The sequence below is a fragment of the Silene latifolia genome, chromosome X (genome assembly GCF_048544455.1).
Source record: "Silene latifolia isolate original U9 population chromosome X, ASM4854445v1, whole genome shotgun sequence".
NCBI classification, from domain to species: Eukaryota; Viridiplantae; Streptophyta; class Magnoliopsida; order Caryophyllales; family Caryophyllaceae; genus Silene; species Silene latifolia.
In genome coordinates this window covers 276,659,621-276,731,709 of record NC_133537.1, presented here as the reverse complement: position 1 = coordinate 276,731,709, position 72,089 = coordinate 276,659,621, and the positions used below count along the sequence as shown (strand labels likewise).

Genomic DNA, 72,089 nt, shown 5'->3' with positions numbered 1-72,089 from the left:
GAAATTTTCGAAAATAGAAATTTTCAAAAAGATTCATTTGTCGCTTTATGGACGGCTTCCGAAGATAAAGATCTCCGCAAGTCGATCGGTTAAAAGGGTTGTCTTAAGTTTATTTGCAAAAGACGGATTGAGTTTGAATCGGCTCGGAAAACAGTGCATTGTTTCCCAAGACGATTTTTTGAAATTCAAAATTGTATGTTTTGAAAATCAGGTTTGAAATGTTTGAAGAGGTCTCGGGGACGGTGCATGGTCCTCGGGATCTCGAAAGTGTCTCGAGAAAAGGGTGTGTGCTTTTCCCGGGTTTTGAAAGAGCCATTGTCGGCGCAAAACGGGTTAAAATCCGTGTCTAGACGCGGCGATTATAACGGCGTAAAAAAGGTGACTTTTAAAATGGTTGTAGAAAACCGAGTTTGAAAATTGTCATTACGACGGCCTAGAAAGGCGTGTTTGAAATGGTTATAAAAAACAGGTTTGAAAATCGTCATTACGACGGCCTAGAAAGGCGTGTTTGAAATGGTTATAAAAACTAGGTTTGAAAATCGTCATTACGACGGCCTAGAAAGGCGTGTTTGAAATGGTTATAAAAACCGAGTTTGAAAATCGTCATTATGACGGCCTAGAAAGGCGTGTAACGGTCGACGAAAGACCGAGGTTTGATACGGCCATTATAACGGCGCAAAAAGGTGATTTTGAAAGTTTTGAAAAATGACACGGAAGGACTTATGATCAAGTAGCACATAAGCACTCACAGTTCATTATATTATGCATTATGCTGACACGGGTTTTGGCTTAGAAGGGTGGGTTACACACCAAGCAATCAAACCCCGATTTACGAGAGGGATACCAATCCAAACAAAATGTGTAAGGAGGGTTCCCTAGCCTCACGCTCGAAGGTGACGAAAGCTCTTTGACGAAACAGAAATGTGTAACGTCAATGGTATGCTTGACTCAATCGGGATTCGAAACGCGGGGATGAGAAAAACTCACGCCGTCGAGACGAGCCAATTGGTCGAAAAGGGTTAGGTTGTGGGCCCGGACAAGGAACCCGACCATGACCGTAATATAAATTAATGCATTCCAACCAAGACCTCGTTCGAGTCTCACCATCTAGGGATCACAAAGACGTAAGTGTCCTAGTTTTCCCCAGCGGAGTCGCCAATCTGTGGACATGGGCCACGTCTCGGTCCGTGGATTTGGGGATCCACCTACCGGTCCGTAGTCACGGGCCACCTTCACGCCAGGCCAATCTATGGACATGCAGCGGTCTATTGAAAGCCACGCTCGGCGGCGTAAAAATGCTTTCGACCGGATCATTTTAGATCGGTCGCTTTCGTCTCGGTAAGGGTCTCGAAACGATTAGAGATGTTCGGAGTCACCACCAAGCATTTATGGGATGCTTGGAACCCGTTAGAATTCCACTTTATACCTCGGTCAAATCGAAGCACAAAGCAGCGTTTGACATAGGTACTAAAGATAAGGAAATCGTCCCTCTTTAGCATCATATCTCTAGAATGACTCTCGTACGCCCTGGATAAGGTCGTCCACTATCCAAAATTTCTGAGTAAGAGGTGAAGGTACGTATTGGGAAGCCCTTTAATCAGACACCCAATTCCGCCCGCGTTAGCGGCCTCTACTGATCGATCTTGGTTGGTTGAATGCAAAAGTTGATAAAACGGTTTAAATGCATGAATGCGCATCCAATAATTTAAACCTAACATGTGAGAGCTTTCTAAGTCGGTTGATTTAATCCAAGTATCAAGTATAAGATGTCGAGTTGGATTAATCATTGATTTGCATGCGAGACGGAAATTAAACATCCATTTACCGTATTAGGTTTATGGTGCATAACGTGATCCATTTGTCTTAGTAAGGCATTTTGCAAATGTAGTTTTGAACGAACCGACAGTCATCTGATCCGTCCTATATCCGAGTTAACCGGAGTCGGGATCGTCCTAGACTCATGCTGGAAAAGGGAACAGGTCCTTTACCAGACGGCTACATGAGGCGCGAGCCAGCAGGCCGTATAAGGGGCCTCTTCCTGGTTCCGAAAATGAGAAATGGAGGGCCTGCTTAGGCGCGGGTTAGCCCACGGTTTATGTGCCGTGTTCTGACTTTTTAGAAAACGTTATAAAACGTGTTAAAAGATGGGTATTTGAACCCGGTTTGATTTGAAAGGGTCGTTTAGACAGCATTTGTTGATTTGAAGAACTAGACTCGAATAATCATCATTATTTTGATAATATTCGGTGTCGGGTTCGATTTGACAAAGTTGACATGAATAGTTTTGAAAATAATTATGAACTAATTGTTTTAAGTTCATTTGAATGTAATTAGTCGATACTCATCATCGTACCTGGGTTAAAATCCGGCATGGTATGTAGAACCAAGGATGACTTTGTGTTGGGGACTAATATGTTTATTTTTAGAAATGTAAAGAAATGAAATAAAAGGTTTTAAAATACCTTTTAAATGTCAATAACCAAATATTATCACCGAAACACGGATTTAACCGTCATGGTATGAGGAACCAAGGTTGAAAAATGTTTTATGGTTAAAACAAATAAGATGAAATAAAAAGGGTTTGAAAATATTTGGAATGGTGAAAACCGATTACAAATATGAAAATGGATTAAAGGTAAATGACGAGAATAAACACGGTTGAGTTCTGGTCTGGACACCCCATTTAGGCGCGGGTAAGCCTGCAACCTAAGGGGCTTCTGTCTCAGACCAAAACTCAGTTTTGGCTCGTTTATCCCATGTTTTGGCTCATGTTATGCACGTTTAAGCATGTTATAGTCATGAAACAAATGAAAACATAATAAAAGAGGATTTTTACACCCTTATACTTACATGTTTGGTTATGGCGAGTGACCGACGTAAGTGCAACAACTCGTTAGGTCGGAAAAAACTCGGTTTAAAACCGTTTTGGTAAGTAAAAAAGAGTGTTTTAAGATTAGTGATGGTGTAGTGGTCGAAATGGTCAGTCAAGTGATTTAATGCACGATGACGGTACCAAACAATGTGTAAGGCTCGTATTTACGATCGGTAGGTCGTAAATACGCATCGGATTGTGACTTAAGAAGTCGAGTCGAGATTTTTAAGGGAGAAAAGAGGGGGCGGACACTCGCGTAAGTCTCAAATGGGGGGCATTTGAGGGGTATTTATAGGGAAATGAGTGGTTGTGTGAGTTTTGAGCGACGTGGCCACCTGGACTGCTCAAAGAGGCGCGAGCCACGTCGCGGTTCTTCGAGTTGTCTTGTCGCTTTCACAACAAACGCAATCATGATTTGTTCTATCCTAGGTTTTGTAGTCACATGTTTGGTACTTGAACAAATATGAATCCGGAAAAACTTGAGGTAGAAGGTTTGAAATGTTTTGTTTTTGGTGGTTGACTCGGTTTGACTCGTTGTTGGAGTCGGGATTTGAATTTTTGAGTCGGTTTTTGGTCCGGTGTCGGTTTTGACTCTAGTTAGTGTCATTGCGACCCCGTCGTCATGCATTAAACACTCCAGGTATTTTTGATATGTTTTGAAATGTTTTATTTTCGACATCGTTTTAAGTTTTCCGACGTAAAGTTGCATACAAACTGTCGATCAAACGCCGCGATTCCAAAACATGTTGTAGTCCGATAATCATCGGGTGTTTGTTGGAGTCTCAGTAGATACTGGGTATCTACAGTCGCCCTTCCCGACGGCAGGTCCTTGGCCCGAATCCTTTCGAACCGCCTCGACGTCGCTTCGGTCTCCAGGTTGTAATCTTCGATTGACCTGGGGGCTCTACTTTGACTTTTTCCCTCTCCAAGCCTCAGTCAAAGTGGGGGCTCTGTAGATAACCAGTATCTGTTGAGTCTCCAACAAACACCCGATGATTATCGGACTACAACATGCTTAGGAATCGCAGCGTTTGATCGACAGTTTGTGTACAACTGTACGTCAGAAAACTTAAAACGATTTCGAAAATAAAATATTTCAAAACTTTTCAAAAGTACTTGGAGTGTTTAATGCATGACGACGGAGTCGTAATGACACTAACTAGAGTCAAAACCGACACCGGACCAAAAGCCGACTCAAAATTCAAATCCCGACTCCAACAACGAGTCAAACCGAGTCAAACACAAAAAACAAACCATTCAAATGCTTCCATGTTAAGATTTCCCGGAATCATACATGGTCAAGTACAAATCAAGTTCTTCCAAATCCTAGGATAGAACAAATCATGATTGCACTTGTGTGATAGCGACAAGACACCTCGAAGACGTGCGACGTGGCTCGCGCCTCTTTGAGCAGCCCATGCGGCCACGTCGCTCAAAACACACACAGCCACCCATTTTTCTATAAATACCCCTCAAATGCCACCATTTGAGAATTACGCGAGCGTCCACCCCCTCATCTCTCCCTTAAAATTCTAGACTCGACTTCTCAAGTCATAATCCGACACGTGTTTACGACCTACCGATCGTAAACACAAGCCTTACACATTGTTTGGTACCGTCATCGTGCATTAAATCACTTGACCGACCATCTCGGCCACTACACTATCACTAAACTTAAAAAACACTCTTTTACTTACTAAAACGGTTTTTAAACCGAGTTTTCCGGCCAAACAAGTTGATACACTTTCGCCGGTTTCTCGCCACAAGTCTAGCATGTAAGTATGTGGGTGTAAAAATCTTCTTTTATCATGTTTTCATATGTTTCATGAATATAACATGCTAAATCATGCATAACATGGTCCAAAACATGGGAAGAATGAGCCAAAACCGGATTTTTGGTTGAGACAGAGGCTACTTACGTAGCAAACAGGCTCGCGCCTAAAGCAGCCTGCCCAACCTAAATCCAAACCGTGTTTGGTCTCTTCATCTCTTTTATTTTTATTTCATATTTGTAATCGGTTTTTACCATTTCAAGTATTTTCAAACCATTTTTTATGACAAGTTTTTAACCATAAAACATTTTTCACCCTTGGTTCCCAATACCATGACGGTTTAATCCGTGTTTCGGTGATAATATTTGGTTAATTACATTATAAAAGGTATTTTAAAGCCTTTTATTTCATTTCTTTACATTTTGAAGGGTATTTTAAAGCCTTTCTCATTTCTTTACATTTTCAAAACAAATGCATTAGTCACCAACACAAAGTCATCCTTGGTTCTACATACCATGTCGGATTTTAACCCGAGTACGATGATGAATATTGACTAATTACAAACAAATGAACTTAAAACAATTAGTTCATAATTATTTTCAAAACTATTCATGTCAAGCTTGTAAAATCGAACTCGACATCGAATATTGTCAAAACAATGACGATTATTCAAGTCTCGTTCTTCAAATCAACACAAAAGCGCCTAAACGGTCTTTCAAACCAAGATGGGTTTAAATACCCATTTTTCAATACGTTTTACAAACCCTTTCAATGGTCAGAATGCGTCTTCCATCGTTTGCTGACCCGCGCCTAAACAGGCCTCTCATTTTTCTATTTTCAAACCAGGGAAGACCCCCTTGCGTCGCCAGCAGGCTCGCGCCTATTCTGGCTGTCTGATGCAGGGTCTGTTCCCTTCCAGCATTTGTCCAGGACGATCCTGACTTTGGTTAACCCGAATACAGGACGGATCAGATGACGAATCTGCTCATTCAAACATCACATTTATAAAATACCTTACTAAGACAAATGGATCACGTTATGCACCATAAACCTAATTCGGTGAATGGATGTTTAATTTCCGTCTTGCATGCCAATCAACGTTAAATCCAACTCGACGGATACTTGGATTAAACAAACCGACATAGAAAGCTCACATGTTAGGTTCAAACTAGTGGATGCGCATTCATGCATTTACCCGTTTTATCAATTTTTGCATTTAACCAACCAAGATCGATCAGTAGAGGCCGCTACCACGGGCGGATTAGGTGTCTGATTAAAGGACTTCTCAATACGTACCTTCACCTCTTACTCAGAAACTTTGGATAGTGGACGACCTTATCTAGGGCGTACGAGAGTCATTCTAGAGATAGGATGCTAAAGAGGGGCGATTCCTTATCTTTAGTACCTATGTCAAAGACTGCTTTATGCTTCGTTTGACCGAGGTATAAAGTGGATCGAACGGGTTCCAAGCATCCCACAAATACTTGGTGGCGACTCCGAACATCTCTTGCATCGTTTCGAGACCCTTGCCGAGACGAAACCGACCGATCTAAAACGATCCGGTCGAAAGCATTTTTACGCCGCCGAGCGTGGCTTTCAAAAAAAAGACCGCTACCGTTGTCCACAGATCGACTGGGCATACGCAGGTGGGGCCATGTCCACAACACCCTATGTTCATTTTGTTCATTGGTTTTAGGTTCCGAAATCGCCGCTCTGATACCACTTTGTAACACCCCCTTACACCAAGGTGCCTTACCAAGACCACCTTAGCATATCAAGGTGCTACCATCTCGGTTGCCCGAGGTAAAGTATATCAAATAAACCATCAAAGAACGTTTATTATCAAAAACCAAAACTGTTTAAAACAAAGATACAACTGATGTCCCAAAACAAAACTGTTTACAACTGAAAACAACCAAAGGAAACTAAAGTTTATGCGATGGTGGAAGCTAATCACAAGGTGATGACTCGGTCCCATCCATAACCCGCGAGCTACATCCAAAGCCATAACCTACTAAATCAACTGCTCACCATCCCCCCAATTGGTCACCACAGTTTTGAAAACAATAAACGGGGTCAGTCAACTGCATAGACAAAATAAGTAATCACAACACAAGGCAATATACAATCCAAACCAACTGTAGTAACATCCTCCAAACTCCATTAGTAACCAGTAACCGACTACACACCGAAGTGTGTTGCCCTGCCAGGTTACCCATCGCAACAGGTAACCCTCGTCGCTAGTGGGGGCCGCATCCTTGCCCACCTAAACCCCGCTCATCACAACGAGCGAACCCGGATCATTAATGTGCACATCCCCCTATGATAAGAGCCACAAGAGGCGAAGATGGGGTTGGAACCATCTCCTGAAAATGGTCCCATAACACAATACCAATCAAAAATATAATCTCAATCAATCTCGATCCAATGAAACATGTTATATAATCAATCACAATCAATCTCAAATTAATTACGCAATCAACTGAGTAGGGAAATCCTACTTTATTCGCAAATTCTGAAATCAACAACAACAACAACAACAACAACAACAACAACAACAACAACAACAACAACAACAACAACAACAACAACAACAACAACAACAACAACAACAACAACAACAACAACAACAAAAACAACAACAACAACAACGATGTTAGAATTACTCTTCTAAGAATTCGTCACCTAAAAAAGAATAAACAACAATACTATAGCACAAATCATTACTAACAACCTTTTCCCCCATCCTAACCCAAATTAGGAAAAACTCCAAAAGACAACCAAAACTGACTAACAAAGCACTACAGACTTACCAACGAAACATGTACGGAAAGAGAGATGTAGACTCACTATTGATCAAACTAGACTTAGGAGTGATTAGGATGATTAGAGAAGTGGTAAACGTAGTTTAGGTTTTTGTAGAATGATTTAGTAACTGGTAACACGAAATTTATAATCTCTAATCACCTTAATCAAACCGCGAAAATTAATCCTGTCAGACAGGGTACTCGGCCGAGTACGACCTACTCGGCCGAGTATCTCACACTCGGCCAAGTGTACCCAAAACAGTAGCCTGTTTAACAGCACTCGACAATCTACTCGACCGAATATGGACTACTCGACCGAGTAAGCTAAGACCAGAAAATCGTAGTATTACACGACGTTTGGCAAGGGATCCGGTTGGTTCTCGGACCCGGTACCACGTGCGTATCCTGAGTACCTATTTGGGAGGTGTGGTGTCGTGGGCGTGTCCCTGGAATCGGTGTGACTGTGGGTACGGCTGGGTGTGTCCCGGTACCGCGGGTGTGGTGTTGTATAGACATAAGTTATGCGTTTCATTGGTATATTGCATACTTACATATTGCATCATGTTTTATGTCTGACATGTTTGGGTTGTGTGTAAATTGTCACCTATTTCCGGGGTGGTCTGTGTCGATTCATATGATATTTTTCGATCATATGGGGAGCAGGTTGAGTACAGGTTCATTTGTTATCACGCGGGAGACGGGACGAGCTTAGATTTGGAGTCGAATCGCCATGAGATAGTTGACATAGTCTTATTTAGAGAGTCGTAGTAGTATGACTTGTATTCTTTATTATTCATTCATGGTTATGTAATTCGTTAAATATTTTATTTATATTAATAGTTGACATAGTCTTCTTTAGAAAGTCGTGGACATTTTCGGTAACACTATGTTATTTATCTAATAATAATAGATTCTAGTGATATTGAAAGAAATTTATATTTAATACTCCCTACGTTTTTGTATATATAACGTTTTTGTTTTTCGAGGCTACCTTTTAGCCTTAATTTTTACAAAAAATATAGTTGTCCAAAAATTATAAAAATTATACCTTTAATTCCTTATGAAAAGTGTTTTCATATGAGTATATACTTCCTGATATTTGTTTCTTATATTTTAAGAGATATTGAAAAGAGAAGGAGTGTTGGCTTACCGTGCTGTGAGTGCAGTGGAGCTCGGGTCACCCTCAAAGCATGCAATGGCATGAATTTCGAGGTCCCGGGTTCGACTCCCTACATGGGCAGTATGCGGTTATTGCATGCGAACCTTCGAGGTCTGTTAAAAGAGAGCGTCGGCTTACCATGTTGTCGCGTATCTCTCGGGGTTTGGTCTCTCAAAGGTGTATCGCCCTAGGATACTAATGAGAGATGTTCCTCGTTAATAAAAAAAAAAAGAAAAAAAAAAGAAAAGAGAGAGAGAGAGAGAGAAGAGTGTTTCGAAAAGTGAGAATGACATATATATATATATATATATATATATATATATATATATATATATATATATATATATATATATATATATATATATATATATATATATATATATACAAAAAAAAACATAGGGAGGATGTTGTTAAGAGTTGCATATTGTAATAGTAGCTTCCTTAACTCTTTTCTAGCTCTAAAACTAAATTAATAATCCACGGTATGCTATTTATTAATTAAGGGCTTGTTTGGTTGGCGATTTTGAAATGAAATGTAATAGATCAAATTCATTTCAATGTTTAATTAGCGTAGTTTGAAATGGAGTTAGATACACACCTTCTTTCCAATTACAATTTAACATTTCTTCTAACGTATCACAAACACCATTTTAATGTTTGATTAAGATATTCTGAAATAGAGTTAGATATCCACCTTCCTTTATGCTATTTATCAATCAGTCTTAGTAGGAGTATTTGGTAATGAAGCCAATTAAATCATGGTTAGGTGGGATGGAGTTTTGTCAACTTAATGCGTCTTGCTTCAGACGGACCTTTTTGGTCTGAAATAATAAGACGGGATTTTGTAACTATTTTATAGTTAAATGTGACCACTATTGAAAAACCAGTTACCATAAGCTGTAACACTACTTATACCATTGTGATTACATTTAACTATAAAATGGTCACATATGCCCGTCTGAAAAATAAGACGAAAAGTGTCCGTCTGAAACAAGAATTTGTCATGTCAACTTGAGTCCCGCTTCTATGAATTAAAGGGTATATGGAAAAGTGGAAGATTATACAGTAGACTTTTTGTTATGCTAGCTAGGATTAAAATTTGAGGAGAAGAAGTCTAATACTTGTAAAATTTAAGGAGAGGGAGTCCAAGTCATACCCTTACAATTTTACAACCTGATTAAAACTACTTAACAATCAAATTGGCCAACATGATCATAAAACCAATCAAATTAGCTACGACTACAATATTTCATATTTGAGCTTCAAGTGGTCAAATTGTCGAGCGTCAAGTTGTCTAATCCGAATTTGACGTGAATCCAAGTAAATTTTTAGGTGCTTTTTTTAATTAGGTAACGGAATTAGATTGACTAATTATAACATGCTTGCAGATGAGAGCTACTAATAAATTTTTAGTTGGAATTTTTTATATTTTCCACACAAAAATCGAGATTTATTTTTAAGTTAGAATAATCACTAACAATAATAATATTACCCAGTGTTTCAATGGCTCCCACAAATTGCGGGGTAAGGGGAGTCGGATGTACGCAGCCTTATCCTTGTGTTAGCAACACAAAGAGGCTGTTTCCGAATGACCCAAGATGAAAATTGCGTCGAGAATTGCATCGTAGGACCGCTACTTCACAAAAGAAAGAAGCGCGACCACTTTAGTTAGCCATTTTGATTTATTTCATTATAATCCATAATAGTGAACTGTAAAATTAAAATTTCAGTTGTAAATGCATTTACCGGCAGATTTTGTAAAGTCACCGAATAGAAAAATTGGTGATATCGGTAAATGCATTTTTTTCTGTTAGTCAAAAAAGATACCGAACGATTATGGTTGTCGGAAATACCCATAAACAGTCGGCAGGCCAAGTCCTGTAATGTGAATATTTAAAAACGAAATGGTCGGTATTAGTGTTATTGGTCGGTAATCACCGATGGACTTTGGTCGGTCGCTAATTTAATTACACATACATTATCCTTTGGTCGCTAAATTTAACTGTCGGTAATTATTCATGGGACTTGCTAAATCCCGCACACCAATTTACTTAATCCCGCGCTTTTCCCCCCTTTATTCCAACTATACCCCTCTCATTCTCACCCCCAACACAGAAACAAGAAAGAACATGAAAAACCCAAATTTATTGAATCCCTTCTCGCCTCCCAACCACTGAACCTCCTCCCCTGCACCGGCATCCTCCCAACCCCGCTACTCATCAGCGTCGGAGACAACAACCAATGTCAGAGAATTGGCTTACTTCGTTCTTCCATTGCCGACGAAGGCCATTAATCCCGTTCTAAACTTCCAATCAACTTCGCTGACGCAGTTAGATTCTTGAAATTTAAATTGGATACTAATTAATGCCAATTTTTCATTTGAATAGGCCTTCAAATGATCTAGCGTCAGAGATTGTTTGAAGAAAGGTATACAAATTGTTTCAAATGTTCAGTCACGAAGAAGTTCATACTTACATTTATTTGCATCTAAAGTATCTATCAAACTCTTTACAAAAACTGCACAAATCCCGAATAATTTTTTATACTTATCAATTGGCAGTGGTTATGGCCTGCGGCGCCGACGATTAGCGGCGCTGGAAGGGTGGGGGGAGAGGGTGCCGCTGCAGGGAAGGGGGGTCGGCCGGCCGGGGGTTAGGAGGGGAGAAGGAATTCAGTAGATTGGGGTTTTTCTTTTTCTAAGGTTTTTATGCTCTCTCCAGTTTGAAAAAATGAGAGGGGTACACTTGGAACAAAGGGAAAAAATGCGCGGGATTGAGTAAATTAATGCGCGGGATTTAGCAATTACGTTATTCATTTGGGTCGGTAATTTAGAATTTTAGATAAACAGGCAGTAGCTTTTGGTCGCCAAATTGGTGGGTAAATTGTAATAACACTTTCTCAAGCTTGCAGTGGACTTTAGCAATGTCGATGGTTTTATTAAAAACAAATTATGCTTTCATGTTTGAGTGCTGAAACACACAAATCATGAATGAATTGACTAATTTTAGGTATTGCATCCTATAGCTAACAATAATCTAATCTATATGAATCTATAATTTTTCCATGACAGTCGTTGTCTTCATTCCATGAAACAAGAGATCATGTAGGTCAACATGTTAGGAAAAAACCGAAATAAAAATTATGAAAAAAACGTAATTTTACCCTTTTTTTGAACTTAACCTGACCAAAACCCGTGTAAACCCAATCCGTATAAATCTATAATTTACAAATTCAGAATAAACCTGTCTCATATTTTACCCGAATTCAAAATAATTGAACCCGGTAGTCCACTTGCCTAACCAGTAAGTCAGTAACCTCCTCATTTAACGGGAAAAAGAAACATACATCGGATATATTACCTCAAACTTATTTGTTTGTAAGCATATGTGTATTATTTTTCCTGGGCTTAATAAAATTTATAAGTTAGATTTTAATTTTTTTTTCCAGTCAAAACTCAAATATAACTCTATTTATATGTAATTTTTTTGAGTTTTATTGTAATTTTTTAGGCTTAATGTTTAAGTGAATGAACTCATAAATTTTATAGTAAAACTCAAAATTTTTATATAAAACTCAAAAACTTTATTATAATGCTTAGAAATTATACATTTTTAAACAAAACTCAAAAACTTTATTACGATGCTTTGAAATTAAGCAATTATACAACTTGGACACTTGGTAGTACATGGGTGATATAAATCATATAATGTACTTACTGCCATTTAACATGTCTAGCAGCAATTTTCCGTATATTTTTTTGGTACTTAGTAGTTAGTACGGAGTATCAATGACCGAGTTTGACACTGATCCACTGCGACTTTGCCTCCCTTCAAAAAAAAAACATTAAAATACTTTGCAGAAACCCTATAAAAATGTCCCAAAAGAATCACATTAATTCAACCTTAAACCCACATTAATCTCAATTATTCTCAATAATCTCCAGCATCTAGTGTACAATGGTTGACCTAGAGCTAGGATTAACAAAGGGAGGACCCACATGGGGAGAATTACTCGGGTCCAATAACTGGGAGGAACTTATGGACCCACTCAACAACGATCTCCGACGGTTGGTGATACGGTGCGGCGACTTATGCCAGGTGACTTACGACACCTTCATCAATGACCCGACCTCGGACTACTGCGGTTTTAGCCGGTACAAGAAAGAAGACCTCCTTCGTAAGACCGCCTTCCCGGGTGGATCAGACCGGTACGAGGTGGTAGGGTTTCTGTATGGAACAGCATGCGTAAGCGTGCATGAAGCATTGCTTATTAAGTCATTGTCCAGACTGTCGAGAGAGAGTTGGGATAAGGAGTCGAATTGGATCGGGTTTATCGCGGTTACCAATGATAAGGCGAGTAAGGAGGTGGGACGTAGAGAGGTATATGTGGTATGGAGAGGGACTACTCGACATTATAAATGGGTTAATAATCTTGGATTTTCACATCAGTCTCTTAAACCTCTACTTCCAGAATTTACTTCATTCTCATCAATTTGGTATGACTTTTTTCTTTCTTCCCATGCACACTATATCAATGAACGATAGAGTGTTATTTAAAATGACTTTTACAAGTATTATTTTTTTAAATGTTCGATTTGTTTCTTGATTCTTGTGAATGAAAATTAATTTTAGAATGAATATTCAAGATCTAGCCAATATTGTACTACTTCCTTTGTCATATTTATTTGTTTGCCTTTAATTAAAACAATAAAAAAGATAAATAAATAATTGGAAAAAAGGGACTATTATCTTTGATACCATAGGACATGCCCACGATTAAAAAAAAAATCAGCTTGCTAATTATATTTATGAAGTTTAAATTACAAGTCTAACGGAAGTTCCATCCAAAAGCATTTAGCAAGTGAAGCAATAGCCAATAGGTAATTTCTTTTAATTTATGTAAGATACTCACATTTGACATTTATATATGTATTCGCTTGGATTTTTTTTCTTCTTTTTTTTAAAAAAAAATTACCGATGTCGATTAGCTGGAGCTAATAAAATGGTACTGTTGATATACGATACTCCCTCTGTCCAGTTCATTTGCTTACATATTGCATTTTTGGTTGCTTCATTTTTTTTATATTTGGGATATTTTTAAGTAATTAATCTTCGGTATGTATTATTATTTATTTGTCATCTCAAAACAACCATCACAAATGGCCGGTCTCGTCATCTTTCCTTAATCTTTTTATCAAAAATAAGGTAAATAAATAATCAGGACGAAGGAAGTTGTAGACTAGTAAAATGATCTCTATTAACAATTGTTAGGCCCAGTTTAGCCTGGCCTGACTCTAACCTGGCCTGACCTTACTAGGCTGATTAAGGCAACCAGAGACCGGACAAATCTAAACGCTATTTGGCAGATGAAGAGTATTACAGGATGAGTAGGCTACTAAATCCCAGAGGAAAAGCCTGGTGGTAAGCACGGAATAGCCTGGCAGCACACCTAAGCAGGCTGGATTAAGCTAAAGAGCAGCAAAACGGTTATATGAAGATAAATGTTCATGTCCTATTCTCAAGGAAGACCAAGTCTAACTATAAGACTATATAATCCATGAATCTAGACGAGTAAAAGAAGAAAGGCTGAAGAACGGTTAAGAGTAGAACAAGTCAACCGGATTAATAGGGAGTGTGCCCTATTAATCCGGTAACAGCTCCGACAATGGGGAAGTGTAGATACCCGTATCCGTCGATATTGGAATTTATAGAGAACCCGACAAACACCCGATGATGATAGGACACATGTATTCTATTAGTTGTCATTGTCATTATTTGGGTTCGTTTTACGATGTAGAATGAGCGTTGTCGACGGAGTATTTTATTAATTTAAATGATATTTAAATTATAGTTTTTTTTAGGTGAATTCAATTTATTTATTTTTTATTTTGAATTTATTTTCCCAACTTTATTTTATTGAAAATAAAATAAATATTTGATTTGAAAAATCATTTTATGAGTATATTTGATTTGAAAAATCATTTATTTTAATGTGTTAATTATTTTGAAAAATCGATTCAAAAATCGAAAAGAACTCGTTTTAAACACGTGTTTTAGAGCTTGATTATAGCTCGGTTTTTGGGCCCGTTTTCTTTACGAGTTGGCACGAATCTCGAGTACACTAACCAACCTAAGCCTCTACCCATCCAACCCCAGTTCGAACCCCATAACCACGGCCCAAATCATGCCCCAAATCACCCCCAACAGCCCGCACAACACGAGCAGCCCCCCCTGTTTTGCAGCTCAAACCCGAGTCCAAAACCCGCTCCAAATACCACCAAAACCCGTGCCCATTAACCCTAACCCATACCCTAATATCCTACCCATATTACCTTACCTTAACCACCAAGCAAACCCCCCATACAAACCCTAGAAAACCCCACAAAAGCTGCTGGACAGCAGCTATGCTCAGGGGAGCCCAGCTGCCTCTCCTCCCTTTTACCCTACTTTAACTCCTTATAAATACCCACCCTTCACCATACATTCATTCCTCTAAGTTCTCCATACATACAACCTTCACTTACAAGCTTTAAATTTCAGAAACAAACCCTAATTGCCTCCCAAAAACCCTCGACAAAACCGACATACAAACAGAGAATCAGTTTGTGTGTCCTCTTTGAAACCCGTCGTTCTCCCTTCAAACCTCCATCAAAATTCGAGTTTCTTATTCCAAATTAACCATACAACATCCATATACACATTAGACAAAGATTTACGAGCCAAATTGCCCTTGAGAGTACACGAATTCCCTCGAAAAACAGAGTGTTATACACTCTGTTTTTTGCTTTCTGTCTGTCCATTCTGTTTGTGCTCGTTTTTCGTCTTAATAACTCAAAACGAGCAGGGATTGTTTTAAGATCTCTGTTCTCCTCTCTTTCTAGTTTTCAAAACATCTTTTAAATCGAATTTTCACCGTGAAACGAGAGAGAAATCGCAGTTTGAAAGTTGCTGTCCAGATTTGCAAAAAACGTGTTGTTTGCTTTGTTTCTTCGTCGACGACGGCCTCTCGAGATAAAATCTACCATCGATTACGACCCAACACGGTGTCAACGATACATGTAGGTTGAGGGTGCATCAAATCCTCCTCTTTCTCCCTTTTATTTCGTTTTTTATGTTTGTTTTCTTATAGTTCGTTTTTGTTTGTTTATCGTTTTTGTTTATCGTTTGTTATCATTAACTAAGAAACTAGTTTAGTCCGAGTATGAGTTAAAGTACCACCATGAACACCCGCGTTGACTTGAGATGGGAAAGAAACCGCTACATCAGTCGGTCGTAACCCCCGTCTCATTTACATATCCTCGTGTTCAAGGTAGGGCATTAATAAAACGAATTCTAACTTCGCTCTTCGCTTTTGACCCCTCTTTTGTTTCGTGTGATTCGACCCACCTTAGGACCATTCACATGTTAGTATGACCTCTGATTGTTAACATATAACTCGTTTAGATGACATTAGATCAATTTGATAACCTAATTAGACACATTAGGGTACATCGACATAGCTTTAAAAACCGATTAACAATTCTGTAACTTAATTGAATGCATCTCTCTCTCTTTCACCTAATTTCTCGCTAGTATAAGAGTGAGTGATTAGCACCGTCTTATTAACACTCGATGAGTTAAATTAATTAGCAAACTTGACCTAATTGGACCCCTTTAGGCCGTGTAGAATACGCGTTTGCAAGGCATCTTTTCAATCAATCAACGTCGTTTCTAACTTGTTTTCTAGCCCGCTTTCGAACTTGTTTCGCAATCAATTGATCTAACTAATGAACCTGACCTAGGACCTAGGGTTGGACGTGGCTTTAGGCCGTGAGGCTTGGCCGTGCCCTTTGGTCTTTCTTGTTTCGTTTGTTTTACATCGTTTGTTCTTTATTGTTTTGTCGCTTGTAATTTATCGTTTGTTCATCGAGTTGTATTTTTCAAATTAGCTTTCTTTTATCGAGTCAAAACCTCTTCCAAAAACCTTAGTCTTGTTTGGTTGGATGGTTGTGCCCCAATGCATGTAAGAGCGTAGTAAATCGCACGTTGTTTGAAGCAACATGGCCCGATTTATGCTAATGCATGCTTTGGTGTGTGGCCCTATGTCTAATTCGATAAGATTAAGTGAAAGCACGCATCACGAGGAGTGACCCAAGGCCGTGAGTCATGTAAGCCGTGGTCCACCCCTTTGTGCACGTTTTCCTAGGCCGAATGGCCGTGTAATGCGTCATGTACGGTTTTGTGTATAGCGTTGTATTTAGATCGAGTTGTATCTTTAATTTATCGTTGTGTCGGCATGAAATGCCTGGGTTGTAATAGGGTAGGTCCCAACGGCTCCCCCATTCCCATCAAGCCTTGTTTGTTTGCTTTACATGTTGTTAGATCAATCAACCCACATGCTAAATTACAACTTTGACAAAGTTAGTTTAGTTGCATCTAAAACGACATAGAAATTGTTGTCACATGTTAGGGTTTTAAAACAATGTTTGCATATCATATATCGTAGTAGCTATGACCTTGTTTGAAATCCGACACTTGACTTAGTAGAGGCCGTTATTGACGGGCGGGGTTAGGTGTCCTTACGGGCTTCCTAGCACGTACCCTCACCCCTTACTCAAGATCTATGGTTTGTGGATCCGTCTAAATACCATTGGATTACGAGAGTCATTCAAATCGAGTGATATAGGGTACAAGTATTTATCTTTAATCACTCGTAGTCGATTGGCTTTATGCTTTTCGATGAAAGGTGTAAAGTTGACTTGAACAGTTCCAAGTTCCCAAAAAACTTGGTGGCGACTCTAATTTGTCTTAATTCGATTCGAAAGAACCTCGAGTCGATTATGCCTAGTGTGGATCCCGCGGACGCAGTTCCCGAGGGCCTTGTCCACAATTTGGCGACTCTGCTGGGGAAAAGAGGACTAGTTACACTTTGTTTCTAGGGTCTTTTCCTCCGAGGTGAAACTTGAAAAGAAAGTATTGGAAAGTAAAACATTACTCATAGTGCTACGATTCATGCATAAACCCTTAAGGATTTTCCGGGCCGTCCCAGCGTTTCTTTGTGATGCGTGGGGGCGACGTCCCACTATGCCAGGAACTCGCACATTGCTTGCTTCCGCTCCGCCTCGCGTGGTTCTTGATGGTGGGGATGCTCTTCTAGGTACTCTACCTAAAGGCCCTTGCTCTATAAGACCGCAAAAGGATGGAGGGCATAGACCTTCTTGTAGAAGACTTGCCGAGACTTAGAGATGTCTAGGAGCATACATCCTTATAACATGAGAATGTCAATGTGCAAGGTGTTTTCCCGATTCTTTTCAAAATTTTCCATGTCAATTTCAAAACCGAACTTTTGAACAACTTACTTTCAAAATAGCATGATTTTCAAAACGCGGAATGCTGCCCCAAATAGGACTAGAATTTTCGGCCAAAATGAGCTTTTATAGCCAAAGATGTCGCCCATTTCAAATCTCATTTTCAAATCAATTATTCGTTTTTTCCAAATTCAATCCAAAATATTTCTCGAACCTTAACCAAGCATGAAATGCGTCGAGTCGTGTCCGGGTCATGGCCGTGTTAGGCCGGCGTTTTTCGTTCAAGAGTCTAGAACACGACCCTATTGGGTCACCCAAGCTCACCTCTTGGGCTTTGAGTCATGTTGGTCGACCATTTGGTCTAGGATAGTCCACAGAAACGTCCAAGCTAGGCCCTTTAGGACGTTTCACTCGAACCTAAGGACTATGTTGGTCCAATCACGGGTTTAGTCACACCGAGTCCAGTTTAGAATCGAGCTATGACAGCTTGAGTCATGTCGTTTTGTCGAGTCTAAGATGAATCGAGGTCTAAATCCAACCGTGAGTCGAACCTTTTGGTTAGTCAGTCTTAAGTCGAGTCTTTGCTTGAGTCAAGTTGGTGTCGTGTCCTTAAGTGCGCAGGGGCTCTTACATTTGAATATTGACTCAGTTCGGGTTTTCTTGTAGAAAGGCCGCCAAAAACCCGACTTCAAGCAATGGAAGATGCTGTTAACAAACTCACTGAGGCCGTGAACCTCATGATGGCCGAATGGATGTGATCGAATCCAAGCTAAGTGAAGATCCTCTTCATCTACCCCACCTCGACCGATCCGGAGAAACGGTTCAAATTCATTGAAGACCGTCTGAAACTCTCCCGGGGGAAGAACATCCACTACGAAAATGCTAGGACTTATGCCCCGATTCGGGATAAGTTGCCCACAAACATGGTACTCACGATATCCCAAAGTTTAAAGGCACGAAGATCCAGTCCACCATGTTAAGGCCTATAAGGGGTACTTAGCATCAAGGGAGTGCTGTGACATGCTCTCTGAAATTTTCGCTCAATCCCTGGATGAACACCCGAAGGCGTGGTTCTACAATCTGGACCTTAAGAACTTCCCTACTTTCGAAGATATCACGGTGGAGTTTTGTAAGCACTATGCTGACAATGTCGAGATACGAACCAATATAAGAACGCTAGAGGTTATGACACAGAAAGAAAAAGAAGGCTTTACTGAATTCCTTGCAAGATGGCGCGCTGAAAGCGTGAAATTAGCCAAGAAGCCTGATGAAGTTGAAATGGTAGATAAGTTCGTAAAGAATCTACGACTGTTTACCGTAATGCTCGAAATACTGCAATTTTGGCTCTTTCAAAGAATTGATAAGAATCGGGATAAAGGTAGAAGATGATGTCATAAGGGCAGAGGCCGAAAAGTCGAAAGGGTACCAAGGGGCCTCATCGTCTAAGGCCAAGGCCCCAGCAACGACCCATATTGATGAAGCCATCAATCTCTTAGAAGGGCAATCGAAGAAGTCGCAGCACCAAACACCTAGGGCATTCACAGATATCGGATGCACTTATACATACGCTCTCCAAAGGCTCATAGCCCAAGGAAAGCTGAAGCCTATTGGTCCAACTCCGGACCCTCCCACTGATCAACAAGGTAAATGGTATAAACCAAATGCCTACTGTGCCTTTCATCAAGGGAAAGGCCATGATACTGAAAGGTGCTATCGACTGAAGCACGAAATCCAAGACATGATTGAGAATGGAACACTCCCAATCCCAACTATTAAACCCAATAACATCACCAATCCATTTAGCGATCACGCCAATTTTGTTTCTGTCGAAGACAATGTCGATTATTCCCATCTTATCCGCCCATGTCACTTGAAAGGGGTGTTTATCGGGAAAATATTTGTGGATTGCTTTGAATTCTTGCCAAACCCGAAGAATGAAATTCGAGTCGGGAGTCTGGCTCTAGAATGTACTCCTCTCATTAACGAAGTTAATAAAAGACAATTCGGTTCACCAACCTTTATCACTGGCGTAGATCCTCAGAGGACTACCTCGGGATGGAGGCAGACCATCAAAGGGATCAAGGACCAGAGCCGGGCATCTAAGCTGACAGCTGAACAAGGGAAAGCTCAAGACCAGATTTGAAAAATTATGAGTCGGGATCTGTTTTCTTTTCTTAGTCGAATCGAGTCTAGGACTTTCTTTTCTTGAAGTTGAGTCGTTTGTCCCGCGATGACCTAGGGTGTGTCCTAGGAATCATTCCTTTGAGTCTGTTAAGCAATTGCCTTTCCAATAAAAAGTTGCAGTTTCGTTTCCAAATATGTCTTGTTTCCCATCCTCAATCATTCCGAAATATGATAAAACGCACAACACACTCAAAGGCATCCCTGGGGTGGAAATATGTCTCGTTTCAAAATGTAAGGTACACTAGGATCCTGTGTTTGATTCCTTTACCTATTCCATGTCTGGCGGTAGAAAACCTCCATCTGAACCAATGTTTGTGACAAGCTTTTAGATGATTCTATGACAAACCCGGACTAGCTCCTTGTTTCCCATATCGATGACGGAAGGCAAGCCTTTTCCCCAACAAAATCATCCCATCTCGAAGAGAGAAGATATCAACCCGTTCTAACAAGGAATTGTTAGTTCTTACCCAAATTAGTTGGCGAAGCCCAGTTTTCAAGGTGTATCCATTTATGACTAAGAGAATGAATAGAAGATCATTTTCAAAGAGAAAAAAAAAAGATGAAAAAAAATGAAAAATGAAAAAGGAGAAGAGATGAAAAAGAAGAAGAAAAAGGGAAAGAAAAAAAGAAAAGAAGAAGAAAAGAAAAGAAAAAAGAAAAAGAAATGTCAAAATGTTGATCGAAGTTCAAAGGCGAAGCCAAAATGGTCAGGTAGTACCATCATTAGTTATTCATACCCCTAAGTTCGTCCCGAGGCATTTACGAGGGAATAGTTAGGGATTCTGAGAATCAATCAGCTTGTGTTAGTACACCCAAGCCTTTAGGATCCAGACATGGAAATTTGAACCCACATCGTTTCCCGACCCATTTGCACTCAGGTTCATCAAACCTGAGACACCGTTTCCAACCACGTTATAAGCCATAGCCCTTGGCCGTAGCACCACAAAACAAACCTTCAGAATGATGGTTAACCATTCCAACTTGTTATTACCAAGCTCCACATCCCAAAAGATCCAAGCCTTTTACACCTAACCCCAAACACGGGATTTAACGGTACCTTACAGGCTAGAATGGGATACGACATGATACCTTGGGTGAAACCTTCGAGTGTGTATACACAATCAATATGCCAAGTTTATGCACCTTGATCGAACTACGTCGGATTTGATTTCGCTCCAAGCGAATACGTAGGCAGTCCTTCAGAATAAGGGATTCAATCCACTCATCAACCAAGTTGTCATCTTGTCGGTTTCTTATGGGTCTTAACCAAGTCCAAATGAAGCCACCTTTGTTTGATCGGTCTTAGCACTCGATGTAGGCTAGGATAAGGATATAGGTTCAGATAAGTAGTGTCAAGTCTCGGAATGAGCTTTATCTAACGGTGTAGGCAAAGATGATGAGTCACATAGATGTGGGTTTGTGTTGGGAACAGAAAATATGAAAAAACCCGCTGAAAAGAAAGAAGGCGTGGAAGAAAAATAGTAAAAGCCCGCTGAAAAGAAAGAAGGCGGTGGCAAGAAATGATGAAAACTCACTGAAAAGAAAGGAGGCGAGGAGAAGAGTGACAAAATGTTCCCAACAAGAGTGATGTGTGATGTCCAATTACTCTCATAAAATCAGTCTGTGTTTAGTGTCTAGGCGAAGCTAACGTTGTTGCTCTGTGAGTTTAATCCACCTTGTCAATGCCAAGTGATCTTGATTCCCATGTGCCCTCGGGAGCACGCCCATGCCATACGATATCTCCGTCCCAAGTTCGACGACCTTGTGATTCCCATTTGTCATCTTTTGGCACCGGAACGGCCAATTTACATTTTCTACCCCCAACAAGTCAATAATTGAATTAAAACCCGGGCACACTTACGGTTTTGTTTTCCTTTTTTGTTTTACGGTAGCGGGCTACGCCCACGTTATTTACGGGTCATACAGAGTGTCTGAGTCGTGTTTCATGCTCACCCATCAAGGTTCGATTGCAAAAATTTCAAAATTTCAAAATTCCAAAAACTTCTTTTGCGAATCATGGACAGATGGTTCAAATCTCAAAGTTCAAAATCAAATTTTGGGTCGACGACCCAACATCCAAATGATTTATTTCAAATTCAAATTTCGGGTCGATGGCCCAACATCAAAGTTATGTCAAATTCAAAATTTGGGTCGATAGCCCAATTATTCAAAATTTTCAACATGTTCAAATTTCGGGTTGATGACCCAGTCTTTCAAACTCAAATTTCGGGTCGATGACCCAACATTCGAAGTGATGTCAAATTCAAAATTCGGGTCGATGACCCAATTATTCAAAATTTTCAAATTCAATTTTCGGGTCGATGACCCAATCTTTCAAATGATCTAAATTTAGGATCGATGATCCAAATGTGCTTATGTGAAGATTATTGCTAGTACGTTTTTGTGTTTCGAATGTAGCAGGATATGCTTCAACTGGGGGCTCTAAAGTCTTCGACTTTAGAGCCATTGCAAACTGGGGGCTCTGAAGCCGTTGACTTCAGAGACCATTATCAAGATGTAAAGGATGACATCCACCAAGAATTCAATTCAATACAAGAGTATGAAATGGAAGAATTTCGTAGCTGAAAGCAAATAATGAAAGTGGCGGCAACCTCCTTGGAAAGTCCCGTCCCATTCGGACAAGCGCCAGCAGATGATAAGTTTTGGGCAAATGTCAGCAGATGATGAATTTTGGACATACGCCAGCAGATGATAAACTTTGGGCATGTGTCAGCAGTGGCCGAACTACGACGCGGGTTTGATTCCGTCAGAAACGGATACGTAGGCGCCTAAGGATAAGGCTCAATCCACCATATATGCAATTTGTGGGTCGACGACCAATGACGATAATTTGACACAACAGAAGCAAGAGTCAATCCCCAACGAAGTTTCAGGTATGATCTCATCTTATGGTCAAGAGCTTATATACGCAAGTCTAATGGACTATAAACGACCCGAAGAATCCTCGGGTCGAGAGGGACCTTGGGTATACTTTGACTTTCGCCTTGTCCAAGCCTCGGTCAAAGTGGGGCTCAGAGATACCCGTATCCGTCGATATTGGAATTTATAGAGAACCCGACAAACACCCGATGATGATAGGACACATGTATTCTATTAGTTGTCATTGTCATTATTTGGGTTCGTTTTACGATGTAGAATGAGCGTTGTCGACGGAGTATTTTATTAATTTAAATGATATTTAAATTATAGTGTTTTTAGGTGAATTCAATTTATTTTATTTTATTTTGAATTTATTTTCCCAAGTTTATTTTATTGAAAATAAAATAAATATTTGATTTGAAAAATCATTTTATGAGTATATTTGATTTGAAAAATCATTTATTTTAATGTGTTAATTGTTTTGAAAAATCGATTCAAAAATCGAAAAGAACTCGTTTTAAACACGTGTTTTAGAGCTTGATTATAGCTCGGTTTTTGGGCCCGTTTTCTTTACGAGTTGGCACGAATCTCGAGTACACTAACCAACCTAAGCCTCTACCCATCCAACCCCAGTTCGAACCCCATAACCACGGCCCAAATCATGCCCCAAATCACCCCCAACAGCCCGCACAACACGAGCAGCCCCCCCTGTTTTGCAGCTCAAACCCGAGTCCAAAACCCGCTCCAAATACCACCAAAACCAGTGCCCATTAACCCTAACCCATACCCTAATATCCTACCCATATTACCTTACCTTAACCACCAAGCAAACCCCCCATACAAACCCTAGAAAACCCCACAAAAGCTGCTGGACAGCAGCTATGCTCAGGGGAGCCCAGCTGCCTCTCCTCCCTTTTACCCTACTTTAACTCCTTATAAATACCCACCCTTCACCATACATTCATTCCTCTAAGTTCTCCATACATACAACCTTCACTTACAAGCTTTAAACTTCAGAAACAAACCCTAATTGCCTCCCAAAAACCCTCGACAAAACCGACATACAAACAGAGAATCAGTTTGTGTGTCCTCTTTGAAACCCTTCGTTCTCCCTTCAAACCTCCATCAAAATTCGAGTTTCTTGTTCCAAATTAACCATACAACATCCATCTACACATTAGACAAAGATTTACGAGCCAAATTGCCCTTGAGAGTACACGAATTCCCTCGAAAAACAGAGTGTTATACACTCTGTTTTCGCTTTTCTGTCTGTCCGAGTTCTGTTTGTGCTCGTTTTTCGTGCCCAATAACTCAAAACGAGCAGGGATTGTTTTAAGATCTATGTTCTCCTCTCTTTCTAGTTTTCAAAACATCTTTTAAATCGAATTTTCACCGTGAAACGAGAGAGAAATCGCAGTTTGAAAGTTGCTGTCCAGATTTGCAAAAAACGTGTTGTTTGCTTTGTTTCTTCGTCGACGACGGCCTCTCGAGATAAAATCTACCATCGATTACGACCCAACACGGTGTCAACGATACATGTAGGTTGAGGGTGCATCAAATCCTCCTCTTTCTCCCTTTTATTTCGTTTTTTATGTTTGTTTTCTTATAGTTCGTTTTTGTTTGTTTATCGTTTTTGTTTATCGTTTGTTATCATTAACTAAGAAACTAGTTTAGTCCGAGTATGAGTTAAAGTACCACCATGAACACCCGCGTTGACTTGAGATGGGAAAGAAACCGCTACATCAGTCGGTCGTAACCCCCGTCTCATTTACATATCCTCGTGTTCAAGGTAGGTCATTAATAAAACGAATTCTAACTTTGCTCTTCGCTTTTGACCCCTCTTTTGTTTCGTGTGATTCGACCCACCTTAGGACCATTCACATGTTAGTATGACCTCTGATTGTTAACATATAACTCGTTTAGATGACATTAGATCAATTTGATAACCTAATTAGACACATTAGGGTACATCGACATAGCTTTAAAAACCGATTAACAATTCTGTAACTTAATTGAATGCATCTCTCTCTCTTTCACCTAATTTCTCGCTAGTATAAGAGTGAGTGATTAGCACCGTCTTATTAACACTCGATGAGTTAAATTAATTAGCAAACTTGGACCTAATTGGACCCCTTTAGGCCGTGTAGAATACGCGTTTGCAAGGCATCTTTTCAATCGATCAACGTCGTTTCTAACTTGTTTTCTAGCCCGCTTTCGAACTTGTTTCGCAATCAATTGATCTAACTAATGAACCTGACCTAGGACCTAGGGTTGGACGTGGCTTTAGGCCGTGAGGCTTGGCCGTGCCCTTTGGTCTTTCTTGTTTCGTTTGTTTTACATCGTTTGTTCTTTATTGTTTTGTCGCTTGTAATTTATCGTTTGTTCATCGAGTTGTATTTTTCAAATTAGCTTTCTTTTATCGAGTCAAAACCTCTTCCAAAAACCTTAGTCTTGTTTGGTTGGATGGTTGTGCCCCAATGCATGTAAGAGCGTAGTAAACCGCACGTTGTTTGAAGCAACATGGCCCGATTTATGCTAATGCATGCTTTGGTGTGTGGCCCTATGTCTAATTCGATAAGATTAAGTGAAAGCACGCATCACGAGGAGTGACCCAAGGCCGTGAGTCATGTAAGCCATGGTCCACCCCTTTGTGCACGTTTTCCTAGGCCGAATGGCCGTGTAATGCGTCATGTACGGTTTTGTGTATAGCGTTGTATTTAGATCGAGTTGTATCTTTAATTTATCGTTGTGTCGGCATGAAATGCCTGGGTTGTAATAGGGTAGGTCCCAACGGCTCCCCCATTCCCATCAAGCCTTATTTGTTTGCTTTACATGTTGTTAGATCAATCAACCCACATGCTAAATTACAACTTTGACAAAGTTAGTTTAGTTGCATCTAAAACGACATAGAAATTGTTGTCACATGTTAGGGTTTTAAAACAATGTTTGCATATCATATATCGTATTAGCTATGACCTTGTTTGAAATCCGACACTTGACTTAGTAGAGGCCGTATTGACGGGCGGGGTTAGGTGTCCTTACGGGCTTCCTAACACGTACCCTCACCCCTTACTCAAGATCTATGGTTTGTGGATCCGTCTAAATACCATTGGATTACGAGAGTCATTCAAATCGAGTGATATAGGGTACAAGTCTTTATCTTTAATCACTCGTAGTCGATTGGCTTTTTGCTTTTCGATGAAAGGTGTAAAGTTGACTTGAACGGTTCCAAGTTCCCAAAAAACTTGGTGGCGAATCTAATTTGTCTTAATTCGATTCGAAAGAACCTCGAGTCGATTATGCCTAGAGTGGATCCCGCGGACGCAGTTCCCGAGGGCCTTGTCCACAGGAAGGATGTTGAGATCAATGCAACGTTAATATTTGTACACCTATAAATAGCATAATCAAACATTTGTAAAGATATTGATTATTCATTGATTTTTATTCACAATTTACCTTTCATTATTTCCCGAGTATTCAATTTTGTATTCAGCTTATCAGAATAATATAAGTGATATTCTTTATACTTAGTCTTCCCTTATTATTCATTCACAATATTCCAAACTTATAGTACTAGATACCCAAATTACTCTTTAAATCAAGCCGGGCCCATTCAGGGAAAATCCTACTAAAACAATTGGCGCCCACCGTGGGGCATCTAGTTCTTTAATCAAAAAATTCCTTTTACCATTCTCCATTTAATATTCACATACAAAAATGGTGGAACTCACCCCAGAACAACAATTAGCGGCTGCCCTGGCTAAAATCAAAGAATTGGAGGCAATTCAAGAGAAGGCGACCAAGCGAGCAAAATCAATAGTCAAGGAATCGAGTCTAGCCTGAGGAAAAAATTGGAAAATCAGGCTTCAGGCTCCAAGACCAGATTCGAACCAGGAACCCCATTCTCATCCATTATCAAAAACATTGACTTTTCCAATTTTGGAACTCCGGAGAAGGATACACTATCCGGTGCCCAAAACATTCCCAATGATGAAACAAACAAAACAGAAGCAGCAATAATGATGGCTATGCTTCAGGAAATCCAAAAACTCCACAACAAAATAGAAAACATACCTGGAGTGCCGGACCCTGTGGCTGAAGTAGAAGTTGACAACTTTGCAGATTCACCCTTTGCAGATGAAATTGCAAAGATTGATCTTCCCAAGAAATTTACCATCCCATCCATGAGAACTTATGATGGGACCTCCGATTCACAAAATCACGTTGCCATATTCAAACGAGAAGATGTTGGCTGCCTCAATACCCGGTGAACTCGGGCAGTCTGCATGTGTAAAGGATTTGGTACAACCCTGACCGGAGCAAAGATTACAATGGTTCATTAATCTCCCAAATGGAAGTATCAAGAATTTTGCGAACCGATCAATGCCTTCAATCAACAATTCGCAAGCAAAGCGGAGACATGGCCAAGAGACCCAGAACCTGTTCAGGGTAAAACAACTCCTGAAGAATCTCTCAAAGAATTCCCCGGCGATTTGTCAAAGAGAAGGTGGCCATTCCCGTGTGACTAAGAAACAAAGCGGTAGAAGCCTTCGAGCAAGGAGTCCTGCTGACAAAGGTGACATCTATGCAGACTTAACCAAAAAAGCCTGCCCAACCTTTGCCACTGTTCAATCCATCGCCTTAGAACATGTCGGATTGGAGGAAGATCTCAACTTCAGGACAAACTCATCCTGGAGGAAAAACAAGGCTATGGTCACACTAACAGAAAAGCTCCTACCAAAAGGAGGCAACCCCAGATCGGACCCTATTCCGGGCTTGAACGATCTCGAAGTCAACATGGCACAAGAACACAAAGGTAACCTTTCTAGCCTTCCAACTATTCCCCGAATATAACTTCTCTATTAATACTGCGCAGATTAATCAAACGTCTGGAAAGCCTGGGAGATACGGTCAGATGGCCCAAGAAATCCGACAACCCCAGGAAAGATCCAACAAGATGGTGTGACTTCCATCAGGACATCGGGCACACCACAGAAGAATGCATCCAACTCAGGAAACAGGTGGCATATCTCCTAAAGAAAGGCTATTTGAAGGACTTAATCCAAAGAGCCAAAGAACAAAGATGAAGGACAAAACAAGAGAGATTCGAGGAACTAGGCGAGATCCTCCTCCTCCCCCCATCTATGAAGTCAAGTTCATAAATGGAGGATCGAAGTCTCGTGGTCCGACCAGCTCGGCTGCCAAAAGAATATCCAGGGAGTCTAGACTTGACCCCTTCCAGTCCAAGTCATTGCCTGCTATTACTTTTGATGACTCGGACCTGCAGGGAATATCAGATCTACACCATGACAGCTTGGTAATTACCATGCAAATTGGCACAGCTAAGGTATCAAGACGGAGGCAGTTCAATCAATTTGGTGATGCTGGACGTCCTCAAAGCTATGAAGATAGATGAAGGAAAGATCATCAAGAAATCCAGCGTCCTGGTTGGATTCAGCGGAGAAACAAAGAACACCCTGGGAGAAATTAGCCTGCCAACCTATGTGGAAGGCGTGGCTTCATATGAAAAATTTGGAGTAATGGATTGTTTATCCTCATATAACGTAATACTGGGCAGACCATGGATCCACAATGTCAAAGCAATCCCATCAACATACCATCAATGTGTGAAAATACCAACCGAATGGGGGATAACCACCATCAGGGGAGAACAAAGGACGGCTCAGGAATGCTACACCCAGGCTTTGAAACCCTCAAAGTCAGGTAAGTCCCTTGCATAGCAATTAAAGTCACCTGTCAGGGAAGAATATATTGCACAAACACGGATGGAAATAGGAGAGGTCATTTTAGACCCGAGTTCCCCGACGGAAGGTGCTTGTAGGGTCGGATGCATCGGACTCGGTCGGACCCGATCCGGTCTCGGCTTTCTCAAAACTAAAATGTGCTGTTTTGCTTGGTCACATTTTGATATGACTGGTATAGATGCTGATATTATAACTCATAAGTTGAATATTGACAAATCATTTAAGCCTCGTACAAAGAAAAGAGAAGAAAATTTGCAGCAGAGAGGCATGAAATCATCAACCAAGAAGTTGACAAGCTATTGGACATGGGAATGATCGGGGAAGTAATGTACCCCGACTGGCTTGCAAATGTAGTAGTCGTCCAAAAGAAAAACGGCAAGTGGAGAGTCCGTGTAGACTACACCGACCTAAACAAAGCCTCGCCCAAAAGATCCATTTCCCCCACACATCGATGCAATGGTGGATGCCACCTGCAGCCACGAGATGTTAACATTCATGGATGCCTCCAAATGGATTCAATCAAATAAAGATGCACCTGCTGAGATCAAGAAAGCACACTTTCATCACCGAAAGAGGTATATATTGTTATACTGCTATGCCCTTTGGAATAAAAAATGCAAGTGCAACCTATCAAAGGCTAGTCAACATGATGTTCAAAGACCAAATAGGAGATACCATGGAAGTCTACATAGATGACATGGTAGTCAAGTCAAAAAGGGCAGAAGATCACGTCAAATACCTGGAGGTAGCCTTCCAAATACTGGAGAAATTCAATATGAAACTCAATCCACAAAAATGCCATTTTGGAGTCTCAGCAGGCAAATTCTTGGGCTATATGGTGACAAAAAGAGGAATAGAAGCTAGCCCTGAACAGATCAAAGCTATCCTGGAGCTAGAACCACCAAAGACGGTCAAAGACACAAAAACCGATCGGAAGAATAGCGGCCCGAACAGTTCATTTCAAGATCGTCGAGAGGTGCAAATCATTCTATAGTCCGCTAAGGAAAAACAAAGACTTTCAATGGACCCCGATCATCAGCCGCCTTTGAGGACCTGAAAATATATCTATCCTCTCCTCTCTTGCTGGCAAAACCAGTCAAAGATGAACCCACGACAAGATATACACATCGATCCACAGAAACTCTTTGTCGGTGCGGTCTTGGTCAAAGAAGCGGACGGACAACAACACTCGTCTATTACGTAAGTAAAAGTCTCATCGGATGCGAGAGATCGGTATGGCCTACTTGAAAAATATGTTTTAGCTTTAATTATGAGTTGCACAAAATTAAGACCATACTTTGAAAGCCACCCTATAATAGTCGGAACCAATCTTCCTATCAAGTCCGTACTTAGGAAGCCGAATTGTCCTGGACGAATGTGCAAATGGTCAGTCCAGCTAAGCACATACAACATAACATTTGAACCAAGGACAGCAATTAAGTCACAAGTACTAGCAGACTTTGTGGCTGATTTTAGTCCGACCCTAGAACCCGACCTAATAAAAGAAGTAAATAAATTGACCAGCGACCAAACAGACCTATAATGGACCCTATTTGTCGATGGTGCGCCAACATGAGGGGCACGGGCACTGGGGTAGTACTAAAATCGCCACGGGGGATAAGATAGTACAAGCCATAAACTGTGCATTTGAAGCTACCAACAATGAGGCAGAATATGAAGCCCTAATAGCTGGATTAAAGGTATGTATTGACCTTGGTGTGCAAAACCTGAAGGTACGTACTGATTCCCTTTTTATTTCCAACCAAGTAAACGGAATATATACCGCAAAAGACTCAAAAATGATGCTTTATTTGGAAGTTGTTCAAATTTTAAAATCAAAATTCCGCAATTTTAATACTGACCAAATTCCCAGGGACTTGAATACCCCAGCCGATGCCTTAGCCGGCCTAGGATCCAACTTCCCCCCCGACTTCGACAAAATACTCATCGTACATTTATTAGAACCTGCAATAAATAAACAGGATGAAAGTTTCCCAATTTATGTTGCCAATTCTTGGACAAAACCCTACTACGACTGGCTACAACAGGGAATCCTTCTCCTAAATAAGCAAGATGCCAGAGCACTAAAAATAAAAGCCGCTTCATATACTATTATTAACAACGTGCTTTTTAAGAAATCGCAGGCTGGGCCGTACCTCAGATGCCTGGAACCACAAGAAGCTGAACAGATATTATCAGAAATCCATGAAGGATACTGTGGAAATCATAAAGGCGGAAGGAGCCTGGCAAGCAAGGTACTCGAACGAGGTTATTATTGGCCCACCTTGAGGGCCGATTGCCTAGAATTCAGCTCCAAATGCAAAGCTTGCCAGATTCATGGACCATATATCCATCAGCCATCTGAGGAACTACATTCCATATCCGCACCCTGGCCATTTATGAAGTGGGGCATGGATATAGTAGGGAAACTACCTCAAGCGCCCGGACAAAAAGTTTTCATGCTAGCAATGACTGATTACTTCTCCAAGTGGATAGAAGCTGATTCATACAGGCAAGTCAAGGAAAAGGATGTCATAGCATTCATCAAACACAACATCATATGTAGATATGGCATTCCCTCGAAATAGTATGCGACAATGGCACGCAATTCGTGGGAAAAAGAACAATGACCTTACGTGCTCAATGGAACATCAACCTGGTAACCTCCACACCAGGATATCCAAAAGCTAACGGTTAGGAAGAATCCAGTAACAAAGTAGTAATCAGCTGCATAAAGAAGAAGCTAGAAAGAAGGAAAGGCAGATGGGCTGAAGAGCTCCCCCTGGTCCTCTGGGCTGACAGAACCACGCCTAAAACATCCACAGGCCAAACCCCTACTCCTTGGTCTATGGATGTGAAGCGATAATCCCAGTAGAGGTCGACATTCCATCGACCCAGGATGCGGCTGAACACAATAACAAGCAATATACCTCTAATGGAGGACAGCCTTGACTTAACGGAAGAGCTAAGAGATGCGAACAAAGATTAGATTGGCAAGATATCGCAAAAAAGAGTTGCAAAAAGCTACAACAAGACCGTCAAAAGCCGGGTATTCAGGGTAGGAGACCTTGTCCTCCGGAAAGTCTTCCAAAACACAAAAGAAAAGAATGCTGGCAAATTGGCCCCAACCTAGGAAGGTCCCTACCTGATTGACTCGATAGTCGGCCAAGGAGCTTATAGATTACAAACCCTGGACGGCGAAATGATCCCAAGAGCTTGGAATATTGCACACTTAAAACTATTTCACATATAAAATATATCTCCCAGTCCAGGTATAATTTTCACCTTAAACATTTCTTGCCTGGCTTGATATGAAAGTAAATGTATGATACTTGCCATTATATGAATAAATGCCGTATATGATTTCTTCAATTATGTGCCCAAGTACCTGTCAATATTCTCATATTTACTTTTTCCAAGTAGAATCTTCAATACTTGTTTTACATACTGCATTTTATTTAAAACAAATCTTAAAGATTGGGGGCCACCCCACCAATATCCAACTGATACCCAATTTTCAGTTGCAAAATAGGCCTTAAAAATTGAGCTCCACTTAATATACAAATCTGGAAAACCTCTTCCTGACTTGTATAACATAGATGGGTCATAAGCCCTCCAGACAGGCAGGGGACGTAAGCCCTCCCAGGACAGCAATAACCCCACCCATAACACGATGAATCGCGGATCCAAAGATAAAAAACTGGCCCGATCCAGTCGAATAACTGGCCAGATCCAGTAAAAACATCCAATACTACAAAATTACCTTATCAAAACACAAAAAGGAACCAACAAAGACCAAATATTTATTCATCCAAAATAGCCAGCCTTGCCTCATACTTAATAATTATCCATTCCAGGGACATCCCCCCTGGATGGGCCAAAAAATACCTAAATATTCATTCCAGGAACATCCCCCTGGATGGGCCAAAATAAAAAAGAAATACATAAATCTAAGTAGGTTTTGAGCCGGTAACCGACTCACAACCATCCACCATTTCCTGATCACCAGATTTTTCTTTGGAAGGAGGAGAATCCACTTCTTCTTCTTGACCCATGTTGGCCAAATCAGGATACTGAGTGTCCAGTGCTGTCTCATCCCGATCCGGATCCCAATTAGCCCGGTCAGATTCCGGATCCCTCATAGCATCAACCCGGCCTTTCCCAAAGAAGTACTTGAGCGATCGGCAAGCCGCGCCTCCACTAATTCCTTTTCAAACTAAGCTCTTCATTCTTCCTCACCGATCTGCATTGCACGCTTCTCGGCCAGACCTCTCCCTTGACAAATGACCTCCAACTCTTGCCGACAACCTTCTCGGCATTTTTTGCAGCCACCTCACAAACTATAGCGACCCTGGATGCCTCTCTAGCTTGTCGCCACCGAGATTGAAGTACTACTTCATTACCCCTGGATGTGTGCGGCTCGCGGTTAACCTTATCCGGTTTTCTTCCAGGCTAGAAACCCCGGCACTGGCATCCCCGAGCTGACAAGCAGTAGCCAACCCGACATCCAATCCCTACAAGAAACAAAATTAATCAGTCCAATATAAAACAACATAAAGAGCACATAAACAATTAAAACATCACTTTACAACTAACCTCCTTAGCTTGAGAAGCAAGTTCAGCAGCCTTTGTCACAAGAGAAGTCAGGATAGAAACCACCTTAGTAGAAGACTCAAGGGTATTAGCAGACAAAAGTTGGCCGCCCATTTTTGCGAGAAATTCATCTATCCGTGCCGGGCGCGTCCATATCGTCAATCCTAGTAGACACTTGCTGATACTCGATTGGTTGAGCCTGAATAGGCTCTTTCTCTCCCCCTTCCTCTTCAGGAATAACATCTTCCCTTCTCCTTTTAGAAGCCTGAACGACCTCTGGCGATACTAGCCTGGGCAGTTCTTGGGGAGGCTGGACATCAGAAACCAAAATATCAAGCGTCTTATCACTCCCACTAGCCTCCTGGCTCTTGGACTGTTCAAAGAATTCTAGCCACCCCACCTTTAAATCTTTTGCGAGTAAAGCTGGCCAACCTAGCAGAAGACCTGAATACTGAATATATAAAGAATATACATAAATATCAGATGAGAAGCGATAAGAAGACGACAATTGACATAAAGACATATAGAAGACGTACAGGAAAGAGCAGTGGAGCTAGGCTTGCCTTTGGGTACTTTGACCACACTCGGCTTGGTCTTCATATACGGGGCAATAGATCCCCGCCCGACTAGCGGTCAGGCCCTCTCTTCCTCGGGAATAGCGAGGAAAGCCTCTATCCCGGAAATAGCTTCCTCGTCAAGAGGATCGAGTTCCAATCGGGAGCTACAAAAGTCATCAAAAATACACAGGTGAAACTCAAAACATCCTAATTTCGTATAATATATATTGCAAACTCGCAGATACAGAAACCTACCACTTTACGAGAGGGGGATATCTCGGGTAATCAAAGCGACCCCCCGACTCTCGATCCGGATAAACGGAAAGTCTTTGCCCAGCTTTTATCATCTCCAGAATCCAGGTTAGTGATTAATAGAGACATCTTCGACTTGATTCTCAAATTAAAACGACCATTAACAGGATTTTTCATATGATATATTGCCTTAATATCATTAATAGTAATTACAAGATTGTGTTTAGCACATAAATTTTCAATGGAATGAACAAGTTTCCAAACCATGGGCATAATTTGAAAAGGCGATACTTCCATAGCACGAATGGTGTCAATCATTAAAGGAGTAAAAGGTAACTTACGATCCGCTTTGAACGCCCATTCAAAAATACGAACCAACCAGGTGACACCCGATTAGCTCGACGGACAAGATTCGAGAATCCATACCTCGGTCGAATCGGGAATAATATTTTTCTCCCTTAAAACCCTATCATAGTTCGTCTTCAATAAGTTTTCCTCAGGGAAATAAGGATCCAGAGATTGAAGAGCAGAAAAAATAGAATCCTGATATTTAAAAGCTATAGCACGAGCAGGAGGATCAACTTCAATCACCTCCTCCTCTTGGACGTCTTTGGGTTCAGGTTCATCGCGACTTTAAAAGGGGTGCAGGACGCTTTTTGGCTCCCATATCCTTTATTATTTAGTTTATTGTGATGAATTTTATTTATTGAAAAATTATAAGTTGGCAGAGTAAGACTCCTGGGAAATAGGGGAGAATTTTAGAGAAAGTTGAGCAAGGAAAGTGGAAGAAATTTTGTGAAAAACAAACTCATCGCAAATACCATATTTATAGGAGAGAAGTAACGGTGCAAAAACCCTAGAAAATGCAAAACTGTCGCGTGACATCACACAACTTAGCCGTTGCAGTGTTTAACGGTAACTAGGAGTCTAAGAGTCATTGAGTAAATATAATTCTTTTCATTAATTAACCCGGTAAAATTGACATCTCACCCCTGGCCTGATCCAGCACGGGTAAAATGTCAAGGGGCAATTGTTAGGCCCAGTTTAGCCTGGCCTGACTCTAACCTGGCCTGTCCTTACTAGGCTGATTAAGGCAACCAGAGACCGGACAAATCTAAACGTTATTTGGCAGATGAAGAGTATTACAGGATGAGTAAGCTACTAAATCCCAGAGGAAAAGCCTGGTGGTAAGCACGGAATAGCCTGGCAGCACACCTAAGCAGGCTGGATTAAGCTGAAGAGCAGCAAAACGGTTATATGAAGATAAATGTTCATGTCCTATTCTCAAGGAAGACCAAGTCTAACTATAAGACTATATCATCCATGAATCTAGACGAGTAAAAGAAGAAAGGCTGAAGAACGGTTAAGAGTAGAACAAGTCAACCGGATTAATAGGGAGTGTGCCCTATTAATCCGGTAACAGCTCCGACAATGGGGAAGGACGTTGAGATCGATGCAACGTTAATATTTGTACACCTATAAATAGCATAATCAAACATTTGTAAAGATATTGATTATTCATTGATTTTTATTTAGCTACTTCACAATTTACCTTTCATTATTTCCCGAGTATTCAATTTTGTATTCAGCTTATCAGAATAATATAAGTGATATTCTTTGTACTTAGTCTTCCCTTATTATTCATTCACAATATTCCAAACTTATAGAACTGAATACCCAAATTACTCTTTAAATCAAGCCGGACCCATTCAGGGAAAATCCTGCTAAAACAACAATCTTAGGGATACTATGTAAATAAGTGATGTAAATGAATGTGTCACTACGTAACCTTGTGTTATCAAAACACACAAGAGACACCAAAAAAAGTGGCTTAAGATATTTATGTCTAACGTGGCTAACTCTCAGACAAGAATTATAACTAGTTGAACTTTAGCTAACAGACGATTTCAATTAGAAGATTCAAATAAATTGACAAATTAAACAACAATAAGTGCAGAAAAATGCTCTGAAGAATAAGTTTGGTTTAGGGCTCTAATATTTGTTAATTAACTCAAAAACTTTGTCTAAAAGTTCAATATTTATGTCTTAAACTAAATATTAAAGATACCACTTAAGGTACAAAAATATGATCGGAGTACCAGTTAAAGGTAGTAAGTTTTGAAAACAACTAGTATTGGTGCCCGGCTTCGCCCGGGCTATCTATATCTACCATTAAATTTTTTGTTCATTAAATAAAATTACTAAAGTTGCTTAACCCATAAATTTATCATTAATATATTTTTTTATGACATATTCTAAAATTACGATGAAATAAATTTTGAGACAAATTCACTACTCCTGCTATTAATATTTTACTCTTATTAATGAAACAATAGTAATAACATTTCACTACTTGCCCGTAATCATTGTTACTTTCACTACTCCTGCCATAACCATTGTTACTGTCACTACTGCCGCATTAATATGTTAATTTCACTACTCCCGCCGTAATTATTGTTAATTTCACTATTGTCGCATTAATATAGGTTATTTACTACCCCCGTTGTTGTTTCTACCCCTTTCACTAATCTCGCTGATAATATTGTTACTTTTACTATTCAAATAAGTGATAACTATCATATTAGTAACGAAGTTACTTTTACTATTTAGTCATGCAATTTTAAGAGGATTATATATTTATATAAATATATTACATATATGCGTCAAATTAAATTCGAAAGAATTATGCAATATTATATATTATGGAATCTAACTTGAATTATTTATAACCTACTTATATTATATTTTTTATGTTAAATAATTAATACATCCAATAAACTATAAAGAGTAATAAAATTGCATAAATTTTAAATTTAATATATAATTTTATGATGATAATAGTTAATACCATAAGTGTGCATGTTTATACTAATTAATTATTTTATTTTATGGAAATTGACCATGTTCTAGTATTCTATAAATATTTAGGAAAATTACCAAGCATCTTCTTTCTTTTAGTTTCCTTAAAATTGATCATCTTAATTAATTATTTTAATTTAAGGAAATTGACCATCTTAATTAATTATTTTATTTTAAGGAAATTGACCATGTTTTAGTCTCTAGGAAATTGACCATCTTAATTAATTATTTTATTTTAAGGAAATTGACCATGTTTTAGTCTCTTACTAATGTTTAGGAAAATTATCAAGCTTTTATATAATTTAATTTTAACCCAAACTATATAATATTTGCATTGAGATCCCTTAATCGGGTCCATCACACGGTGCTAGTGATTTAAAACTATATAGTATAATTAATTTGTATAACTTTCTTTAATTACATTGAAGTCCCTTGGTTTCTGGATTTAATATATAGTATTGATTTGATAAAATAATACTCCTATTAAATTTTAAGAAGTGTAACAGTAAAGAGTGTTTTCAACAATTAATCATGTAAGTAAATATTCCCTCCTATTCTACATAATTGTCCCAATTTCCATTTTCCTCTATTCACAATAATGTTCCATTGTTCGTTTTTGGTAAACTTTTATACTTAGGTACTTCAGGTACCTTTTTTCATCGAAATAGCTTTTTTGACAAAAATTTCAGGTAGCTTATTTTCTTGAATGCATTTGGCAAGTAGCATTTTATAGCAAAAGTTACCTGAAATGAAATGCTACCTAGGGTAGCATTTGGGATTTCAGGTACTTGATTATATTTTGCTTTCCTTTTTTACCCTTCAACTTTTTATATATTACTCCAATATTATTATTTTTTATATTATGATCTCAAATAAACTCAATTAAAGAGTTTCTACGGAAATGAAAAGCGTCTGTGATAATATCAATACTTTAATTCAGGGTGCAATAGAAAACTTACTTTGTATCCATAAAATACATTTTTTGATGATATACTGTTTGATATTTTTTTTTTACGTTATCGTGATATTTTAATTATTGTTTCCGTCATTTTGAAACATGTTGAAGACTTGTGCAATTATAGTGAAAAAAATTACATTTTCTTCTAATTACTAACAATGCCAACGACAATAACACAACAATAATAATAAAAACATAAATGATAATAATAATAAGCCATGTCTTTTTACGTCATTTGACCAAATATCAGCTACCTTTTCAGCTAGTCTTCCAAACAATTTTAATAAAAATCAGATACCTTTTCAGGTCGTAATTTTCAGCTACCTTTTCACTTACATTTTCAGGTTTCAGCTACCTTTTCAGGTTTCAGGTAGTTTTTCAGCTAGTTTTACCAAACAGAGCCTTATTTTAATCACTTCAACCCACAACAATACCCCCACCTCACCCCACAGGCCCATAACAATACTTATTTTAATCACTTCACCCACAATAATACCCCACAATACCTTCTCTCTCTCCAATTACCTCACCCCACCACAATACTTTACATTATTTAGGGTTTTTTGTCAAACACAACCTTTAAAAAAAAGTTTTTTCCAAACACCACCTTTAAAAAAAAAGTTTGTAAAACACAACCTTTAATAAAATTTTTTTTGTCAAACACGACTTTTTGGCCGAAGGACTTAACATTTTGCAATGGGGTAACTTTCAGTCGACGTTTGAGATAGCAAACGATGTTGGTTTGAGGTGTTCTTGTACTCGTTGGAAAGGTGGAAATACAAGCTTTCCAGGGGTTATCAATACGATGGTCAAAAGTGGTCTTATGTGGGGTCAATTGATGTGTAAAGTAAGGCTGGTTGGAGAGACTAGCTCTAAAGCGAGTGGTCATAGGGTCTTTCGTGAGTCTTTAAATGGGGTTAGGTTGTTTTATTTGGTCTAAGATTTGGTATATATATAGAAGGGAGTGTAAGGTAGGTCGTAGTTGTGTTGCTTTTGGTGGTTGTTGGTTGTAAGTGGTGGTTTGAGGTGAGTGAATTGACCCACACAAAAAATCCTACTTTGACATTCTTTTGATTGTTTTTTACCTCCAATTTAACTCCCCTTGAACCACCACTTGCAACCAACAACCACCACAAACAACACAACTAGGACCTACCTTGCACTCCCCGCTACCTACATACCAATTTTCAGACCAAACAAAGCATCTTAACCTCATTAAAAGACCCACTAAAAATCCCCGACCATCCGCTAATCTCTCCGACCAGCCTTACTTTACACAGCAATAGACCCTACATAAGGCCATCTTTGACCATCGTGTTGATAACCTATGGAAAGCTTGTATTTCCACCTTTCCAACGAGTCCAAGAACACCTCAAACCGACATCGTTTGCTATCCCAAACATCGATTGAAAGTTACCCCATTGCAAAATGTTAAGTGCTTCAGCCAAAAAGTCGTGTTTGGCAAAAAAAAATTTATTAAAGGTTGTGTTTTACAAACTTTTTTTTTAAAGGTGGTGTTTGGAAAAAACTTTTTTTTGAAGGTTGTGTTTGACAAAAAACCCCATTATTTAACTCACTTTGTAATTAATTCTTGTGCCATTTCAACAACGAGACAGTTATCGGGAATAGGAGGGAGTATAACCTATGTTATTTCGACACTCCATATGAGCTCGCATACCCGTGTCCGACACTTGACACTTAGACATTGGTCGTATGACCCTCCCCCACACTTTATTTTAAACCAAAAACTTGACATTTTTTCATAAAATAGCCGAGTCGACTCTTGGGTATACACCCGTGTCCGACCCTTCGAACCGATTCTAACATAGAATACAACTTTATTTTGTTTAAATATTATGCAGTAGACCCTAATGAGAGTGCAGACAATGAAGCAGAGTACCATCATTTGGAGCCAAAAGTCATGAAAGGGTGGCTTACAATCTATACAGCTGAAAACACAAAATCCCCCTTCACCAAACTTAGTGCTAGGGCACAATTCTTATCCAAGATTAAAGACTTGCTTGATCAATACAAAAATGAAGACTTGAGCATAGTATTAACAGGCCACAGCTTAGGAGCTACCTTATCAGTCCTAAGTGCATTCGACATTGTCGAAAACCTAAAAACCGATATCCCCGTTTCAGCCATTGTTTATGCTTGCCCTAAAGTAGGCAGCCAACTGTTCAAGGAAAGGTTAGAAGCACACCCAAATCTCAAGGTCCTCCATATTAGAAATACTGTTGATTTAATCCCACATTATCCCCCAGCAGTTATGAGATATGTGCACGTAGGGACGGAACTGGAGATCGATACGAGGAAATCACATTACCTTAAGGAGTCGAATAATCCGAGTGATTGGCATAACTTGCAAGCTATGATACATGTTGTAAATGGTTGGCATGGGATTAAGAGTGAGTTTGTGCTTAAAGTTAAGAGAAGTCTTGCATTGGTTAATAAATCATGTGATTACCTTACCGAGGAATGTTCGGTTCCGCCATGTTGGTGGGTTGTAAAGAACAAAGGTATGGTGAAGAATGAAGAAGGAGAATGGGTGTTGGCTCGTCCTATTCCTGAATTTTGATTTCACCGTAATTCTGTATTCTGGTGATATATATATACGGAGTACCGTATACCGGTTAGTGTTGTTTGCCGTTTTGTATCATTATCATTTGTATTTGAAATTTATCTGTATATTGGATTGTTTGTGACCATTTTCATTTATATGATGATTTCAAGTGTTATATTTATATGACTTTCTTTCCTGTGCTTTCAAAATCAGTTTTCCTCAATACTTGATTATTCTCAATTTGTAAATATGGTACAAAAACCGAGCTTGAGAAATGTCAGTCTCGCCCAAAGACGACGGTTTGAAATCCTGTTCCAGCAACCCTGTTCCGCTGTTCGTAATCAACAGGGTACCGGTTAACATATGGGCATGTACGATTGGTAATACTTGAAACTTGGCTACCAACAAGGATCATTTGGCAACTGGAATCCTACCGATCAACCAACCATTAACTGGAGATTGGAGAAGCAACAGCCATGTATCAACACATGAAATTAACAATGAATCCTTGTTTAGATTTCAACATCTATAACGGGATTCTCATCAAGATAGAACAGCGTACATATGCCATCCTGATCTACTAGGCTATGAGCACAACGCCTAGATTGCTTGACATTACGTGTTTACGTTTACACTGCTTGATATCAGGCAGTATATCAGTAATTGCACCCCTCCTGCTCCTGCTCCTGCACCACAAGATATAAGATACGGGCTTGCACTCTCAATCCAAGCTAGAGCCGGCTTGAAGCTCATCAGGATATTTGGTTGACTCTTGGTGTTTAAAATAATGGTGTGTCCTGTTTCTTCTCCTATGTTTTACATTATAGCTCATTTCTGACTCCGAGTATTTAGTTACAATGGAACCTCATTTTAACAATTACAGTGTACTTTATATCGAAACATTAAAACAAAATACAATTAATAAACACACAATGATAAAATCTGTCCCTAATAAAGTTGCAGTGGCAGGACTTTTTTTTATTTTGACAAGTAAATTATACTAATGCACGCTGGTGTCAACGTTTATGAATTCAAGAGTTCCGACTACTGAGTAATATTAATGCGGTTCCAAGCCCAAGTCAGGAGTATAACGCACCTCTTATATAGAGTAGTGTTATACAAAGTACCACAAGATATTTGTTCATTAGCATACAAAGTTTTTCAAAACAAACACATCAAAGTTTCAACAGGATAATACTGTTATTATCAACAAAAAAAGACTTCAAACATAAGAATATGAAAATACTGTCACAAACCGGGGCCATGAAAACACAAAATATCAGTTTAGCACACAGACCACAAAAGTCTCATTTAGATCTTACAGGCTATTTATTTACAAAATTTCAGAAAATGCAAACCTGAAGGCAAAGTTTCTATGGTTACAAGCGTCGTCAGAAAACACAGTGCATAGTGCCACTGGTTAATTTGGCTTGTTCGAGAAATTTACTCCCGCAGTCAGGGTCAGGGTCAGGGTCAGGGTCAGGGCTGCCTATACCAGGATCATTAAAATCCAGTATCTCAAGAGACGATTTGTAGTTGTGCGAGTTGGTCTGGGCATAAGAGTCAAAACTCCAGTCAGATCTACAAGTTATCTTCCGAGGATGCTTCTTCTCTTTCTGCCCACTTCCTCCTCCACGCACATTCTTGCCCTTGTGCTTCCCTTTTCCGTGCTTCTTGTGGCTCTTGCTATACTGTTGGTAACTCTTCTTCTTTGGAAGGTGAGATACAGATGTTGGAGATGGATCATACACATCAGGTGCCCATGTAACCGTCAGCTTCTTTAGAGGAATCCCGTTCTTCTGACGGCTCCCCTTGATGCAGGAAACTAGCTTCCGATCAGTAGGTATAGACGATGATCGATTGCAAACATCATTATCTTCTGGCGGTGCTTCTGGTTCCTTCCTCACAGACAAGGAGGGAACTGGGAAAGTAACACACTTGCAAGATGTTGTGGACAGGCCATCCATATTGAAGTTGGGACGATTTGTGTCATCCTCCAGACCACTACCACCATCTGAAGGAGAATCGGAAAACGATTCCGACTTCTCTTCTTTCACTTGCAATGGATCATGCATCACATTTTCAAGTTCAAGAATTGGTTCCAATAGTTTGGTACCATGCTTTTTCACTGTAGATGATTGCTCCAGACCATGGCTACCAGAACCAAGAGATTTCACAGCAACGAAGTTGTCCATCAAATAGAAAAGTAGAAATGCAATGGCTGGGATTTCCCCAGAACAAAAATGAATTTTTTTTATCTTCGAGACTTTCCAAACAATGAGAACGCAGAAGAACTACCACTTCTAAAGCACCAAAAAGTTACTACTCCAAGGTATCAACAATGTTGCAAGATCAAGAGAAAAGCCGAAGTCCACAAAACTAGATAACCAAAAGAAATAAGGTGTGTTTGAAAAGAAGAGGAAAAAGAAAGGTAAAGTGTTAACTAAGATTACCACGCCGATCACTTTTTTCAAGATTATGAAGATGATGAGAACATAAGGAACGATGCAAAGAGGAAGAAAGGATGGAAGGGACAATAGGAAGTTTAACAGGCACTGGAGGCATTGTGCCTGATGCCTTTGATGCCCCAAATGAAACAAAAAACCCTAAACGCAACAAAACTTTCTATCTGTGTACGCTCCCTTCTTAGAGTTAAACTCTTATATAGGATCGACAGATCAAGGCTAATGAAATATCGCAAGTGTAATCTCTAAAATGGCAATGTATTCTTCCTTAACTTCAGATGCGATGGTCAATAAGCTACCCAAATCTGCAAAAATCATTAAGCTGATATAAGGTTACAATGATATAATATGGCAAGATAAAATGTGGTTAGCAAGAACAATCAGAATCGAGCATTGCACATTTGTACATCCATCACAACCTGCAAGAAATAAAGACTCTAATTACCCATTCACATAAGAAAACGTTAAGTAAATCTCAAGACATCACACAACAAGCAAGAACACGAGCCAACAACTTTAACTATACGTACAAGATGCTACAACCTAATCTCGCTAAATGCGGCCAATATCGCTTTAAATGCACTTGAATAAGATCTTCACAACCTTGACAAAGCAATTGTGTACTTCACAAATGTTAGATAGGTGGGCATGAAACTTTATCCGTGACTTAAACTCGAGTAATTCAAAATAGAAATTCTACTGCCATATGATTTCTTCATTATTATCACACCTTATGAGTTATGAGTAGCTTAGATTACCACAAAAAGCACCCATCATGAAGATCATGAAGCCACACAACATTACAAGATGTCTTCTCAACCATCTCTCAATCGGGAATTTAACTCAACTCAATACAGTATAACAACTCCCATTTAAAGCCTTCCCAAAATAAAACAAGCTTCATTTTATAGTATCAACTATCAAGATCACATTTCAACCACAACTATAGAATACTCCATCTATTTCATACTCCCTCCGTCCCGGTCAATTGTACTTTGGTTTGGCATAAAGAACAAGGAAAGAGAAAGGAGTCAATTACTAAATGACAAGTGGACCAAATTGAGTGTGAATGATCAATTTGTTCATCAAATTTATTTTTAAAATAGAAAGGACAACAATTGAATAAGACACCCAAAAATGAAATAGGACAACAAATGACCGGGACAGAGAGAGTATAAGCCTCGATCTAGAAATCACACCAATGTTACGAAATACTCCCTCCGTCCCGGTCAATTGTTGTCCTTTGGTTTTGACATAAAGACCAAGGAAAGAGGAGGGGTCAATTACTAAATGACAAGTGGAACAAATTAGGTGTAAATGATCAAATTGCTCATCAAGTTTATTCTCAAAATAAAAAGGACAACCATTGACTGAGATACTCTATAATAGAAAAAGAACAACAAATGACCGGGATAAAGGGAATAATCATTAACATAGAATGTTATTTTAAAAAAAAAATACTGGCACCGTCACGGTCATTTGTTTATATTTTGTGAGAGGTATTGTGATCAGAGCTAAACAAATGATCGAGACAGGGGAGTAGACATTTTAATAATCCGAGGATCAACAAATAAAACCAGTACGGAGATGATCACAGAAAACAGGTAAACCTAAAACAAAGAAAAAGGGGAATCAATAGCATAGAAAACAAACCTGAATGGAAAATTGAAAAGTTAATAAAACGCGTGTTGGAGAGGAAGAAGACATAGGCAGGGTAAAAGGTAAAGGGTCTGTTCAAGAATGAATTTATGATCTGCGATTATTCTCAAAGACGACGGGTATGCACGGATATTTTATGGAATAAGACATATGGTGGATTTTAGTAAATATCGACGACGTTTTTCAAAAAAAAAAAAGACGATAACTGCTCGTGCACTCATCCACCACTTTCTCTCTCTAAAAAATTTCCTCTCAAATTCTACTAAAAATCAACTAAATTAAAAAAGAAAACCAACAACAATTAACAAGATTAATTAACATGACGGATCACGAATCACCGGTACGTAAACAACTTAATCGCTTCATTATTTGCTTAATTTTCATTTTTTTTTTGCGCATCGTTAATTCTATTCGACAGTTGATTTACGTCACACGTATTAACTTAGTAGTAGCGAAATTACGATTTTTCTGCGTAAATCTGAAATTTGTCCCCCGAAGGTTGAACCATGGACCAAAGTTGAGATTCAACGTTCAGCCCATGGTCCAAACGTTGGAAACCAACGTTTACCATGGTCCAAACGTTAGATTTCCACGTTTGCCATGGTCCAAACGTTGGAATCCATTGTTTGGCCATGGTTGAACGTTGGTTTTCCATGTTTGGCCATGGATGAACGTTGGAAACCAATGTTTGGTCATGGTCGATTGTTGAGTCTCGTGGTTTAGCCATGGATTACTCGTTTTATATTGTTTTGCTTTCGTTTTACGCAATTTATTTAGGTTATGTATCGTTTTTATTGTCTTACTATAGTCCGTATTGCTTGGAACAGGTTTCGTGGGAGACTTTTTGTAATACTCCGTATTTTAGTTGGAGTACTCGGTCGAGTGTGTGTTACTCGGCCGAGTGCGCTTGACCGAGTAAACCGGTTCAGCGAGTTAGACGGTTTATTTTATGTTTTGGCCAAAGGGTTTTTGTTTTTAACAGTTAAGCCTTTTCTAAAATCATTTTAACATCTCTAAAACTATTTCTAAACCTAGAGAGAGGGATAGGAAGAGGAATTGTCGAGCCTTTCATTTGATTGAAAATTTCTCACCGATTTCAACCTAATTCGATTTCCCTGTTTGTAAGTCGATCTCATTCAATTGTTTAAAGTGGTTTAACGTCGTCTTCTTCGAAAGGTTTGAGTTGAGAGTCCTGTTTATTTGAAGTCTAGTTTATGCATATCAAATCTCGTAGTTAAATTCCTTATGGTTTGTCCTAGGTGATTTATTTATGAACATGTCGTTGAAAAGTCCGCGAATCTGTTTTGGTTGTGGAAAATGATTTGAAACCCTAATTTATATGTCGATTCAGTTTTGGGGCTTTTTCATACATCATCTTTGTATAGTCTAGATGACAATAGGATTTTGAATTTCTGAAAAATAAGGATTTAAACTCGTTTTATGAATCAATACTTTTTATGCGACGGATTCTGTCAGCTTTTGGAAACCAGTCTGAAAACCCTTGATAACTTTGGAATTTGAGAAAACTTCGTTGATATAATTTATAGATAAGACTCATGGGGTTCCAATACAATTGGCCTTGCATCAATTAGATTTTTCTGGAATTAGTTATGTATTTTATACAGAGTCTGTCATGTGCTGGAAAATCAGGAAAAGTCGTGTTTGTTCTTTAAGTTGATATTCCTATTAAGTTATGATGAGTCTAGGTTATGTGCATGATGAATTGATTGAGTAGGTGGTAATTATACATAATTATGCTATGTAGGTGATGGATATATGAAGGATCATGATTGATTGCTTGTGTGTGCTTGGATTGCGAAAAGGTAGGATTTCTCCTACTCAGTACTGTTAATTGATTGAGATTGCATATGTTCATAATTGTTGTTATCTGCTGATCATCGGAGGATGGGTGTTGTGGAGACGGTGTTGGTGTGGTTGTATTGTGATGGTTGTGGTGTTGTGACAGCTGTGATGCTGTGTGTGTGTGTGTGGTTGTGGTGGAGTCACTTGCGGGAGTGGCTTCACACCCTAGTTCGCCCTCCGTGGAACCCGTGACGGGAGGGGATGTGCACATTAAGGGATAGGGATTGTTAGTCGCTCGTTGATGGGCTGGACTTGGTGGGGATGGGCTGCGGTCACTCACTGGCGGAGTGGATTACCTGTTGCGATGGGTAATCTGGCAGGGCTACACACTTTGGTGTGTAGTCGGTTACTACGGAGGATGATCAGCCGGTTACATTGTTTGTTTGTCTTACATTGATTGAACGGTACTGACCCCGTTGTTGTTGTTTTGTAAAACCTGCGGTGATCCATTCGGGGATGGTGAGCAGATTGTGACAGGTAATGCAGATGTTTAGCTATGGGACAGTCATGGGGAGTCATCACTCGAGTCTAGCTTTCCGCCGTCAAGAGACTTAGCTTGCATTCTTTGTAGTTGTTAGACCTTTCATAGTTATACTTTGGTTTGGTTTTGGAAACATGTAATCACTAACTCTTTATACTTTAATAAAAGGTTGTTTGGAATTGGTAACTTTGATATACTAACCTCGGGAAACCGAGATGGTAACAGTCTTTCATACTAGAGTAGTCATTGGTAAGGTACCTTGGTATGAGGGGGTGTTACACTTTTGGCGAGAATTCAATTGATTGACCTAGATGCTAGTTCCCCCTGAGAGCCTGCCTATGCCGCCACTTCACCCCGCTTGGTTGACCTACCGAGATGTTAGTGTTGCTCACTTAGATACGTTGTACCAACAGAACATTGAGAATTGGCAAGCATTTATGGGAGAGACACCAAGAAGACGTCGTAGAAGCCGTAATTCTGATACTGCGACAGTTATCTCAATTAACAGTTGTTCGGATTGAAAAAATGTAACCGTTACTGACGATTTAAATAAAAAGTTATTAAGTTCACTTGTGTAATATATTTTAAGGTTTTTCTCTTGTATACCCCTGTGATTTTTGTTTAGGTTTATACAAATTCTGAAATTTCTGGAAAAGCATACAAACACATAACAATTCATATTACTAATTCTAAAATTTCTGGAATTCATAGCAACTGATACAAATTTGGAAATTTTTGCAAATACTCAATATTTCATAACAATGGCTAACATAAGGAAAACAAACAAATACAAGATACACTTGAAATAAAACTTCATCCTCCTTGACAAACCCGAAATCTCTTCTTTTAAACCTATAACTTGCTCTTTAATGACATTTCCACTTATACATCATCAGCTTCATCTTCACATGCTATCTTCAACCTTTTTGTTATTGTCAAATGATCTTCAGTCAACCACGTCACAAAATTATTGCAATCTAAACATTTAAAACACGCTTTCATTGGATTATTAATTGATCCCGGAAATCTTGATGATAGCGTTTTTGCCACATCGATTGCAAGTTTGATTCTTAAAATTTAGGCCTTCAATTGGGTGGTTTCTCCACATTGAGGATGATGTCAACATAAGTAGAGAGAGGAAGAAGAAAATTGAAGGGAAAAATTTGGGGCTTTAGGAAGTGAAGAAGAGAAGAAGATGAAAATGTTAATATAGTTGAGATTTAGGAAAAAATGGAGGGAATATAACCGTTACAATTCAAAAATCTAACCGTTTGAAATTAAAAAAATTCTTACCGTTATCAATTAAAACATTATAACCGTTATAATTCAAAAATACCGTTATAATTCAAAAATACCGTTACAATTCAAAAATACCGTTACAATTAAAACATTATAACCGTTATAATTCAAAAATACCGTTACAATTCAAAAATCTGAACGTTTCAAATTCAAAAAATTGTTACCGTTTTGATCCGACTTCTTATAAATAGCCCTTGCTATGTCCATTTGAATCATAACATCCCATCTTATTCACTACAATATTAAAATGGTTCTCACAAATACTCAAAAAATCAGAGCTTATCAACTAAGGATCGATTCAATCGTTGCGGATTTATCAGTGTTAGTGTCTCGCCTTGAATTAGTCGTTCCAAGTGCCACTGTATGGCACTTGCTTGAAAATCCTCTACTTGGCAGCCTTTGTATCATCCTAGCTGGACATCCGGAAGGTATACTAACTCCAACAGTTACTGATGAGGTTGTTTCTGATGAAACATTAACCGAAAAGATGTAGGAGTTTCGCAGGTTAAAAAGTGATGTCCTTGTCTATTTTGAGCGCATACTAACGTGCTCGATTACACAACACTATCAGAATTATGTGCCGGTAGAGTGTTCAACCTAGGAAATGTCAAACTTGACATCATTGATTTCTATGATCAATATGTTGCTGCTCAACCTGAAGAATTTGAGGTCGGAGACGATTTGGAAGGTTTGGAATCGTCATCTTCATCAACCGAAGATAATTAAGTTCGATAATTATTTAATTACGTTTAACGTTTTAATTAAGTTGTATTTTCAATTTATGTCGTCGTTTAATTTCCATTTAACTACGTTTTAATTCCCGTTGCATTTTCAATTTATGTTTTGCCTTATTAAGTTGTATCTCTGTATTATGTCCTATTGTTAAATTGTATCGTGTTAAAATTAAGTTTTTGGCTACGTTTAATTTCCGTAAACTACGTTTAATTTGTATCGTTTAACTACGGAATTGATTAATAAAAAGATTAGTAAAATTATATTAAGGAAAACATAAAAAATATCCATACAAAGATACTAGAATTAAAATAACATAATCCGTACAAAGAGACAAACATAAAAAATAAAAAAAAACTAGTCGTCATACACGTCTTCATAGTAGAGACGCATGTCCGCAAACAAATCCTCTAGAGTCTCTCTCTCCATCTCCTCACTAGTTTGTTGGAAGACGTTCTTGAATTTACGACTAAGAGCTAGGGCGACCTCCGGCTCCTCATGAAACTCGACAGACCGAAAATGGAGGCGGTGTAAGGGGGGATACAAATAGGGGTGTGAAATCTCCGCATACCAAGTCATGTACCCCTCACCATACTCGAAAGGCATATATGCTTTTGTTGACAGACGCCGTAACGGTGTGACCGAATTTTCGCTCCCCCATGTCCTATCGGGCTCTTGCCCGAACTCCAGCCTGTAATTCCTGTTCGCCGGGCGAGACTCAACAATCGGAATCGGCATCGAGACCGGGATAGCCTGACGGTACCCAAACTGACGCATGCACCGATCCGGCTGGTACGGCTCTACTATATCAAGATGTCAGATAAAACCCGAATAAAGCGATACTCTGCAAGCTCCCTGGGGACGGTTCCCGTAGGGAAACCATCGGACATGCTCCGACCTAAGATCGTCCAAACTATGGCGATACATCTGAAAAGTATGAGAATCGCCCTTAGCCCGAGGCAAGCTGGCCCAAGCCTCGACTAGAGGACGGTCCTCAAGAAAGAATCCAGCGCCGGGTCGGAACTTGGGAAAGTACTCGTATATCCATGCCTAGAGTAACGGTAGACACCCACTAACACCAGTATTATCTCGGTGCGATGCTATCCCTAACTGTCGGTACAAATAAGCCAAACAAGAGGCACCCCAAGCATAGGAACCAACCCGATCAAGACTATCAAACAAGGGCAACAACTGAGCGTTCACCCTATCACCACTCTTATCCATGAAAAGAGTATGACCCAGTAAAATCAAGAGGTAAGCCCGTAACGAGTTATGCTCGTTCCCTAGGTGAACAACATTCCTCAAGTCTGATGTAAGTAAACTGCCATTCTCATAGCGGGGTGGTACAACCTCGGACTCAGGAACTCCATAAAACCTCGCAATCTTCTCCCTCAGACCACTATCATCAGTCTCGGCCAAACCGTCCACACACACCCACTCACCAGTAACAGGTATCCAAGAATATGCTGAACATCATGAAGCATGATACTAATCTCTCCAAAAGGCATATGGAAAGTGTTAGTATCCGGGTGCCACCTCTCGATAAAAGCCCTAAGGAGGTTATCGTCTAGACCGGTGGTAAAACACTCCCTCAAAATCCCAAGCCCGCTCGCCTCTACCCTAGCGGCAACCGCCGCACTGAGACATATCTCCCTAATCTCCCTCCCAGCTTTCGGCCTCTCGTAGAGCTTGATCCACGACCTTATATTCTCCGGGTTAGGGTCCAACTAACAGTTGAACGCAACGTGTCCACCAAAACTCCGTAAGATGGCAATGTTACTAGGACCACCGGGAACGGGCTCTCTCAGGATCCAAGAAGTATCCCTCTTCGGCCTCCTCGACCTATCCGTGCTAGAGGACGTCTCTCTAACACTCGAATAACGTCCTCTATGATCCCGGCCCAACCTCTGAGTCAACAATCTCTGCGATGACGGGTTCTCTTGGACCCGATACTCTCCAACATCCTCCTCCTCCGAACCCTCATCCGACGGCTCATCCTCTCTAACATGCCGGTAACTACCGGCAACCTCCCGTGACCTCGCCTCCTCTGAATCACTACGGACGTGACCGGGAGTAGGCATCATAACCATGCGAGACGCTTCTCGAAGTGGCGGTGGCTGTTGGTGGGCCTGCTTAACACGCAAACGACGCTTTGACATCGTAACAATCCGCCCATCGGTACGGTCGTGTACGGGTGGCGGAGGCGGAGCTTGCATGATGGCCTTTCCTCTCTCATTTCGATCTCCCATCCGTATTAATAAAATAAAAGTTGTTAGAAATCACACTAATCGACTAGAAAACTTATAAAATTAAAAAAAATGACAAATTTTAGCAAAAAACACGGTTTTTTTTAAAAAAATTAAACTTACCATGGTCAAAAGTTGACATTCAACAATCGATCATGGACGAAAGTTGAATCTCAACGTTTGACCATGGATCAAACCAAGAGATCCAACGTTTGTCCATGGCCAAACGTGCTACCCCAACGTTTCCCATGGACCAAATGACCATGAACGTCCTTCCCCACCGTTTCACCATGGACCAAACGTCCTTCCCCAACGTTTCACCATGGTTTCCCATTTCCCATTCGTTTTTGACTCAATTTCGAGACTAACAACATTAATCGACATATAATTCAACCTATTTTACGCAAACAACTATACAATTACAACTAATTAGCAAGAAATTCACAAGAAAAACAACAATACAATTACAACAAACTAATAGAATTAAGTTTAATAAAACCTAAACTAATCAAAACAAATTCAATTAACTAGCCAAATCGAAGCATATAATCAATTAAAACTAATAAATAAAGTCATATAATCTACTAACAACAATAATAAACGATTTAATTTCAAGTAACTACAATTACAAAGATAATTTTTTTTTAAAAAAAAAGAATTACTAACCTTATGACTTGCGGTGGTGGCGGTTTGCGGCAGTGGTGGTGGCAGTGGCGGGGTGGCAGTGGCGGCGTGACCGTGGTGGTGGCGGCGTGGTGGCAGCCGGAAAGGTGGTGGTGATGGTGTTTGAGGTTGAGATTATTTTGGGAATTTTTGAGTTAGAGAGAAGAGTAAAGTTAGTGAGATGTGAGGGGCAAATACGTCTTTCAGAATGAAAACGTCGTCGATATTTACTAAAACGTCGTCGATATTTACGAACCGGGTTCATTATCTACTTACGGAGTATTTTTTTTCCACTCTTTTTATTTCAACAATACAATAATTGTTATGGATAAATAATTTTTTTAAGAGAGGACATCAAAAATTATGAATTTTATTCATATTTTAATATTATGTCTAATTGGAGTGAAATTATCTTTAGTGTTTAACTTGTTCATTATGAGACTTCATGTCGATCATGATCCATCTTACATGTTTGAATATATATTTGATGGAGTCAAATACTCGTATTTTTTTGGTTTTGATGAAGAATAAAGACAAATAACTTTCTAAATTAACAATTAATGATATTTCTTTATATTGAATATATATTTGATGGAGTCAAATACTCGTATTTTTTTGGTTTTGATGAAGAATAAAGACAAATAACTTTCTAAATTAACAATTAATGATATTTCTTTATATTGTGAAATAACCGTCATTTAATGTAGTTGTTGATTTTTATTTTACGTCAATTGTGTATAATTAGTACGGTAGTTACCGAGTTCGAGAGACGGAGCCCTTGGAGTAACGTGATGTTATTTACTTACCTTTTTTGTACGGTAAATAAGTAAGGAAGATAAAATGCCGAGTTATTGAGCGAGTAAATTATTAAAATTAGGTGTTGTTTGGTCTAACTTTAAAAGTGTTTTTGCAATTGAAAAAGTAGAAACTAGGCCAAACACTATAAATTAGGGAGAATTGGATGTTTGGTTAGGGGTGTAAAAGAAAGGGAAATGGGAAGGTTTTATACCTTTGTTGATGTTTGTTTGGTCTATTTTTCCTTACCCTTTCCCCACTTTCATGATTGCAATCACCCATAAGCTCTCTAAACTGATACCCCTACCCACCCAAGGGTATCATATTTCATTCCCTCCTTAACACCTCTCACCAGTCACCACCACAGTTACGCACCCATGTACATCCACCGCCAACCGCCATTATCCACCTCATCTGTCGTCGGCATCACCATAGTTGTCGGCGCCGGGACCGCGCACGTCCCCTCACAAGAGACCCCCGAAGGTCAACACCACGTCGGCACCATCAACACCGGCACAACTCATCGGCTGTCTGTTTTCTCTCTCGTGAAGCGAGCATTTGTCGAGATACAACGGTTATTGCGGTGGTTGTGATGGCGGTGGAGAAAATTAGGAAAGATTCAACAAAATCAGTTAAAATCGAAATCAAAATCACAAATATATTACAGGAGAATTGAATTGAAAACAATTATGGAGAAGGGTGATTATTGAAAAAGCAAGAGGATTAATTGTGTGTATTATTGTATAACCCACCATTTACATGGTTTTTCTGGTGTTCTCGGGGGTGGGGAGAAGGTTTCGGGTGGTGTGGTGGGTTTCCAAAGTGTGAGTGTGATTTGTAGATTGGGGTTAGTGCTTGTGCAACGGGACTGGAAGTGGCACGGTAAGAGGGTCACCGGAGAGGTGGGGTGACGACGACATTATTGATGGTGTGACAGAAGGTGGTTTGTGGTGTTGGTGATAGTGGAGGTGGTGAATACAGTGGAGGTTGATTTTTAGTGTGTTCATTCATTATTCCTTTTATTTTATAAATATATGAACCAAACAACTAATATAATCTAAGGGTAACCTATTCACTTCCCTTCTTTTCCCTTTCCTTATTTCATTCTCTTTCCCTTGGTTGAACCAAACGCCCGCTAAAAGTGTTTTTAAAAAGCCAAAAGTTGATAACTAACCCCTAAAAGTAGTAGGAAATTGTTACTTCTACTTTTCACTCTAGTGTCTAAAAACCCCAAAAAAGTAGTTAGGTCAAACATAAATATTTATTAAAAAAACGTTTTTACAAAAGTTTGGCCAAACCACCGAAATTTTTCCGAAAAATAACTTGTAATAAACTCATTTTAAAAAGAAAAAACTATTTTACATAATCAAGGTCAAACAACACCTTAGTTTTTTCAAGTGTTTTTTATTATTTTTGTGCAAGTTTCCTATTAAAAAAAACTACTCCCTCCTATTCAGTATGATATTCCACATTGCTTTTTGGGTAATTTTTAAGGGGAATGAAATTTGTGGTGGGGAATGAAGGAAATGGAAAGCAATAGAGGAAATGTAGGGTCACAAGTCCTAAGAACCACAAATTATGGATTAATAAGGAAAGTGGAAGATGTTAGTGAATTTGTCATTTTAGGAAATGTTGAAAATGTTAGAGAATAGGATGGAGTAGCTTATACTCATAAGCAAGGGAAAGTCGTGATTTGTGAATGGAACATACTAGGACTATTGTTCATTCCAAATCAGTCGGTCTTCAATAAGAATTCGTGATTCCAAGTGAGGTTTGGAGACGTAGAAACAGCTGAAACACGTGCTTCTTTCTACCTTCTACGTTCTATCAAACTAATGACATGTTAAAAATGGTTGGACTATCTAATTGACAGTATTTGAGTGAGAAAATCTAGCATCGTGTAGGTGCACCCCGAAGCTAGCAAACTGAAGACTCAAATTACAGTGACCGAACAACTGGATTTTACGAGGAACTTGCTACCCTCGTCCTCATTTACGAAGGCTACACGGATTCCATTACTACTGGCAGCTATGAAGTGTCTGCTCCAACTGAAGGTTCAACTGCTGCAATTCATATTCTGCGTTTATTTGTGTTGGCTAGGGTGTTTTATGGTGGCTGGTCATAGTTGTAAGCGAAGTTCAAACAAGTAGACTGACTAGCAAAACTAATTAAACTGATAGAGGTTGCGCCACTAATCTGTGCAATATATTCCTAGTTGAATCAGTCTGCAAGTGAAGTTCAACCGAGTGTTTTAAATGAGCACAAGCAATGCTCTAATACCAACAAACACCAAGGAAATCAAGGCTGTAGCTGCACAATTACATGCAGGAAATCAAGGCAACCCAACAGGTATAGAAGATTTTAACAAGATTATTTCAGATATTAACATATAAACTGGAATTAAAAGCGCTTCTAAACAAGAAAATACCAGTAATCCGGTCTTAAGTAGTACGCGTTTTTCAGACAGGAGAGAACAGTTTCGTACACGATTACAGAAAAGTCTCATTTAGTCCTCACGAATTATTTATTTCCCGTAACAGAAAATGCAAACCTCAAGATAAACTCTTCATGGGTTCATGTGTCGTCAGAAAACACAATGCATAGTACCACTGGCTTGTCCGAGAAAATTACTACCACAGTTAGGGTCGGGGCTGCCTATTCCAGGATCATTAAAATCAAGAAACTCCAGAGGCGATTTATAGTTTTGTAACCTGTCAGTATCGGCAAAAGAGTTCAAACTCCGGTCAGATCTCCCACCCGTCTTCGATTTTCTAGAATGCTTCCTCTCTTTGGACGCACTTCCTCCTCCTTGCACACTCTTGCCCTTGTGCTTCCCTTTTCCGTGCTTTTTGGAGCTCTTGCTGTACTGTTTGTGATCCTTCTTCTTTCGATAGTGTGATACTGATGTTGGAGGTGGATCATACACATCAGGTGCCCAAGTAACACTAAGCTTCTTTTTAGGAACACCCTCCTTCTCACGGCTCCCTTTCATTGCGGAAACTAGCTTGCGATCAGTAGGCATTGACAGAGACTGACTGACAGCGTGCTCTGTTCCCTCCGAACAAGAGGGAACAGAGAATGCAGCACACTTGTGAAGGCACTCGCTAGAGATTGAGGTGGAGCCATCCATATTCGTGATGGGATTACTTGTATTTTCATCCTCCAGACTGCTTGTACCATCCGAAGGAGAATCCGAAGACGTTTCCAAGTCATCATCATTCACTTGCAATTTTTCATATAACGCATTTTCAAGTTCAAGAAATGGGTCCGCTTCACAAGGAGGTGGCTGATCAATACAATGGCCACCAGAACCACTTCTCATTGCAGATTTTACAGCACGGAAGCTGTCCATCAAATAAGAACAGTAGCACAAATCTGAAATTTGTGAAGTAAATAAATTACCAAACTTTTCCCCGGTGGAAAAGTCAACTAATATCTTCAAGCTCTCCAAGCAATGGGAACCCAGACGAACTACCACTTGTAAAACACTAGAAAGTTCCTTCCTTTTGCAGAAACAAGAAGAAAACCGAAACCCACAAGACTAGATAACCAACAATAGCGAGGTGAACAGATAGGAGAGCAAATAAAAGTAAATGTTAACTAAGATTACCACGACGATCACTTTTTTCAAGATTTTTAAGACGATGGGAACATATAGAACGATGCAAAGAGTTCGAAGAAAGTATGGAGGGAACAATAGGAAGTTTAGCAGGCACCGAAGGCATTGTGCTTCAATGCTCTTCGACCCCCCTCAGGAAAGAAAACTTTAAATGCAACAAACCCTTCTATCTTTGTAAGCTCCCTTCCTATTGTTAAAGTCGTGGATAGGATCAGAACAGAAGCTAATGAATGAAAGCAATCTCTAAAACGGTAACATGTTCCTCCGTAACTTCCAATGTAGTGGTCAATAGCACATCCCAATCTGCCATGAGCAATTAGCTATGTAAGGTAACAAGGATAAAATTTGCCAAGATATAAAGTGGATTGATAGCAAGAAAAATCAGAATCAAGTATTAAGCAATCTGTACATTGAGCAGAACTTGCAAGAAAGTAAAAGATTATATCAACCATAATCAAGACATCAAACAACAAGCAAGAGCATAAGCCATCGGCTTTAGTTATCAATACTGGCTATCACGGATTAATCTAGCTAAATGCACCCATTGTTGTCACAAAATAAATGAGGTCGTAATGATCTCAAACCTTTACAAAACAGTCAGCTTTCATTTTCTTTACTTGTCGAACAAAAAACTAAAAACAAAAAAAAAGTAAGCTTTCAGATCTCATACCATGACCAAAATACCAAAAGATGTGTCTTTGGGATTCTAAATTGGATAAAAATAAAAACAAATGCTGTTCAAGTGCCTTACCATAATTGCTCGAGGGGTCATTAATTTGAAACCTAATACATATTTTAACTCTCTCTTTCTAGCAACTCACATTATCCACAGATAGTGTAATTCATCGCAAACATCGATGTTTATAGGATCTGATGTTATGTAAATTATCTATTTTCAACGGCTCAGATTTTAAATCCAAGACTACACATATTTCCAACTATTGACTTCATAATAACAAGGACACAAAAGTTCAAGTGATACTAATCCATGAGCATTCACCAGGTTGACTGATCAAACTTGGAAAAAACGTGAAAATCAAAACAAACAAGTATTTGAGACTTAGGGTGTGTTTGGATAGGAAAAATGGAGGGAAAGGGAGGGGAGGGGGAAGGAGGGAAGAGAAAGGGAGGGAAGGGTAGGGGAGGGGAAATAGGGTGTGGGTGTTTGGATACAATTTCCCTCCAAATCTTGCCTATTGTGGAGAGATTTTAATTTGCCTTGGAGGAGGGAAAATGAATCCCTCCAAATCTTTTCCCCTTCATTTCCCTCCACCCTTATTTGCTATCCAAACAAAGAATTTTAAATCCCCTACTCTCCCTCCCTTTCTTTTCTCTACAAATCTTTCAATCCAAACACACCCTTAATGCATGTTTCCCAGGAATACAAATGTTAGTCAGCAGGACATGAAACTTTAAGGCCTTGTTTGGATAGCAAAATAGGAGGGAAAGGGAGGAGAGGGGGAAGGAGGGAAGGGAAAGGGAGGGAGAATGGGGTGTAGGTGTTAGGATACAATTTCCTTCCAAATCTTTCCTATGAAGGAGAGATTTTGATTTGGCTTGGAGGAGGGAAAATGGATCCCTGCAAATCCCTCCACCTCCATTTCCCTCCATCCTTAATTGTTATCCAACCAAGGGATTTTAAATCCCCTACTCTCCCTCCCTTTCTTTTCCCTCCAAATCCCTCCATCCAAACACACCCTAAATACAACAGTAATACAAACCCAAAAATGTTCAGCAAATTGACGCCTTCATGTTGACATGCCTTTTGAGTAGTGTAGATTACCATACAAAAAAGCACCAGTCACAAAGTCACATAACATTGAACGATATGTTCTCAATCATTGATCAATCAGAATGCATCAATCAGGATAATCAAATTAGGGAGTGTGATTAACAACAAAGCATGGATAATAGGAAAAGGAACCACGTTGACATGATACTAGCAGATGACGGTTAATAGGATGTCTAATGAAGTGAAATATACAACAAATCACATTCCAACACATCAGCAAAAGGATATCGAAGATCACAGAGCAAGGAACAATACGTCTAAGTTATCACTCCTTTCTCTGATGCACGAAAAAACATAATCAGAGACAAATTAAAACATGTACTCCTTCAATTCTGGTGGATTCTTTATGTTTGCTTTTGTTACAAAGTCAAAAATAAAAGGCCAAATACCTTAAATACCCTCTCAGCTCATCTCATCCCATCCCTCACCCTTTTGTCCTGCCATACATTTGGGGGTTCAAAGTAGGGTCGGGGTGATCTATTGTGAAGGTTGTTTGTAGGAATATTTGGGTAGTATTGGTGTGGTTAGTTAGGGAAGTGGAATTGTAAAGAGCGGTTCAAGCTCGATGTGGAAGTGAGTTCGAGAGGGAAGAGGTATTGAGCAGTGCTCAATTAGTATACAAAAACTTGGGCAAAGCTGGGATACTTTTAAATAAGATGTTTTCATTTGAATGGGTGATTGATAAACCCGTTTACGGAATTATTGTGTAAGGCGGTCATACAGGAGAACCCAACCCATTCGATTTACGCGATTTGGGACACTCAACAATCAACAGTTAACCGTAAATCAAACAGAGAGAACAGCAATCAAGATTCAAACTTTACTAATCGAAGTATAACAATCTGCACCTCTAAATTAATTTAATCAAGATCTAAACTTTACTAATCTAACAATAACAGCTGCAATAATTAATTAATTATTTAAACGATGATGAGAGAAAACAGAAGGTAGAAGATAAAGAGAAAGGAAAGAAACCTGAAGGTGATAAGATCTAGATCGGAAAGAGAGTGGTTGAAATCTGAGCGTATTAATGGCGTAAGAAGGTCAATATCGTGATTTTGATGGAAGACGAAGAAGAAGACACCGCTAGGGCTTGAGGATGATTTTCTGACATTATCTTCAATAGGGTATTTATAGTGTTATACGGGGAAGTGGCAAATAAGCCACATACGTTTTGTCCTACGTGCAAATCACCCCCACAATTTTCAATACGTGCAAATTAACCCCATAACTTTATATTTTGGTGCAATTCAATTCTATTATTAAACTTTTACAAATTAATACATAAAAATTGAATTAACATGATTATTTAATATTAAACTTTCACTTATAATATTACTAATATGTGAAAACCCAAATCTACCCTTTGTTTATCACCATACCATACCACCACCTTTTACATCTCCTAAGTTTATCATCTCCTTTAATTTATCTTCTTCATTGATACTCCTATTGCTGATCAACTCCTTCATCTTAAGGCAATATCACTATAGCTATCAACTGATGATGATTTTCTTGTTCCAATTTTTCCATTTTGGCTCTAATCCAATAATTGAACATCCATAATAAGTTAATCACAGCAATGGAGATGATGGTTTCGCGTGTTCCGCCAAGGTGGTTGTGCGAGTGATGCGACCTGTTTCTGGGCTTGTTTGGACTTTGGTGCAGCAGAAAACCTCTGGTGGCGATTGTATGAATCGGATCACGGGTTTCGGATTGGTTGTAGCGGCTGCTATTCTTCACCGGTGTTAAGGGCGGAGGTGTGAGTGGAATTCGAGCCATGGTGTTGATGGGCGTTGCTGTTGTTGTTTGAGATTGAACGGAGAAGCAGTAAAGCATATCAGGGAAGAAGGTGAATTTGGGTTGAAGAATAAATGGAGTGTGTAGAGGTAGATTGGTCAATTAACTAAATTTCTAACAAATATGAAGGAAACTAGACAAGAAATAAATATATTTTCAAAAAGAAAAATGAAAAATAAACAAGAGTGTGGAAAAATCAGGTAAATTAATTAAATGGAGTTAAATTGCACCAAAACATAAAGTTATGGGGTTAATTTGCACGTATTGAAAGTTGTGGGGGTAATTTGCACATAGGACTAAACGTATGGGGCTTATTTGCCACTTCCCCGTATACGCAAAAGTATTTGGGGAAACACATTTACGAATATGAGACGGAGTATAACACGTCATCCACTTTCTTCTTTTTATAAGTATATTGTATGTCGGATATGTATGAGGAGGGGAGATTGAGAGGTTATTAGTATTAGTAAGATTATTATTTTTATTAATATTATTATTAGAGGAGTATAAAAGAGACCCCTCTCACACATTAGACACTACCACATTAGAATAGAAATTAGACTAGTTTTATTTTCCTCTTCCAATATTGTAGAACCCTAATATTTCCTCTCTCATTTTTATTCAATAAAAGTTGTAATCTCTCTTTAATTATTAGTTTAATTCTTCCTTAGTTTATCCAAGTTCTTCATTTCTCAATAGTTTACAATTAGTCATTTGGGTTGTACTTGGAAGACAAGAAGAAATTCATCTTCCATTATTATCCAAGCTTGTTACTTTCATCTTTGTTGGTACAATTTCTCTCTTATTTTCATTTGTTTACATTTCTTATGTTGTTTAATTATTATTCATCCAAAGTATTAATCTTTATCATGTTTACAATGTTTGGTTGTGTTTTGTTGCAATTTGTTGTTAATTTCTCACCCATGAACATGAGTGAGTAGTCTTATCTAAGGTCATGGGGGATCTTGGGTGATTAAAGGGGATGAATTTGGGTTGTTAACCTTTTGAATTGGGTAATTAATGGGTCTTACTTTTGTGCATATGAAGTGCTCGATGAAATGTTTGAACGAAAGTTTGAGTCTTTCATTAGCATGTTTAACTTATCTTGGTGCATTATGCTATTGGGTGGTTTTAGAAGTGTTTAATGAGGTGCTTAAAATGAAAGTTGGAGCCTTTCTTAGACATATTTGATCCATCTTGGTGCCTATGCTATTAGATAGTCTTTATGCATGTTTGTGATGAGTTTGTATCAACTAAGTGAAAGCTTGTTTGTAAACCCTTACTCCCAAGCCTATGAAGTGTTTGATGGATTGCTTAAATGAAAGTTTGAGTCTTTCATTATCATGTTTAGTCTATCCTAGGTCGAAAGACAATGGAAGGCCTATATGGCATGGTCGAGATGAGTTTTTAATACTAAGTAAATGCTTATTGGTTAGCTCTAATTGATTAAGAAATTAGGATCAATCATAGGCCCTTATCATTACCCATTTCTTGTTAACAATCTTTTCTTCCCCGACTTACCCAAGTGAACCCAAAGACCTTAGCTTTCATTCATTTGATTAGAAGCAATTTTCATTTAGCTAAATTTTATATCTTATTTGCATCTTAGTTTACAAATAATCAATCTTATTTTTATTTGACTAAAATAGGACTTAAACCGACCAAGTATCTAACCCCCGCCATCTTTGTGTTCGACCCCGATTAAATACTACTTTTTAATTGGGTTTTATAAATTGTTTTTAGTACCGGAAGTGACGGCAAAAAACCGGTCATCAGGTGGGGGAAGTTTCTCAATCACCTCAACCTTTGCTTTGTCCACTTGGATCCCCTCCTTAGAAATAACATGCCTTAGAACTACTCCCTTTTCCACCATGAAATGACACTTCTCCCAATTCAATTTCAAATTATATCGGATGCATGTTTGGAGCACGAGGGAGAGATTCTTTAGGCAATCATCAAATGAGGTGCCATGGACACTAAAATCATCCATGAACACCTCCATAGACTTCTCAATATACTCGGAAAAGATAGACATCATGGCCGTTAAAATGTCCCGGGAGCATTGCAAAGGCCAAACGACAGTCTTCGATATGCGAAGACGCCATAAGGACAAGTAAAGGTAGTCTTTGCTTGATCATCCGAGTGGATGGGTATTTGAAAAAACCCGGAATACCCATCAAGAAAGTAAAAATACTCATGGTTTGCAAGTCTCTCGAGCATTTGGTCAATGAATGGTAAGGGGAAGTGATCTTTGATTGAGGCGGAATTAAGCTTCCTATAATCAATGCACATTCTCCATCCCGTGACCGGCCGGGTGGAGATGAGTTCGCCGTCCTCATTCTCAACCACGCTCATACCGCCCTTTTTGGGGACGATTTGAACCAGGCTAACCCAATCGCTCCCCGAGATGGAGTAGATAATTCCGGCCTCAAGCAACTTATCAACTTCCTTTCTTACCACCTCCTTAAATTTCTCATTTAACCTTTTCAAAGGTTGGGCGCAAGGAGTGAATCCATCCTCAAGTGTGATGCGGTGCATGCACACTCGGGGATCGATTCCCGTGAGGTCATCAAGGCTATACCCAATGGCTTTCTTTTTTTATTTAAGAACTTTCAAGAGTTTTTCTTTTTGGGAAGCCATTAGGTCCGCATTGATTATCACGGGGAAGGAGTGTGCCTCATAGAGATAGGCATACTCAAGGGAGGGGGGTAAAGGTTTAAGGTCTACCTTCGGAGGGTTCTTACCCTCAACTTCATCCAAGATAGGTGGTAGACCTTCATAATCTTCCTCCAAATGCTCCCCCGAGCATTTGTCCTTAGCTTCTTCAATAGCATCTTCTAACATGTCTATGGAGTAAACACTTTCGAACATAGGTTGTGGCATGGCTCCGGTCAAAGAAAATTCAACTATGTTCCCTCCCACCTTGAAGGTGAGTTTCCCCTCCTTGAAGGCTAATATTAACATCTCCGGTTGCTAGGAAGGGTCTTCCTAGTATAATAGGCATTTGTTGATCCTCCGGGATGTCAAGCACTACAAAATCCGCCGGGATGTAGAAGTTGCCAACCTTAACCGGCACGTCCTCAATCACTCCTATCGGTCTTTGTACCGATCTATCGGCTAGTTGTAGTGTCATGGAGGTAGTAATCATGTCATGTAACCCGACTTTCCTTGCAATGGGAAGAGGTAGTATGCTAACACTAGCACCAAGATCACAAAGTGCCCTCTTAATGCTCACGTTACCCACCGTGCAAGGGATGGAAAAATTATCCGGATCTTGTAGTTTCTCCGGCATGGGATTGAGTAAGATCGCAATACATTGCCCTCTAAGAGAAACTAGACCATCTCTTCCAATGCTTCTCTTCTTGGTCAACACATCCTTCGAGAATTTTGTGTAGAGCGGCATTTGTGTCACTACCTCGGTGAAAGGTAATGAAACTTCGAGCTTCTTCAACATGTCCAAGAATTTGGAGAACTTCCTCTCCTCATTCATGACTCTACTTCTATTAGGAAATGGAATTGGAGGGTTATTGGCCTTTTCGGGATTTGAGGCTTACTTTGTGTTAGCTACTTCATTCGCTTCTTTTCCTTTCCCTTGGTCTCTTTCAACCACTTTTTCTTGGTCTCCTTCATCCATTATTTCCTCCAAAACAAAGTTCTCATCATCTTCAATATAGTCACTCACCTTCCCCTTCTTAGTGTTGTCCATTCTACGTGTTGGTGAGGGAGGTGGACTCTCCTCACCATCTCTCATCACATCTCTCTTTCTCTTTGGTTCATAGTACTTGTAAGGGTCCTCCAAGTCTTTTCCACTCCTCAAGGTCACCACATGAGCTTGTTGGTGTGGTGGTGGTCCATCCCTAGGATGAGAACCTTGAGGAGGCAATGAGTGTGGACCTCTTTGTGAAGAAGAGGGGCTTTGGTTGGCCATATATGAATCAAATGTCCTTTGATGTGCTTGGACATTTGAAAGTTCGGTCTTCAAACTTTTGAATTGATTGTCAATTTGGGCCTCTCTTCTCTCGGCTTTGGCATCCATTCCCTTTAACAATTTCTCAAGAGAGGAGGTGGGGTTGGGTGGTTCTATATATTGTTGTTGATTTTGTGGAGGTGGGTAGGAATTTTGTTGTTGTTGATACCCTTGTTGTTATCCTTGTTGTTGATTGAACGGTTGTTGAGATGGTTGGTTTGATTGATAGCCTTGTTGTTGGTATGGAGGGTTTTGGTTTTGGTTGCGGTAGTTGTCTCTTTGATGAGGTGGGATGTAGTTTGGATTGTCATGTTGCCTTTTACCTCGGTAGTTGGATCCTTGACCTTGGTTTTGATTGTATTGCCTAGAATGATCGGGCTTTGGTGGAGGCATGTATTGAGGTTGTTGATACTTGGGGTCCAATGGTTGCCCCGCATAGGAAAGTTTTGGGTCTTGATTAGGGAAGGCACGGTAGAAGGTCTCATGACGTTGGTAGGAGACCCTAGGTGCACCTTGCTCTTGAAGAGTAAAGCACTCTTGTTGATCATCTTGTGGAATAGATGAACAATACTCAATGGTGTGCCCCACACCGCCACAATAATCGCAAAACATTTGAGGAGGATAGTACCTAGGTGGAGACCTAGGTTCTTGGACGTAATAGACCTTGGAATGGCTAGGTCCGCCCTCATTGGCATGCTTTGAATCCCCATGCTTCTTCCCCATTTTGAACTCTTCAAATTCCTTTGTCAAAGTATCCAATTTCGCCTTGTACTCCTGTATATACCCAGTATCTGCTGAGACTCCAACAAACACCCGATGATTATCGGACTACAACATGCTTAGGAATCGCAGCGTTTGATCGACAGTTTGTGTACAACTTTACGTCGGAAAACTTAAAACGATTTCGAAAATAAAACATTTCAAAACTTTCCAAAAGTACCTGGAGTGTTTAATGCATGACGACGGGGTCGCAATGACACTAACTAGAGTCAAAACTGACACCGGACCAAAAACCGACTCAAAATTCAAATCCCGACTCCAACAACGAGTCAAACACAAAAAACAAAACCATTCAAATGCTTCTATGTTAAGATTTCCCGGAATCTTACATAGTCAAGTACCAAACATGTTCATCCAAATCCTAGGATAGAACAAATCATGATTGCACTTGTGTGAAAGCGACAAGACACCTCGAAGACGTGCTACATGGCTCGCGCCTCTTTGAGCAGCCCAGGTGGCCACGTCGCTCAAAACTCACACAACCACTCATTTTCCTATAAATACCCCTCAAATGCAACCATTTGAGAGTTACACGAGTGTCCACCCCCTCATCTCTCCCTTAAAATTCTCGACTCGACTTGCTAAGTCACAATCCGACACGTGTTTACGACCTACCGATCGTAAACACAAGCCTTACACATTTTTTGGTACCGTCATCGTGCATTAAACCACTTGACCGACCATCTCGACCACTACACCATCACTAAACTTAACAAACACTCTTTTTACTTACCAAAACGGTTTTAAACCGAGTTTTTCCGACCAAACGAGTTGATACACTTACATCGGTTTCTCGCCATAAGCCTAGCATGTAAGTATGAGGGTGTAAAAATCTACTTTTATCATGTCTTCATTTGTTTTATGACTATATCATGCTAAATCATGCATAACATGGTCTAAGACATGGGAAGAATGAGCCAAAACCAGATTTTTGGTTGAGCCAGAGGCTACTTACGTAGCACATAGGCTCGCGCCTAAAGGACCCTGCCCAGCCTTAAGTCCAAACCGTGTTTGGTCTCTTCATCTCCCTTATTTTCATTTTCATATTTATAATCGGTTTTTATCATTTCAAGTATTTTCAAAACCTTTTTTTACAAGTTTTAACCATAAAATATTTTTCACCCTTGGTTCTTAATACCATGACGGTTTAATCTGTGTTTCGGTGATAATATTTGGTTAATTACATTTAAGAGGTATTTTAAAGCCTTTTATTTCATTTATTTACATTTTGAAGGGTATTTTAAAGCCTTTTATCATGTCTTTACATTTCTCAAAATAAATGTATTAGTCATCAACACAAAGCCATCCTTGGTTCCATATACCATGTCGGATTTTAACTCGAGCACGATGATGAATGTCGACTAATTATATTCAAATGAACTTAATACAATTAGTTAATAATTATTTTCAAAACTATTCATGTCAAGCTTGTAAAGTCGAACCCGACATCGAATATCGCCAAAACAATGACGATTATTCAAGTCTCGTTCTTCAAATCAACACAAAGATGGCCTAAACGGCCCTTTCAAACCAAAACGGGTCCAAATACCCATTTTTCAACACGTTTTATAAACGTTTTTCAATGGTCAAAACACGTCTTCCATCGTTGACTGACCCGCGCCTAAACAGGCCACTCCGTTTTCTATTTTTCAAACCAGGGGAGACCCTCTTGCATCGCCAATAGGCTCGCGCCTCTTCTGGCTGCCTGATGCAGGGTCTGTTCCCTTTCCAACACTAGTCTAGGACGATCCCGACTTCGGTTAACCCGAATACAGGACGAATCAGATGACTAGTTTGCTAATTCAAACACCATATTTGCAAAATGCCTTACTAAGACAAATGGATCACGTTATGCACCATAAACCTAACTTGGTAAATGGATGTTTAATTTCCGTCTTGCATGAAAATCAACATTAAATCCAACTCGACATCTTATACTTGATATTTGGATTAAATAAACCGACGTAGAAAGCTCTCACATGTTAGGTTTAAACCAATGGATGCGTATTCATGCATTTAAACCGTTTTATCAACTTTTGCATTCAACCAACCAAGATCGATCAGTAGAGGCCGCTACCGCGGGCGGGATTGGGTGTCTGATTAAAGGGCTTCTCAATACGTACCTTCACCTCTTACTCAGAAACTTTGGATAGTGGACGACCTTATCCAGGGCGTACGAGAGTCATTCTAGAGATAGGATGCTAAAGAGGGACGATTCCTTATCTTTAGTACCTATGTCAAACCTTGCTTTGTGCTTCGTTTGACCGAGGTATAAAGTGGATTCGAACGGGTTCCAAGCATCCCACAAATTCTTGGTGGCGACTCCGAACATCTCTAATCGTTTCGAGACCCTTGCCGAGACGAAACCGACCGATCTAAAATGATCCGGTCGAAAAGCATTTTTACACCGCCGAGCGTGGCTTTCAAAAAGACCGCTGCATGTCCACAATTTGGCTTGGCGTGTAGGTGGCCCGTGACTACGGACCGACAGGCGGTATCGCGCCCGCAGGCCGACTTGTGGCTCATGTCCACAGATTGGCGACTCCGCTGGGGAAAACTAGGACACTTGTGTCTTTGTGATCCCTAGATGGTGAGACTCGAACGAGGTCTTGGTTGGAATGCATTAATTGATATTACGGTCACGGTCGGGTTCCTTGTCCGGGCCCACAACCTAACCCTTTTCGACCAATTGGCTCGTCTCGTCGGCGTGAGTTTTCTCATCCCCGCGTTTCGAATCCCGATTGAGTCAAGCATACCGTTGACGTTACACATTTCTGTTTCGTCAAAGAGCTTTCATCACCTTCGAGCACGAGGCTAGGGCACCCTCCTTACACATTTTGTTTGGATTGGTATCCCTCTCGCAAATCGGGGTTTGATTGCTTGGTGTGTAACCCACCCTTTTAAGCCAAAACCCGTGTCAGCGTTATGCATAATATAATGAAACTGTGAGTGCTTATGTGCTATATGATCATAAGTCCTTCCGTGTCATTTTCAAACTTTCAGAAAACACCTTTTGCGCTGTTATAATGGCCATTTCAAAACTCGGTCTTTCCCTGACCGTTGCTTTTCAACACGCCTTTCTAGGCCGTCGTAATGACGATTTTCTAACCCAGTTTTTATAACCATTTCACCACGCCTTTCTAGGCCGTCGTAATGACGATTTTTAAACCCGGTTTTTATAACCATTTCAACACGCCTTTCTAGGCCGTCGTAATGATGATTTTCAAACCCGTTCTTTATAACCACTTCAACACGCCTTCCTAGGCCGTCGTAATGACGATTTTCAAACCCGCTTTTATAACCATTTCAACACGCCTTCCTAGGCCGTCGTATTGACGATTTTCAAACTCGGTTTTCTACAACCATTTCAAAACACCTTTTTACGCCGTTATAATCGCCGCGTCTAGACACGGATTTTAACCCGTTTCGCGCCGACAATGGCTCTTTCAAAACCCGAGAAAAGCACACACCCTTTTCTCGAGACACTTTCGAGATCTCGAAGACCATACACCGTCCCCGAGACCTTTTCAAACATTTCAAACTCGATTTTCAAAACATACAATTTTGAATTTCAAAAACCGTCTTGGGAAACAGTACTTCGTTTTCCGAGCCGACTCAAACTCAAACCGTCTTTTGTAAACAAACCTAAGACGACCTTTCAACTAGACCGACTCGCGGAGATCCCTATCTTCGGAAGCCGTCCATAAAGCGACAAACGAATCTTTTTTGAAAATCTCTATTTTCGAAAACTTCAGTCCACCATTCCAATTCCGCCTCATGTCTATCGAGTCGAAGCAAACGTACTTATGGGTCTTTACTTATGAGTCGTCTCACCACGAGACTCATCCAACGGCGTCACGCCACTACGTTGGACGCAAGTCAGAGTCCGGTCAACACCGTCACGTTATAAATCGAGTCAGCACCGAGATACCACGCACGGGCATCCTTGTCTTGTTGAGTCTGATTTTCGTTCCGTCCTTTGCGTTGTCTGCGTTCAGTCTTTAAACCGTGTCGGATTGAGTTGTAATATGAGCTGTTTTTTCTGCCTCAGAACCATGGCCCCGTCTTCAGCTTCGTCCAACAACAACAACGACAACAGAGATGTTACAACTGCTCAGCTAGCCAGCCTACTCACTGCTATTAAGGTCACCCTGGACCGTGTCGAGACCCGTATCGACACCCTGGAAAACAAGGAAACTGGAGAGCAAAACACTCCGCCCTTGACTGAAACCAAGAAAAGGCTCAAGCTCTTGGAAGAACAACTCCTAGCCCGGGGTAACAACATCCACCTTGAAAACAATCGAAGATTTGAACCCGTTGGGGATCAGTTACCTGACAACTTTACCCTGACTAATGTGCTAAACTCAAGGGAGTGGAGGACCCACTCAATCACATTCGAGCCTTCAAAGACTACATGGCCATAAAAGGGGTTAAACATGAACTTTTCACCTGGATATTTCCATCATCCTTGGAATCGATCCCTCGCCAATAGTACTACTCCCTTGACCCGAAGAACCTCACTACCTGGGACGAGGTTGCAGTTGAATTTGCTAAGCAATATGCCGACAATGTCGAAATCCAAGCCAATACCCGTACTCCTGAGGTCCTAACCCAGAATGATAAGGAGGGATTCACCGAATTCTTAACCCGTTGGAGGAGAGTAAGCACTCAGTTGGTCAACAAGCCGAGTGAGTCAACTTTGGTGGAAAAATTTGTCAACAATCTCCGCCCGGTATATGCCGACTTATTGAGGTACCAAAATATCAAGACGTACCAGGATCTGCAAATCCTTGGGACACGCATTGAAGACGACCTCCGAAAGGGCTTCCTAGCCAAAACCACCGGTAGAGGCTACCAGGGATCCACATCAATCGGATCTCGCCCTTATGGTCAGACGAACAAGATTGACGAGGTCAACCTCCTCGAGCCAACCGCCAAGAGAGCTGAACGCCCTCAAAGAGTGTTCACCAACATAGGGTCAACTTATGCAAGCGCCCTGAAAAGGCTTATGGACCAAGGGAAGTTACAACCGATCGGACCCACCCCGGATCCGTCTGATGCTAAGAAATCCCGCTTCTGGAACCCTAATGCCTACTGTCAATACCATCAAGGTAAAGTTCATGACACGGAAACCTGCTTCAAGCTCAAGCACGTCATTCAGGACATGATCGAGAAAGGGGAATTGCCTTTGTCTCCACCGACAAAACCAAACAACAAGACAAACCATTTGGGAATCCATGCTATCTCCGATAACGAGCCAACCTTGGACTGCTCACACCTCATCTTACCAATTGATGACGAGGTGAATGCCCTGGAGAAAGATGCCTCGGACGAGGTATTTGTGTTTAATGCCGCAACTATGCTTGCCATGTTCCAACAAGTCGAGGAAGCTATAACCAGTCTCTCCGAAAGGATTACCCGACTTGACGATGCTTACCGACGACTGATTTTTAATCCTCCAACACCACGCCCGAGGGAGGGTCCCCCAAGCACCCAAAGCTACCCTCACCAGGATGGATGGCTCCCGCGACCATTCTGGCATGCACCTCACAATAATCACCCTCATAATAATCACCCCCACAATAATCACCTCCACAATAATCACCCTCACAAAAACTACCCTCACAAAAATTTCCCTCACAAAAATTTCCCTCACAAAAACTACCCACCAAGGAATACCCCTCCAAGTTACCCTCGAGATCCCGAAATCAATGGTATCTGGAGAACCGATGCTGAGGATATCTATATAGTCCCAGGGAAAGAGAAACGGGCAAAAGAGATCGGTCATCTTACCCGGTCCGGACGCCCCTATCAAAACTCGAACAATTCAACGGTCGCTCCAACAACGAACGACCAGGTTGTCCCGGCCACGGACACTCAACCGAAGGCTCCCGAGAATTCGATCCTCAAACAACTGCAGAAAGCAAAAGCCGAAATCTCAATCTGGCACCTGATTGCTACATCCTTCGAGCATCGGCAAGCTCTCCTACAAGCCTTGGGAAAACTGACTGTGCCCTCTACCTCCTCCCCCGAAGAAGTAGTAGCACACATGACAAGGGATGTCCCCGACATGAACAACCCGGTCATCTTCTCTGATGAAGATATCCCTCCCTTTGGAGCCAACCATAACCTGGCCCTATACATCACCGTACATTGCCTCAAAAAGAATGTGCCTATGGTTCTTGTGGATGACGGATCCGCGGTAAATGTCATTCCTCTCAAAACAGCTCATAAACTGGGTATCAAGGAAGCTGATTTAGTCCCAACCAATCAAGGAGTACGCGCTTATGACGACACTCGTCGTAAGGTCACATGGCTTATTACTCTAACCGTCGCAACCGGACCACTGGAAAGGCAAACCAATTTTCAGGTGGTCGATATCGACGCCTCCTTCAACATGCTTCTGGGACGTCCCTGGATCCACGCCGTCAAAGCAGTTACCTCCACTCTCCATCAGAAAATCAGGGTCCCCTTTAACGGGAAAACGATCACGATTCCTGCTTCCCCGATCAAAGCCGTCATGAAAAAGGGAATAGCCTCCCAAGCCATCGAAGAGGACGACAACGAGATCTGGGGATTTCAAGCTGTGAATGCCCTAACTGACAAATCAACACCCTCTGATTGTGACCCGTTTGCCAACCTCACAGTCAACCGCATCCTGATGCGCCAGGGTTATTTCCCAGGTTTACCTCTCAATCCGCCAAAGAGCACCTTACCTCCCTTGAAACAAGCTAAAGTCCCCAACATCCCCTTCGGGCTGGGCTATGAACCTACCAGTGAGGATATCCAGGAGATGAACCTCCTAGTTCGGAAGCGCAAGAAGCACGGAATTATCCTTCGTCCCTATCATTTGACCCTCAATGAATACTTTGTCCCCGAGGGAGAGTCTGAGCTCTACCACGGCTTTCCGGAGCCGATTTATGACTCTGTGGCCAAGGTCAGGTACCCGGGTGTAGAAGTCTTCCAGGACTGCTACTTCATCCCCAACAACACCGAAGCTGCATCAACCGAGTCTAAATCGTCCCCATGCCTAGACGGACAAGTTGTCACTCTCCTCTTTGGAGAGGATAACATCAAGCACCTCGACTATGAGGACATCATCAACATTGCTCTGAGGGATAACCAGTTTGAACCCACCGCCTTAATCTATAATATTGACCCAGAGAAAGCTACACAAGGCTGGAGGAAAACTGTCAAGTGGACCGATCGCCAAGGCCGCATTCTCAAGATTACAACTGGAGAAGGCCCTATGTTCAAAGAGGGAAGTGAAGAAGAATCTGAGTCTGAGTCGGAGTCAGAGTCTGTCTTAGCTACTAACACTCCTGATGTCTCGGTCAAGGTCCGTTTCCCACTGTTTTATCACAAACTTGTGGCTGTTTCAGAGGCTGAGTCAACTAGGGTCGTCCCCACTCCCATGG

General features: G+C 40.1%; 4 protein-coding genes across 5 annotated transcripts; 1 reads left to right on the top strand and 3 right to left on the bottom strand.

The window, feature by feature from the left end:
* The first annotated feature begins 12,566 nt into the window (after positions 1-12,566).
* On the top strand, positions 12,567-40,525 carry LOC141620155 (phospholipase A1-IIdelta-like). The gene is made up of 4 exons (XM_074437097.1): positions 12,567-13,089; positions 15,852-15,874; positions 24,647-24,671; positions 39,807-40,525. The coding sequence occupies exons 1-4, from the start codon at positions 12,567-12,569 to the stop codon at positions 40,523-40,525; spliced, it is 1,290 nt and encodes a 429-aa protein (XP_074293198.1).
* A 1,163-nt stretch (positions 40,526-41,688) lies between these two features.
* LOC141616796 (uncharacterized) lies at positions 41,689-44,755 on the bottom strand. 2 transcript variants are annotated; one of them, XM_074433941.1, is made up of 2 exons: positions 44,629-44,755; positions 41,689-43,280 (listed from the first exon to the last, which is right to left on the bottom strand). In XM_074433941.1, exon 2 carries the CDS (start codon positions 42,703-42,705, stop codon positions 41,902-41,904), a length of 804 nt encoding a protein of 267 aa, XP_074290042.1. In that variant the 5' UTR covers positions 42,706-43,280; positions 44,629-44,755; the 3' UTR covers positions 41,689-41,901. The 2 variants fall into 2 exon arrangements, with proteins under 2 accessions (XP_074290042.1, XP_074290043.1); XM_074433942.1 differs by having other exon boundaries at positions 41,689-43,394; positions 44,629-44,742.
* A 10,317-nt stretch (positions 44,756-55,072) lies between these two features.
* On the bottom strand, positions 55,073-59,253 carry LOC141616794 (uncharacterized). The gene is made up of 2 exons (XM_074433940.1): positions 59,100-59,253; positions 55,073-56,635 (listed from the first exon to the last, which is right to left on the bottom strand). Exon 2 carries the CDS (start codon positions 56,063-56,065, stop codon positions 55,298-55,300), a length of 768 nt encoding a protein of 255 aa, XP_074290041.1. The 5' UTR covers positions 56,066-56,635; positions 59,100-59,253; the 3' UTR covers positions 55,073-55,297.
* A 3,573-nt stretch (positions 59,254-62,826) lies between these two features.
* LOC141620154 (uncharacterized) lies at positions 62,827-63,414 on the bottom strand. Its single transcript, XM_074437096.1, has one exon. It carries the CDS (start codon positions 63,412-63,414, stop codon positions 62,827-62,829), a length of 588 nt encoding a protein of 195 aa, XP_074293197.1.
* Positions 63,415-72,089: the final 8,675 nt, after the last annotated feature.

Excerpts from the sequence above, each read along its gene's own strand:
- LOC141620155 (XM_074437097.1), top strand. The coding sequence starts at position 12,567 with ATGGTTGACCTAGAGCTAGGATTAACAAAGGGAGGACCCACATGGGGA. Across the intron at positions 15,875-24,646 it reads GGAAAGAAACCGCTACATCA|TTAAAGTACCACCATGAACA; the intron begins GTCGGTCGTAAC and ends TCCGAGTATGAG. Across the intron at positions 24,672-39,806 it reads GTACCACCATGAACACCCGC|TAGACCCTAATGAGAGTGCA; the intron begins GTTGACTTGAGA and ends AATATTATGCAG.
- LOC141620154 (XM_074437096.1), bottom strand. The coding sequence starts at position 63,414 with ATGAATGAGGAGAGGAAGTTCTCCAAATTCTTGGACATGTTGAAGAAG.
- LOC141616794 (XM_074433940.1), bottom strand. The coding sequence starts at position 56,065 with ATGGACAGCTTCCGTGCTGTAAAATCTGCAATGAGAAGTGGTTCTGGT.
- LOC141616796 (XM_074433941.1), bottom strand. The coding sequence starts at position 42,705 with ATGGACAACTTCGTTGCTGTGAAATCTCTTGGTTCTGGTAGCCATGGT.